This window comes from Pinus tabuliformis, chromosome 8 (assembly GCF_031772625.1).
Source record: "Pinus tabuliformis cultivar Carrire ecotype Pingquan chromosome 8, CPIR1, whole genome shotgun sequence".
Lineage (NCBI taxonomy): Eukaryota > Viridiplantae > Streptophyta > Pinopsida > Pinales > Pinaceae > Pinus > Pinus tabuliformis.
In genome coordinates, this window is record NC_142294.1 from 45,112,109 (window position 1) to 45,184,197 (window position 72,089).

The 72,089-nt window shown below is 36.7% G+C and overlaps 2 protein-coding genes across 6 annotated transcripts; both read right to left on the reverse strand.

Annotated features, from left to right (window-relative positions):
* Window positions 1–7,730: 7,730 nt before the first annotated feature.
* LOC149234053 (uncharacterized) lies at window positions 7,731–10,407 on the reverse strand. The gene is made up of 5 exons (XM_089368140.1): window positions 9,946–10,407; window positions 9,432–9,485; window positions 8,278–8,352; window positions 8,040–8,168; window positions 7,731–7,808 (listed from the first exon to the last, which is right to left on the reverse strand). Exons 1-5 carry the CDS (start codon window positions 10,405–10,407, stop codon window positions 7,731–7,733), a joined length of 798 nt encoding a protein of 265 aa, XP_089224266.1.
* Window positions 10,408–30,109: 19,702 nt separating this feature from the next.
* On the reverse strand, window positions 30,110–45,288 carry LOC149234054 (formate dehydrogenase, chloroplastic/mitochondrial-like). Of its 5 annotated transcripts, none has more exons than XM_089461098.1 (4): window positions 45,120–45,288; window positions 32,159–32,368; window positions 31,887–31,995; window positions 30,389–30,567 (listed from the first exon to the last, which is right to left on the reverse strand). In XM_089461098.1, coding segments are annotated over exons 1-4 (450 nt in total). In that variant the 5' UTR covers window positions 45,249–45,288; the 3' UTR covers window positions 30,389–30,565. The 5 variants fall into 5 exon arrangements, 4 of the variants coding, with proteins under 4 accessions (XP_089317221.1, XP_089317220.1, XP_089317224.1 ...); XM_089461096.1 differs by having other exon boundaries at window positions 31,844–31,995; XM_089461095.1 differs by lacking the exon at window positions 31,887–31,995 and having other exon boundaries at window positions 30,110–30,567; window positions 32,159–32,363.
* Between the last annotated feature and the right edge of the window lie 26,801 nt (window positions 45,289–72,089).

Genomic DNA, 72,089 nt, shown 5'->3' on the forward strand with positions numbered 1-72,089 from the left:
AATACTTTATTTATTTAATTAAAACTAATTGCGATGAGCAAGTTTTTACCCATTTTTTTTTCCAATTTTAAAATAGTTGTGTTGGGTATTTAATATTTAAGTTATTAAATTGTAATCTATGTAGTCTAATGAAGATTCAAATTTGCTTGGAATATAATTGAGTTTTTTTTAACTTTTGATCAAATTAGAAAGAAATTTTGGGAAATCCTGGTTACAACGGTCATCCCTCTGTCAGATTTGTTGAGAAAAAAATCAGATTTGGGCTATTTTTTGACCTCCAGGCAAAAAAAAAAGTCAGATTTAGGCTATTTTTTGGTTGAGAAAAAAATCAGATTTGGGCTATTTTTTGACCTCCAGGCAAAAAAAAAAGTCAGATTTAGGCTATTTTTTGATCTCCAGGCAAATTTGCCACTTCAGTAGACAACACCATTATAATCTATGGATATTCAATTTCGAAATTAAGTAGATTTACTATTAGATGATTTAAACTATTCATTTATTAACTATATAATTTAAATTGAAATCTAGGAAATATTATTTTGGGATTATAATTTTTGGTATTCAATATTTAGATCTTTCCATAAGAGTATTTATTTAATTATTTAATATTTTTTACCAAATAAGATTGAAATTTCAAAATTATTATTTTAAAATTGCTTAGACTAACTTATAGACAAAATAAACTTTTTCACTAGAATCCAAAACAATTTCAAGAAAGAATGTGATTTTTTGTTGTTTAAAATGATTTTTTAAATGCATAAATGGTTCATCACCTAAAAACCTAAACTACATATTAAACAACTTAAACTCAAGTTTATAAAAATCTCTACCAAATTTTGCAGAAAAAAACTTCCTAAAAAAGTTCTTTTAAAATAGATTATATGACTTATGTAACAAATAAATTTTATTATTTTATATCTTTAAAAAAAAATTGATAAAAAATTGACCAACTAGAAGAATTATAAATTTCAATTATTAAAATTTAAAAAAATAGAGGTATGCAAAAAAAAAATTAATATCAAAAATTACCACTACTAGGATTATGAGTGTTATTAAACACTAAATTAATTTTATATAAAAATAATTAATTTAATTTTAATATATATATATATATATATAATTTGCGTTTCTCTACTTGAGTTATCATAACTTAAGTTTTTTTTTTTTTTTGTTATCTCAGTTACAATAACTTATGTTATCATGATATTTTTAAAGTCAGTGAAAACTTACTAAATATATAAATTGATGATGATGATGATGATGATGATGATGATGATGATGATGATGATGATGATGATGATGATGATGATGATGATGATGATGATTAACATCACTAAGACCAATGTGGCCTCAAGAAAAGAGAGTCTAATTGTCATTCTTCAAAATCTTGTTTCCATGATAAAAAAGAAGGCAAAGAAGTGTTCCAAGATCGCTATTGTTGGGTTGGCTTAATAAGTCAAGAAGATTGGAGGTGTGGCTGATGATAGGGAATTGAGAGCGGATGTGGGCAATACTAAAAGGAAGTTCGTTTCATCTTTCACCGTCTTAGTATCACAAATCTGACAAATTCTATCATCCTAGGGAGTCTTGGGAGTAGACCACCATCGGGTCTCACTCCGAAGCTCATAAGAGTTAGTTCTAATCTTAGCGATGTTCATTTTCTTCTTGGTGCTATATTCAACATAGAGAGATAATTCTGGTTATGGAGGGTGGGGTTGATCACCGCCTTATTGTACCTTAGCTTCCTTTTACCCTCCAGCTCCTTAGCATCCCACATCTTGTCCTTAAAACTAGAGGTAATAGTATCTTTGTTACTGTCCTTGCTTTCCATGATGATTTCCTCCTTAATTCCCCAAAGGTTGAGCCAAGACTGAGCACCCTATGCCACCCGGGCTTGAGGTGTAGGTGGGGGTTTTGACTAAATTTAGAAGCAATTTTTGGGATCCTCTTGGATTCCATATTGTGAAGCTTCTTCTTATACATCAGATATCTAAGCATAGTCGCACTTCCAATGGGGGAAAGGCCAACTTCGATCAAGAAGATAGGATAGGGAGTATTTCCCTTATCTTGAGGTTATATAAATGATATATATAATTAAATAATATAATTTAATTTTGTTTTAATGTTTATGGGAAATTTAAATATGCAAAGTGATAAAATTGAGTTTAATTTTGAGAGAATGTTTTTTTACAATGAACTCAATACATAAGACCCACAATACAATTAAACTTAAATATTATGATTTAGAGAAAGTCCATGGTTTATATACTAGAAAAAACTCAAAATTTTACTAGTGCAACATTTCTTCCACCTCTTAAGCCATTAGGTCATTTTTTAATGGGATTTCAACTTCGTAGTAACCTCAAATTGTGCAATAAAATGAGATTCAAATACCTCATTAATCCAAAAACCATGAATAACACCATATTACTTGATACTTCACCAAATAGTACTTAAAAGTGTCATATAATTTCTATTTAACAAATAATAAAAAATAACTGTGTGGAAAAGAATAACCAATATAAGAGATATGTGATTTCTCTAGTGCTCCACTGAGAGTGTACTCATGTCCCTTATGAGATAATCAATAAAAAAACATGTCACCTATATTTAAAACTAAAAATCAACATGCAATTAGTATTACACTAATCATTATTATTTGGATGTTTCAAACTAGACATTTTTGTGATTGTGTAAAACACTTGGTTTTACCACATTAAATACAAGTACGAAAATGTTTCAATTTAACAACATTATGATTGTTCAACTTTGAAAACTTTGTGATTTTGTAAAATGATTTGGACAAAATAATATTAGTTATGAAACAAGGAACTTAAAAAAGATGATTAATTGAAGGTTAATACAATCAAACTCAACCCTTTGCATATAAAATTTAAAAATATGGCTTATACTTTGACCATTATTATGAAAAGATGATTAAGTGAAGGTTAATACAATCAAACTCGACCCTTTGCACAAAAATTTAAAACAAAGGTTTATACTTTCCCCATTATTATGATTACATCTCTCTCAATCACCCCCAATGAAAGTATTGTTTTTTACTTTAATTTAGCTATATTTAAAATAAGCGAGAGTATCTGTAAAGTAGTCCTTGTTCAAAAGTGGTTATTGGTTCATACCGTTCAAAATTCAATAATTAAACTAAGCCGCAGGGAACGCCAGTTATGGCCTTGTCACAATGCATGATATGATTATGATTATTTTTAGAGGTTATCGAGCTTTTTTACTCATGGTAACCATGATATGTGAATGGAATTTAAGGAAACTTCTCAAAGCATAGGATTATAAATACAATAATATGCTTTAGTTTGTGACTAGGGATGTTACAAAGTGGTATAAAAGTGAAGGTTACAACATTTGAGCTATATGGGTTCAACTTCACTTGTAAATGAAAAAGCACACTTGTATGGGAATTGTTTGATATAATTCTTCACAGAGATGAATTAGTAAGTGAGCTTTCTTTCATACATAGATTTGAAAACCACAGGCAAGAAACCGTTTTATATAAACTTTGATGACAAATTTATATGTTGATGGAGGAGAGCTATTTTTCGAAATTAGAAGAGATTTTGGTTTTAACATTCTAGCCAATTCTACCTTGGTTCAAAGTTGTGAAGCCCGATGTTTTCTAGCATATCCATTATGAAGTGGCCAAGGAATTTGAGAATTGAATTGCAAAATGTTGACCCCTTCCTTGGGGTACTGAGGGTTGTCTTCCGAAAAAATTTCCACTTCAATCTTGGACCTTAATTTTTTTCTAGATAGGGAAATATATATTACATGTTTTCAAATCTATAGGGGCTTTCTCCTTTAAGGGAAAACAACTACTTCCATCCTATGGGAAGAGAGGTTTATTTGGCTTGTCAATTATCCAAAGACAATTGATGTCGTGTGAGAGTTCAGGTAGATCATCACATGAAACATTTAGGTGCTAGGCAAAGACTTTGTTACACACCAAAAGATATGTAATGTTGAATATCTTCATATTGTTCCTTGTTTGAGAATAGATCTCTTTTTAAAGCATTTCATGCATTAAACAACATACTAAGATTTCTTAATTTTTGAACTAGATCTCATCATTTTACTCCATGATGACAATGTTACTAAAGCTCCCTACATGCAACAAGAAAAAATACTTCATTCTAACCGAAACAAAAATAACAATATGTTTGAACTTATATAATCAAGCAAAAATAATTATAAATACAAATATGCATTGAAAAAAAATTGCCAAAGTAAAGAAATTATAAATGCAAATATGTACTGAAAAAGAAAAGTGCTTGTATTACCTTTGAGAGGATTAATGTATAGTGCATTTAGATTAAAGAAAAAGCCACCTGTATAGTCTAACACTCAAAGTATGGTGAAACGGACTATTATATTAAATAACAAGGAGCCACTGTTGTGGCGCTAGTCCCTGCCGGTTAACAGAACAGTTTGGTCAGTTATTATTATGAGATTTAAATTGCCTTATCATGAGAGCTGGTTTCCATTACTAGTGTGTTGTAGGCATGCTTACTTGTATTAAGATCTAATGAATTGGATGGCCAATTGTTGTATGAACTTTTTGACTTTATGCGAAGAGTGAAATATAATGAACTTTGCCTTTGTTAAGTAAGAATTCTCATAAATGTCATTGAAGTGATAAATCCTTGTAATGTTGAGTTTGTATTTCTTAAAATAAGATTAGTTTTAGATATAATTTTCCAATGTCTCATGATTTAAAAACGCTTAGATTAATAATTAAAATATAATAAAATTTAACAGTGAATCATAGAAAACTTGAGGGAAAAAAACTATAAAACCTAATAATAATGCATTATAATGTACGAAGAATTAGAGAGTGTTAAAGTAAGTTATGTATTTTAATAACCATGGGGTATAAAATATATTTAAATGCATAATAATGAATTATAATGTACGAAGAATTGGAAAGTGTTAAAGTGAGTTATGTATTTTAATAACCACGGGGTATAAAATATATTTAAATTCATAATGAATGACTAATAGGAAGGTGTTAAAGTAAGTTATGTATTTTAATAACCATGGTGCACAAAACATATTAAAATAATAGGAAGGTGTTAAAGTAAGTTATGTATTTTAATAACCATGGTGCACAAAACATATTAAAATAAATATGTATCAAAATGTAATAGGTAAATTTTCTTATTTTCTTACATTTGAATATTATGGAAATATTCATAAAATGATAATGACCAAATAAACATTATTATGAATATAAATTTGTTAATTAAATTCGCGGTGGAGAGTGTTCAATATTTACATAGATCATTCTCGAAGGTCAAAGAAGAACTTAAGCATTTAAAAATTATAGTTATGGAGTCTTGAACCCATGATTGAAAGATTACATATCTAGTAACATGTTTGGACATAAATGATACCATTCAGGTTAATCTCAATGATTGAGGAATTATTCGATGGTCAAAAGAACAAAAGATATATTTATTTAAAAATATTGTTTATCATAACTTTAGTGTGAACTTTAAATTTGTCCAATTACTAATTAGCAAAGAAAATAAACCCTGCATCTAATTTCTAATTAGTAATTTGTTGCATCTAATTAATAATTTGTTGTCATACAAAAGGACATGACTTTTGGCCTTTCTTATAGTTTTGGGTTAGTAAATATACCATCTAACTACAATAATAAAATAATTTTGATAAGTTTATTTTATAAATTAAAAATTAAAATAAACAAATTAAAATTAAAAAAACATTTAAACTTTACCAGTGGAAATCTAAATTGATCATGATCTCCAAGAAAAAATTCATTATCTTTTGGTGTTCTATACTCTTCCTTTCTGCAATATCATAATATTCAAATTAAAAAATATAATTTATAATTTAAACTGATAAGCTAATACATTGTTTAATAATATATTGAATATATATATATATATATATATATATATATATATATATATATATATATATATATATATATATATATTTTACACAGAGAACATTGGTTTTGGAGCATAAGCAGTGGCAGTAGAATCCAAATTCAAAATATAATCCAGTTCCTGTTTATCAAAATCGTTCTGTCATTTTTGTTGCAAAATACATTTATGTCAAGTCAAAGAAATGGCACTTTATAAGCTGGATAAAGAAGTATTCTGTCAGTACAATGTCAAATTTTGTGCTGTAACATTTTGTCAGTACAATGTCATTCTGTCAGCAATCACAGCACTTCATTCCAAGTCTCCACGTTTCAAAAATTTCAGTTGAAGGGGATCCCATGGAATTTGCAGAAATTTATGCTTCTTTATACGAGCTTAGCTGCTGAATTTTAACAACACCATTTCCAGACTTTGCTAGAATGGCTGCAACTGCGCGTTCAGGTATTACAACTTCAACTGTAGTTTTTGTGATAAGCTCACCAGCTGCTGTGACACTGCCAAAGATGATATACAATGTCAGGGACATTAGTACAGAAATGGTGATCAGCAAAACCCCCATGATAGCAGCAATCGACAAAGTTTTGCAAATCTTGTGTACCTTGCAAATCCGGCAGAACTCCCTTGACGAAGAATTGGCTCCTCAAACTCAGAGAAATTGCCAATACTGTTTATATCCCGATTTGACTGAATTTTGAAACAAAGCATATAGTTAGTACTACAGGGGTTGTTGTTTGCAGACAGATTTATGCTTAATTATCTTAAATAGAAATTTAATTGCAGCAAAGAATCTGCTTTTATTCTAAGAAATCAAAATCAAAAAGTACCAACAGAGGGACAGTAGAGGAATTCATGGAGTGCGTAAATTACTAATTGTTCAAGAGTAGAATATAGATTGTCCAATCTATACACAACTTGGGAAATGCTGAGGACATTTTCAAAATCTTGGCAAATGTTGGAAAATGTCAGAGGGAAATCAAGAACTGCATACAAAATGGGTGCACTTGTTTGCTGTGGAGTGCCTGAAATTTCAACCACTGCTTCAGATGTTCCTGGTCTAACTTCAAGAAGATTAACTTTGGCATGAGAAATCTGACCATACAAAGAAAACATGATCAATAAATAAAGGGTCTTCATAGCAAGGTATCAACAATTGAGCTTGAATCACTAGCCATTTAACACATTGTTATTTCTTCTAGCATTGAAGCTAAATTTATCGTTAATCTCATACTGTTGCCATGTTATCTCATTGCGGCAAAATGTGGCAACAGTTTTAAATATACAGAACAGGTCCCGTCAAAAATTGATCCAGTACAAAATTCTGAAAACGACAGAAACTCCCATTTGCTAAAATTCTGAAATTGAAACATGATGCATTGAAGCATACCAGAGCAGAAATAATGTCGAATAGTTGATAACAGTCGTCAAAGACAAAAAACCTTGTTTTAATTAACAGTGGATGAAAATAAATAAAAATGTTTAAACAAAGCTGACCTTTGATGACCATGGGGCTGGTGAAGACTGCATAGTCGGATAGCTTGATGATGAATGGCCAGAATCTTGAAACGGGATGCTAGAAGAGAAAGATGTACGAGGAGAGCGGTGTTCAAACCTTGTTCTAGTACTTGATGGTGCCAGAGACGAAGAAACCATAGCTGCAGTACTGTACTTGTCATGGTTTAAATTTTCTTGCAGTCTTGAAGTTATCTGAACTAAAGGTTCTCGTGCAACCCTTATATCATGTACAATGTGCCAAAAGCTTGTTTAACATTAAAAAGAGTATTTGATTGACTAAAGTTGTATAAGAGTAAGAGACATCCCTAACATGACTTGTCTAACTTCAAGGAGATTAACTTTGGCACGAGAAATCTGAACATACAAAGAAAACATGATCAATAAAGGATCTTCATAGCAAGGTATCAACAATCGAGCTTCAATCACTAGCCATTTAACACATTGTTATTTGCTCTAGCATTGAAGCCAAATTTATCGTTAATCTCATACTGCTGCCATGTTATTTCATTGGGGCAAAAGAATATTCAAAATAGAAAACTCATAAGGTATACAGGAACCAGTATGTGGCAACAGTTTTAAATATACAGAAACAGAGATCAGTAGATTATAAGCAGCACAGTCTAACACATGAATCTTAAGCAGAACCGCAGTAATAGTTATGTCAAAAACTAAATAAGCAGTTGTGTCAGTGAAGGGAGTCAAATATGCAAAGGGCTGATGCACATGATAACTATTGTGAAAGTCATATTTTAAACAAAATGCTGAATTAAGCAGTGAATGTAGCCTTCTCTGGCAGGTCAATTTACCATAAAGTTAAGCTTACTTGGATGGGAGATGCAGTGCCTGGCCTTGTAGTGAAAAGAAGCTGCCAACGACCTTCGATTAGAGAGGAACTGGTCTACATGTGGGTACAACATCATGTCTGTTAGAAAGATAAATGTATCTGTTTAAGGAACTGAACAACTTATTATCTCAATTAATTGAATCATGGTTGACTACAAAAGCTTAAGCAGGTGATGTAATTACTAATATGCAACCATAGCATGTGATCCGAAATTGCCGGGACAACCCTGTTGTACAATTAATGGCACATGATGGACGCAGTCAAAAAATTGAAACATTGGTAACTTGAAACATGGTCATGTGAGAAGGGGATGGTCATAGTCAAAAAGCAAAGGGGAAGATAAGCAGTATACACAATGTGTACAAGTTTTGGCAAAACCAACAAAAGAAGGAAAGAAATTATACTAATGTCCACAAATGACCAAAACAGGTCAATGGAGCTTGAAAGCACAACCACCGATAGTAGTAACGAGCGAGTTTCAAAGGCTCCTAGATGCAGAAGATAAAGTTTAAAAAAAAAAGAGGTACAAAGGAGTAAACGCACGAGTTAAATCTTAGACAATAAAGTGGAAGTTGATCCTGAGAAAGAAGCTAAACATTAATCCGCAATAGAGTGAGAGGAGAAGCCAGAACCATCATCGAGCACTGTGAAGGTACCAGAGCAGAACCTGAGGATGTCTTCTGACAATGGACCACTGAGAACATGGCAGGCCACAAAATAACGGAATGAATCTGAACATGATCAACGTTTCAGATATACCTTGACTAAAACAAAGAATCAAATTCAAGCCAACCAATCCAGCTGCGCTTCGACAGTTACTAACAACTGAAAATATCCGTGTACTGGGAAGATAATTTCAAAAATCCTAGATTATAGTCATTGTAGCACACTTAAATTAATAAACTGATAAATAGGTCTAGATAAATCTTAATCTAACTGGATAATTACTATAAATCGTTAACATTACCACGAATGGGAAATGGTAAACGGAATGAAAACAAGAACCGGATGAGAAATGGGGCTAAAGAGTATCAGAGGATAAGAAACGTGACAGTAATGGACAAATGCCATGTCAAGACGGGAATGGGAGCAAGAAAAGAACAATAAGCGAATATCCTAATACAGATACTTACAGGGTCCGAGACACCACCCGCTGATTCAAGTTCTGTTATTGCTTGCTCAACCTCCTGTTTATGGAAGCAATTGTTTGCCAAATCAGCACTTGATTACACATTATCTCAATCAGAATAAAACAAGATAAACTCGAAAGACAAATTATCATAAAAAGAATTTTAAATTAGCTTTTCTTTGGACTTATATACCCACAAAAACAGGTGCCACTTTCAAAGTGACAAATTAAAATAATTGTTTTGAAAATTAGCGTATCTTTGGACTTGAAAAACCAGAAAAACAAGTGCCACTTTCAGCAGAAAGCGTTAATTATTCTCATTTAACCCATGGCTGGCTGTGAATGAATGATTTCTGCACAGCATTTTATTCGGGTTAAGGGGATTATTAATGTGGAAGAAACCGCCACTGTAACATGTTAGCTTGCAAATTCGCCCAGATAAAGATACCCACACGGCTGACACCAAAACCACAGCTAAAAAGGAATTGTAGCGGAGAGAAAAATCAATTCAATTTAACCTTCAATTGCTGGGGAGATGCAGAGCGTCCCCTGCCCTGAATGCCGAGCAGGCCTTCTATAAGCCGTCGTTCTGGGTCGTTGCCTGCAACCTCACGCTTTTCAAGGGAAACAACAGAACCAGCAGCTTTGACAGGTATATAAATTGCTCTTTTCCTTCCTCTTTTATGCAAATATGTATTTAAATTGTAAGAGTTTGGGGAAAGTATCCTCCATTTAAGAGGTGTTTTTGGTTTTTGCTGCAGGACTGGCCTGCATAGACATTTTGAAGGACTACCTCCAGCAGCAGGCAATGCAACCATTGCTATGCACTGCATCGTGCTTCTGGTCCTCTTTCTATCTCCACTATTTGATGATGAGATATGCGGCACATACATACTCCAGCTTACCCGCGCGAATGTACATCTGTCTGCGTTGAAAAGGACTCGCGTCTGTACTGCAGTAACGTCAAACAGTGAAACCATGCGCAATAAGACCCCAAAACCTTTCCACCCCAAAACTTTGGTTCGACTTAGGTTATATTGTTAATATAATGAAAATCACATCGGTCAACCAACGGTCAGCGATTATAGTCCCCAGCAGGGACTAATAAATCATCACTAGTGAATCGGACTATTCAGGTGAATTTTCTCTAATCTGATAGCACTAAACGATCATCCCCCTGCAAACCCTAGGCCGTATTTTCATTACAATTTTTTCACTTGCTCATTTCCTTGACCGCACTTTTTTGTATTTGCAACTTTTTTTTATCGGCTATTTCGGTTCAAATATATTGCAGTTTTTTTTTGTTCCTGGTGAGAATGAGATTCCTTTTTTCGGTGTTGCAGAGAGGGGGCCCTCAGCAACATTGCCATCTGGGAGTAAAAATGAAGAGATCCAGTTCCAAGATTAATAAGGAATCTTCCTCGGGTTTTGCCATTTGTTGGGGCGTACGCAGTTCAATGCTGGAAATCCTTTAAATGGAGATTCCTTCCGAGAAAGGAAGAATATGAAATTATTCGGCATTACGCTTCTGTGGATCCTTGGGAGTGTAAGAAAGCATCTGCGTGGCGCCCAAATGCTTCATGTGATGATCCACCTGAACTCTCACAGGATAACAATTATCTGTGGATAATTGACAAACCAGATATACCTCGCCCTCCCACAGGCTGGGACCTGTGGGAGCGGTTGGTCTCTATCAGAGGAAAAGGGAACTGCAGACGTGTACTACATTGCTCCATCTGGAAAAAAAGTTAAGGTCAATGGTTGAAGTGGAAAAGTTTTTGGAAGACAATCTTCAGTACACCAGGGACGGGGGTTGACATTTCACATTTCAATTATCAGATTCCCCTGCCACTTCATGAAGGTGGCTATGTCAGAAAACGAAGGGCATCAGCAGCTCCGAACCGAGACAGAAGTGGCGGGAATGCCAAAACCAAAATCTCTTCCGATTAGGGAAAATAGCTCTCCTCCCTCAATTTGTCATCAAAGCTTCAATAAAAAGGTTTCTTGGTTTCTTGTGGTTTCCAGATCTGTGTATCAAAGCGAGCTGACTTGCTAATTCATCTTTTGCCAAAAGTGGTAGTACATGACATTTCCAATGCAATAAACCAAGCAATAATGTAACTGACTCCTTGTTCTGCACCAGAAGGACAGTGAAATCAATTAAATTTTACAGATGCGTGCTCTCTATTTGATCAAGTTAAAATGCTGCAAAAGATTAAATTTATTTCTAATCAATAGTTTTAGATGTGTAGCATTTCTGGCCTGGAAATTTAAAATCATTGAGACTGTCATATAACTCTCAGAAGATCTAACATTCAAAGGACTCAAAATAGCTATATTGTGCAATGTCCAGGGCCATTGCATTTCACTTACAGGATGGCTGTGATAGCCGTGGTTTTTCAATAGGAACGATAGCTAGAAATGGGGAAAATGGAAATATGCAGTATTTACTTCGAAGGTTCATTCAAGGGCATTCATGATCTCTCTGTTGCAGGCTTAAGTTTGCTATACACTGAAAAATAATGTTCCTCATCACTTACCAGTTGCCATTTTCAAGGAGAGACCGTAAAATTACTTCAAACAGGCAATCATCTGAGCCATGTCATTTTTAAGTAGGTAGCTTAACGAGCTACCTACTTTAATATGAAATTCAGAATTTTAAATCAATTGACATAGAAATCTAAAACCACAGAAGTATTACAAACCACAGAAATATTACAATGTCTATCTGATAAGAAGCACTACAAGTTATGTATAAGTAGCAGTTTCTGCAAGTTATGTATAAGGAACAGTTTCTAAAAACACAGAAGCACTAATTTCTGATTTCATAATATGGTGAATTTTTAAAGACAAAGTAGTTTGAAATGTCAACAGGGAAATAAACAGCTTACCTTACTTGACTTCTGTGAACTTCACTTCACTTCTGTGACCTTTGCTTCCATCTGCAGTGCTTCATCTGGATCATCAGTGATTGCATCAGGAAAGTTAAAAATATAACTATTACAGAAGAAGATATACTACACTTTAAGTAATAAGAAACCAAGAGATAAGAATAAAAGGTTGAAGTAGTTGTGAGAAAACAATAATATAAAAAGAAATTAGAAGTTACAAATAACCAAATAGGAAAAGGATAACTTTCGTATAAGTTGCTGTCTGTTGGGATCAACTGCAGATGTGTTGTACCGTGGCAAAGTTAGATGGTCTGCTTGTCAAAATAGGCGTAGAGAAAGTCTAGTGGACAGTGAGCTAGTTGTGCTAGATTCAGGTAGGACAAGGTAGCAGACAAGAGGAGGAAGGGAAGGCGGTGGCTATTGTGATAAAGGATTATGATGTTCATGGAAGATAATTAAACACCAATAGAAGAGGTGTGTATGGTCACTGCTACCAATTTATATGGAGTCTTTTCACTTTTAAATATGTTACCTTATAGATAAATACTATGGATAAAACCATGGGTTCTGATAAATCTGGAGCTTGAAAACTACTAAAACTGCTAGTAACTTGATCGAGTCAAGTTTACCCGATCCACCCGAATAGATAAAAAATAATATTAAAATTAAGAAATAGAATTTTCATTTATTAATTTTAATAATGAATTTTATCTTTTTCTTATTCAGTTATCTTAAGGTCTTTTTGGCTAAGGTTATTCCATTCTTTACTAAGTTTATTCCATTCTTTTATTCTTTACCTTTTGGTATATGGTTATATTTGTAACTCTCATTTGCATTTATTTCACAATATTTATTTTCGAATATTACATTTCTAGTCCTTAATGATGGGTGGATCGTAGAAATTGTTTCCAGATTCATCGTATAAATAATTGTATTATCCACATTTCAAACCAACACATTTGGTTCATCATCAACATTCAAAAAAATGTGCAAAACCCTAATTGTCCCATTGAAATATTAGACATTTGAAAACTATAAAGACAATTTATTTCCAAAAACTCATATAACAATTATAATTTATATATATAAAACTTTTAAACTACTTCACTATAAAATTTTGATATATCATTCACATTTGATATATCCGAAAGGTATAATGACCCCATCACTACACTGAGTAAGGAAAAATAAAAAATAAAAAAATATTTGCAAGTGCAACTAATGTAAAGTAAATATCGCCAAAAGGAAAACATATGTAATAATCATATATTGTACCCTACAACCAGCATAGATCCATCTTTACTCTGGATCTACCAAGTGCTGAGAGGCATCAAATATTTTTCACTCTATGCTAGTTTGCATATGAGGATATTTGATCCCTCTCTGTGTCTAGTAGATCCAGAGTAAAGATGGATCTATGCTGGTTTAATTCTCTCCTTTAAATAGGCTACTTTCCAAGTGAATACCATGGGTCAATACCAATGATTCTCAATACCATGTGCCATATTTATTTTTATTAATATTATTATTAGGGTTAATAATATTTTTTTGCATGGTATTTGGCCCATAGGCTTCGCCTAAATAAAACGTCTTTTTTGAGTGTTTGTAAATATAAAGTGAATTATAGAGTAGATATAAAAAAAATGTTTTATTTATTTACCATACCTCGTTTATTTATATTTTTATTAATTTACCATACCTCTTTTATAAATATGGTATTTGGTCCATGATATTAAAAGAGTATTTGGCCCATGGACTTCACCTAAATAAAATCTCTTTTTTGAGTCTTCTTAAATATAAAGAGATTTATGGGCTAAATATAAAAAGAGGTTTTATTTATTTACCATACCTCTAATTTATTTATATTTTTATTTATTTACCATACCTCTATTTTATTTATATTTTTATTTATTTACCATACCTATTTTTTGAGTGTTCATAAACTCCTTATATTTTAAATATATATTGTGTTTATATATAATAATAATTAGATTGATTTCTAAATAGAATCAACATTAGATTTAAAATGTTAAATGTTAAAAATACATGTTAAATGTTTACATTTACGTTTACACTTACATGTTTATGTGTGATCTACCCCCACACTGGACTGTAAATCACCTCTTAGCGCAATTACATATTCTATACATAACTATACTTATGTCTAGAGATCATCATGTGCATCCTTGATGGGATAATATACAATAGGCACATACACCTTAACTATGAGCATAATAATGATTTTGAATGATCATATTTATAGTCTAGGATCATCTAGTGCATCCTTGTGTGACTTCCAAATAAAAGATTAATTGCACATTTACAATTTGCAATGGAAAGTTTAAGTTGAACTTGATTTCACATAAAAGAATGAAAACAATGTGTTCATTAAAATACAAAATAGAATTGAAACAAGAACCATATGCTATATTTGGGACATGTTGGACTCATATCGTTAGAATTTTGAAAAATGAACAAATCAAGGCGAAACTTTATTTTGTTAAAGGAAAATTAACCTCCTAAAATGACTAAGTTTGTCCACTTATCAAGCCGCTTCATATTATAGTTTCAAATTCTCAAACCTTTGAAAAATATTTGACCAATTTAATTGATTTTGGGTTGTAATTTGACTTCAACTTCTTAAACTTTGAATAAGGTTGGACTTACTTGAGTTGGACTACTTTGCTAGCTTCCATAATTGTGCCAATTTTCTTTGCAATCAAGCTTTTGGTTTCTCTTGTCATTGCACATTGAAGTCAAAATCACAATGAATTCTTGTAACTTAATGTTACTTCGCAACTTCATGGCTTTATGCCAATGTTGTGTTTGTTTCTAAATGTCACAAACAGAAACAATCGTTTAACTTGTTTGGGTGCATTATTTTCTAAGCAATGTCATGCTTCTCACATAGTTGTACATTATTTGATTTAAATCAGTGTGCTAACTTATGTTAATTTGTGGACTCGTATATGTTAATTTGTGGATTCAAATAATACTCTTTAGCATGGTTATGTTTGAATTGGTTTCATTGTTTTACCCATGGTAAATTTTAGGGTTAAATGATTGGCTCAAATTCTATAAGATAAACTTATTTTACCTTAAAATTCACCAAAATTTTATAAAAACTATATAATATCTTTAAAAACTTGAATACTAAAAATTTGCAGTTTGCATATTAAGGACTATTAAGATTTTCACATTTTGAAATATATATTTCCATTCTTAAAATATTTCATTGTTTTACCTTATATATCTTCAATTAGTTATATTAGGCATTGAAATGAATACTAAAAATAAGGTTTTTGTAAATTATAATGTGTTGGCATTATGGTACTATTGTAGCAACTACAATAACCCTCTAAAATTTTGGCCTACACTAATTTCAGAGCCTCCCTTGAGAGTTTCACTTGATGACTGCACACACTCAGGTTCACTCCTTGAGCTCGTGTGAGCCTTTGCATCTGCCTTGCTTGTTCATTTCATTCAAGTTTTTGCATGCTGGTGTCTAAGTCATGCTTGCGACCATGTTTTGGTTATTCTCAAAGTCTTCGCTTCGTATGTGTTTGTTGTGTTCGCTATGAAAGCATCTGTCGCACTCACATATAGAGTCACATTCACTGTCACATAAGCATCGTCTCGATCAATGAACGTCTAATCACGAGCATCACACTTGTCGCTTGCACCGTCAGTCAGTCATGTTGAACATGTGTGTTTGACTGCTTTGGGTCATTTCGTCATCGAGTCATGTGAGTGTGTGTTTGTATGATCACCTATGCATATTTTGATCGTTCAGACACTTAGTCATTTTTGCTGAAGTTATGACGACCAGAATCCTCTCTAACAGTTGGACCATCACCCTGCCATTAACTTGATTGACTATCAACCAGAACAACGTAGAAGCACCAAGCTAGTCTTTTCAAGTTGCGTTGTCTGCAAGCAATACAATCAACTCTCATGTTGGCCACTCGAACCCCCCAAAAATTGCGTAGAGGCCACTAACTTTACTCGCTTAGCTAACTCAGGAAATTGCGCAGATAGGCCGGACAAACACCAAGTGCATGTGCCTGTCTCCCTCAGAAAATTGCACAGTTTTCCGAGTAAGTCATCCCAACAGCGACTGATCATCTCATAAATTGCGCAGTTTTTATGAGTAGGCCCTCTGCTGCCCAGCAGGTCAGCCTCCCCTGCAAGTAGCTCCTAGCAGCAGGCTACCAATTCCCTCTAGGAATTGTGCAGTTTTTGCTGCCAGCGGCCAGGCAGCCAACTGCCAGTTCCCTCTGGGAATTGCGCATTTTTTGCTGCCAATGACCCCAGTAGCCAACTGTCAGTACCCTATGGGAATTGCGCAGTTTTGGTTGTGAGTGCCCCGAGCATTTCCTCCCAAAAACTATGTAATCCCTTCTTGCTGACCCTCCTTACATCCTGGACTGTTCCTCCAGAAAATTGCTCAAGTTTGGCCTCCCAGCCCCTACTGCCCGCTCATTCCAGAAATTACGCAGATCCTACCTTCCTGCAACCCAGACTGTCCCTCCCAAAATTTGCACAATTTTACCTTCTAGCCGAACCAGACCTCGCAAATAGTAACTGTCGACTTGGATTGCCCATCTCCATCACTCAGTGACTCTTGCGCAATTTTCATCAGCAGTACCCAAAGCCATCATCCCACTTCACAACCTTGCTGCCTCTCCCGGTCACCTGCATCCGAAATGATCATGTGTCATGGTAGACTAGGAGGTTTTGTATTTGATGTCATCTCATCATGAGTGACTGTAGGTATAGGTACACCAAAAAACATGGCAAGACGATGAATGGGATGAATGAAGGGAGCACATGTAGAAGGACAGGTTCACCAACGGACAAATGAACGATGCATGCGAAGAGATGTGCTCACCAACGAACGAATGGACAAACATGCACCTTCGTGAACAGATGAGCCTGTCAAGCCTTCCAACATGCAATCAAGGAGCAACATGCCAAAGCTTCATCAAGCGAACCAAAGACCATCGAAGACTCCACGCACTTTGGCATGTGGAGGTGAAGTCGTGATACACCATGAAGACATCCATCACCCAGCAGCACTATAGCTTGACATGAATTCCAGCAACAACACGAATGTACCAGCACTGTCATGTCGAGTCATGTCATGAGTCATGTTGCCCACATCTCTACTATGGGCTATGTTGTTAATCAATGTGATGTAATGTGGAAGTCCAAGAGACCCACTTGTTGAACAAAGAGTCATGTAAGTCGAAAAGTCATGGAAGTCAAATGGTCATGAGGGTAGTCGAACAACCACAAGGGTCAGTTTCACCCTTGGATATAAATACCCCCTCATTTGTACATGCAAAGGACTTTTTCACCTCAGCTCCTCCCACATAGCCAAGAGAGTCTGTAATCTTTTCTTTGAGGAGTAAGTAATGGCTCCAACGCGCCGCACTCGGGGTTAGTTATGTATGGTGTAACGGCGTGTTTTGGAAATTTTGCTTAATTCAGAAGCCTGCTAACAAGCCAGCAAGTTTCCACACATGTATTGTATTTGTTGTAAGAATAATCTTTAACACTTGTAATGCATGTTGCTTTAACCCGTGTTCTACATTTGAACTATTCACTTGTTGTAATACATAATCTAGTAATGGAAATGTGTCGTATATGTTGTTAACATTGTCTCGCCCGTGTAGACTACTCTCCTGGACATCAGACAGACCTTTCACATGAAGCTTGTTGTAACAATCGTTGCACTCATTCAGACTCATTTGTTGAGTGTTGTATGTGTTATCTCACCTTGTATGTTGTGACTGTCGCATCCGTGTGGATTGCTCCTTTGGAAGTTGTGCACGTCCTATTGTTTTGTACGTTCCTAGCCAAGTTGGGACTGCATCACAACCAACTTTGGACTCACTTTCATTCTCTCCATTTACAGTGAAAGAACCATTGACACGAGTACACTAGCAATCACCAGGCATGCGAACCTCACTTCTTGAAGGCAAAGTAGACCACTCTCCTATGCTGACAAGTAAGAGTTGAGACAAATCCTTAAGACAATGGAAAACAGACTATCATACCAGATGGGACTCCCACACCAAACGATGTGAGATCTAGTTGGGACTTCATACCAGGGTGATCCCCTGAATTTTGGTGGGTCCAACACTGTCAACATTTCTAGCACTAGAAGAAGGGCAGCTAGTTGTATATGGTTGAAATTCCCCTCACACTCATTCATCAACCATCTGGTCAAGGCAGTAACTTGCACTCCCTCTCACCTACACATGACTCTGCAGTTGGTTACTCCTCACCTCCCAGTATTGAACACGAGACTCCATCTCAACACCTTCGCTTTGTCCATCCTATCACTCGCCAGTTTGCAAAAGCAGTCAGACTGATCCCAGACAGACAACATCTTCCACGCGCATCTAGGAAGCCAAAAGCCACTCCAATAGGAGTTGTTGTATCATCGGTGGAAGAAGAAGCCCTTGCCACACTTGAAGGTAGAGAAGAAGTTATTAAAGATGGAGAGGAACCTCTGATCTTCCAGAAAGGTGAACAAGACTCTCTTGTGATCTTGGGATCAGAACTCGGTGTAGGAGGCAGAGGTGGAGATGAACTAACAGACTTAGAGCTGGAACCATCAGACTGCAAAGGAGAGGAAGAGGACGAAGAAGAAGAAGGGATGGCTGACCCAAATCTTGAATGGATGACTCAGGGACCATTGGATCTCCTAGCCATTCTGCACAAGATGCCAAGGTGAGCAGAGAGAACGAACATCAAGTTCGACCTTGACAACACGGTAAAGGCGGAAGACCACCTAGACAACTTCTACCTACATCTGCAGACCCTTGAGGTATGATATGATGATGTAGCATGTAGATTGTTCCCATGTGCCTTGGATGGTCATGCAGCTGCTTGGTATCACAGCTTTCCATCAAACTCTATACAGAACTAGGTTGCATTCAAACGCATGTTCCTTGAGAAGTTTGTTGATGACAAGACCCAAACCATGCTACTCAAAGAGTTGGGAAGCCTCAAGATGGAGGGAAAAGAGAAAGTGAAAGATTTCAATCAAAGGTTTACACGTATATTGAACAAGTTCGCAGTAGACACTAAACCTCATGACTCCATCACCACTGATTACTACACGTCTGTACTACCAACCAACATTGCGTAGTTCATCAAGCGAGTTGCAAAACCAACACTATTGGAAAACTGTGAAGAGGCTATCATTGTTGAGAAAGACCTGCATGTAGTTGGAGTCATCAAGAATGACGAATCGACAAAGGACTCCAAAGATGCAAGCAGGAAGTCCCAAACAATGGCAAGAAAGGGTAGAGACAAGGAAGCAACCAATATTGAGACCCTCACTTGTCTTGTCAAGAGCTTGACCACCAAAATGTCCGAACTCAAACAACGTAAAAATGACACATTTGCAAGCAGTCACTCGCCTAGGCAGAAACAGGCAAGCAGCTCATAAAGCACCAACTAGTTCATTTCAAAAACTGTGCAGAAGCCTGTGTTCCAACTCGAATAATGTGTAGATCCTAAATTATGTTCCTTCCACGAAGAACATCATCCTGAGAACTCTTGTTCAAGTTGAAAGCAAGTCACAAATGATTTTTACAATTGTACACTTGATGTGGGAAGAAATATGTAGGAGCAACCAGAAGACACAGAGAATGACGAAGAGGTTGCACTTGATGAGACATCAAGATCTAGGCATGTGGTGAATGCGTATCAATGCTCGCAAACGATGTCAAAGACGAACACTGAGAAGCATCCCTGAAAGCAAGCTGACCATTACAATATTAGGAGTAAAGGGGCTCCCCCCACACTTGGGGAGATGCAAGAAAATATCATATTGCTGATAAGGAAGACGGATCCACTGGCCGCCCCAAAGTAGAAAACACAAAGCAAGTATGGGAAGACAGCGGCGGATAGAAGCACATCCATGAGAAGCAAACTGCGAAACGCTCTGCCAGACAATACGAAAAACTCGTTTTACCCCAGACACCTCGGTGAGTCTACCACCTATGGATTACAACATTGTTGATGACATGAAGCAAACTTAGGCAAACATCAGTTTGTTCGAGTTGGCTAAGATCCAGAGTCAGCGAGATATCCTGCTGCGTGGATTGGGACAGACATCGTAGCCTCTACTAGCAAAGGAGAAAGACACCTCCCGAATCACTTTCCACTGTGCTCAATACACTCTAGATGGAAGAAGAAAACTTAGGTTGCCCTCCATTCCTGCTATTCTTTTGAAATTTTTAACTGCAATGTTCACAACTGTTTGGTTGATTCTAGTGCGGCAACCAACGTCATGCCACTATCCATCACTAAGTGGATCAATTCACAATGGAGCGAGACATTCGTGCAAATCATCCAGCTTGATCGAACATCGATACCAACCATTGGTGAACTACGATACATGATCATCTGACTATCTCATGATGGTCAAGTCCACCAATGCATCAACATAGTGGTTGTGGACATCCCGGAAGCATATGATCTATTACTCAATAGCTACTGGTCCAACAAGTTAGATGGATATTTTACTACAGAATGGTCTCACATGTGGCTTTTGTACAAGGGAAGGTGCAACCAAATCTGGGTAGAATCCGAGAGGTACATGAAGCATAATGTCACTCCCATCAATGGCGAGAATGAACCATTAGCTTTCGAAGAACTCATGTTCAGAAACTGCCTCCTTGAGACAACATTGTGGTGTTATCCTACATGGCCAGCTCTAGCCCCACCAGACGCACAGTTAGGACTTCTTCCTTGCCCAACTAAGGGCAATGAAACTTATATAGCACATTGTACCAATAGTAACAGTAGTAGCAACAACAGTAGTAGGAGCAGTACTAACACATCAAGCAGTCCATGTACAAATGAGTTGTGGACTATGTACTTTGACGGGTCAAAGACGCAAGATGACTTAGGAGCTGGGTGTGTTCTGATTGACCCTTGCAACAGGAAGCATCTGGTATTAAGTCACTTGGAGTTCAAGTGCACGAACAATGTAGCAAAATATGAAGCACTCATGTTGGGCTTTCAGAAAGCCACCAGCCTCAACGTGGTCATGCTCAAAGTGGTAGGTGATTCAAAGATAGTGTTACGGCAGGTACCTAACACCATTCAATGTTTATCATCGCATCTCAAAATTTACCAACAAGAGATATGATGACTAATCTCAAACTTCCAAGCATCTAATATCATTTTTGTACTCCGTACGCGTAATGCAGCTGCCAATGCATGGGCAAATGCGGCCTCGAGAATGTCACCGATTAGGGATAGATTTACTATTGAATTTTTGTATAAACTGTTTATCCTGAACAACATAAGTAACTTACGTGTGTTTAATGATGATAAAAAAATACTACATTTCTTGGCCAACGCTCACATCTTCAAATATGCAGCGATAGACGATGACGAGCACGAACACTCTCTGCAAGCAGAAGATGGTAACATGAAAGGCCACATTATCACAAAAGGTGTGGCATCATTGGAAAAGCTATATGACTTGCAAGAACGGTTCCAGGGGCCAAGGAACAACAAGACGCATAGTTCCACCATGAGGCACGAACTAATAAACTTGGGAATAGAACAGGATCCAAATTTTGTCGATCTTGGTACATGTTGTACACAGCAAGAGCGGCAAGCCTTTATCCGCCTATTCAGACAATACTGAGATGTGTTCACATGGATGTATGATGATCTGAAAACTTATGACATAGGATCATCCAACATATCATCCCAATCAAGGAAGAGGTCAAGCCATATCAACGGAACCTGAGGAAAGTACATCCATAACTTGAACCCCTCATACAAAAAGAGCTTACTAAACTGTTGGATGCACGGATCATATACAAAGTTCGACATTCCACATGGGTCTCCAACCTTGCTCCTATACAAAAGAAGTCCAAGGAAATATGCTTGTGTGTCCATTTCTGGAATGTAAACCACACCTCGGACAAAGATAACTACCCCGTGTCGTCCATGGACCATATTTTACAAATAGTATCTGGGGTACATATGTTTTCTCTCCTTGATGGTTTCTTAGGATACAATTAGGTTCTGGTGGTAGAACCTGACAGACTCAAAACCACTTTCTATATCAAGTGGGGTATGTTCGCTTATAGATGAATGCCGTTTGGGCTTGTAAACACAGGCACAAAATTTCAGCACGCCATGGACATCGCCTTTTGCGGACTCATTGGACAAAGCATGGTGGTATACCTTGATGATGTGACTGTGTTCTCAAGAAGATGAGAAGACTACATACGCCATCTGAAAAAAATCTTTGAGCGATGGTGGAGATACAGGATTTGAATCCCAAAAAGAGTGTATTTTCTGTGTCAAAGGGGAACCTCCTTGGACACATTGTTGCCAAGAGTGGGATCAAGGTGGATCTAGACTGGGTCCAAGCCATTACATAGATTCCTTACCCAGCCAAAAAGAAATCTATGCAATACTTATTGGGCAAGATAAACTTCCTCTGGAAGTTCATCTCGAATTATGCACAGATAGTTAAGCCCATTCAAGACATGATCAAGAAAGATGTAGTATACAGCTGGGGTAAGAAGGAAAAGTATGCATTCACCCAGATCAAGCAAGCCATTGCAGAAGCACCTACGCTCTACAGCCCAAATTTCAAGAATGATTTCCTACTATACACCTTCGCTTCCACTAACTCACTAACTGCATTACTCACTAAAAAAGACGAAGCTAATGATGAACGTTCCATCTCTTTCCTGAGTGCAATAATGCAGGGTCGAGAGCTCAACTACCCCGCCATTGATAGTTTACAAAGCAATGAAACACTTTAGGCCCGACTTGCTAAAGAACCACTGCATAGTCTTCGTCCCCCACCCAGCAGTCCAAACGTTTCTTGGACAACAAGAACTGGGTGAGCGACGTGTGAACTGGATGATGAGCTTGCAAGAGTATGATATTGAAATCAAGCCAGTGCACACAATCAAAGGACATGGGCTCTACAGACTTGCAACTGAACTAGTGCATGTTCCGGAGAACGAAGAAGAGCTTGTCGGTTGGGAGTAGGATATTGATATGTACGACATAAGGCGAGCAACACCCATTGAAGACGAAACCTCTTAGTATGAATATGTGTGCCAATACCTTAAGCATGACACCATACCCTCTCACTTTTCCATCAGACAAAAGAGGGAATTATGCCTGAAAGCCTTAGCATATCATTCAGTGCATGGAGTGCTTTATAGAAAGCACAGTAATGGAGTTTTGCTCAGGTGCCTGGAGGCACATGAATCAGAGAAGGTACTTCAAGATCTGCATGATGGACCTGTCAAGGGTCACTTTGTGGGAAATACCACTGCACACAAAGTTATGCGAGCTGGTTTTTACTGGCCCACATTATTCAAGGATGCACATGCTTATGCCCGCAAGTTCCTGGTCTGTCAGCGATGTGCCAGCAGAACACAAAGATCAACAGCCCCACTGCACCCTGTTGCAGTGACCGAACCATTCCAACAGTGGGGCTTGGACATCATTGGGGAAATTTTCCCTCATTCGTCAAAACAACACTGCTATATCCTAACAGCAACTGACTACTTCACGTGGTGGATAGAAGCAGTTCTGCTCAAACAAGTGAACGACTAGGAGGTCATCAGCTTCCTCCAGTAGAACATCATCTCATGCTTCGGCATTCTGGTATCACTTATTTTTTATAATGAAACTTATTTTTCGTCTTTGAAACTCTATGACTTTGCATTACAGAGTGGTATTGTGCTAAAGCATTCATCTAACTACTACCCGTAAGGAAACAGTCTAGCAGATTCCACGAATAAAAATCTCATCTATATAATCAAGAAGATTGTTTTCTTTGAGCAGTGTAACTGGCATACCACCCTAACAAATGCATTATGGGATGACCATGTAACACCCAATTCCTCTCTGAATACCTCACCATATTTCCTGGTTTATGGTAAAGAAGTCATCCTTCTGCCAAATATCTACTTGCCTACTCTTCAGCTTTCCCAAGAATCCCAAGGCAAGCCTTGCCAACTAGTTTAGCGTAGGATGGATGCTCTCCATAAGCTTCAGGAAGAAAGGATGAAAGCAAAAGAAAAATTCACACTCCACCATAACCATATCAAGATATGGTTTGATAAGAAGTCTGCAGGGAAAGCTAGCTTCAATGTTGGTGACTTGGTTCTGAAATGGGATAAGCTCCATGAAGACAAAGGAAAACATACAAAGTTCTAGTCCCTGTGGATTGGTCCATACACAGTTCATGAGAAGCTTGGCCCACACACGTATCGTTTGTGATCACTTGACGAGCGGATTGAAAACCTTCCTGTCAATGAACAAGATATCAAGCATTATTTTCAGTAGGCCAGGTTGTGCCCATGCCATGTAGATAGTGTACTTGCTGCTTGTTGTTTTCATCTTGTTTGCTTTGCTTATTATCTTTGTGTTTTCTTGTTTGATTCTGCTTACTATTTTTGTTCACGTTTGTTTTGTTTGTTTTATATATTACTATTTATGTTTCCAAAAATAAGTGCCGCCAACTACTACGTTCTAGCTTCTGAATAGAGTATGTGGCTGAAATTTGAGGAAACTCGTGACACTGCAGCACTTGGCCAGTCTTGTGTCTGCCTTCTCTATGCTTGGTTGTAACCTTCAGCGGATGAAGTCTTGATGGAAAATACGAATCTTCTGCAAGGGAAATTTTGGGCCAACCATGAACCTATGTCCACACTGGGAAGCCCCATGCCTATACTCAACCTTCTGCTCCTTGTGTTCAAGCTCATCTAACTAGTGGAAACGGAGAAGGGGAAAACATAAACGAGAAAACCTATGTTTGAGGTCTTACATGCTTCTCTGAAGGAACAACCTCTTATACTCTCAATAAGTTAGGATCCCTCTTCTGCCCCAAAAATAAATAAGTACTTATGCACTGTCCTCATGAAAATACAAAGGCGAACGAAGAGAAAGGCTTCCTGCGCAAAGAGGTGAAACATGAAACTCCACCGGGGTACTGACCAGGCTCGCTGGCAGTGGACCAATGTGTGTGTTCCTACGTGACTCCATCGGGGTACTATCCAAGCCTTCTGGCAGCGGAGCAACACCATATATGAAAACTTATACTCTGAAAATCTTCAACTCGCGAGCTAAGGTACCCTTCCCGAATTTGAAACACTGAGATCAAGATGAACTTTTGATTGTGTTTGACTAAGTTGGAAAAAGGTAAACCATGTATGTCATGGGGTAAGTGGGGAAGCTGAAGTAACCTTCACAATGATTCAAAACTCCCTGAAAGACCAAGGCCCTCTACTAGCAATGAACCGAAATAGAGAAGTTGGATTTCTACTAGTGTGTCGCCAAGTTTTGTAGCGGCTACAACCACCCTCCAAAATTTTGGCCTGCACCAATTTCAAAGTCTCCCTTGAGAGTTTCACTTGATGACTACACACACTTGGGTTCACTCCATAAGCTCGTGTGAGTCATTGCATTTGCCTTTCTTTTTCATGTCATTCAATTTTCTGCATGTTGGTGTCTAAGTCATGCTTACGACCATGTTATGGTTATGCTCAAAGTCTTCGCTTCGTATGTGCTTGTTGTGTTCGCTATGAAAGCATCTGCCACACAAGCGTCATCTCGATCAGTGAATGGCTAATCATGAGTGTTGCACTTATCACTTGCACCGTCCATTAGTCATGTTGAACATGTGTGTTTGGATGGTTTGGGTCGTTTCGTTGTCGAGTCATGTGAGTGTGTGTTTGTATGATCACCTATGCATATTTTGATCGTTCACACACTTAGTCATTTTTGTTGAAGTTATGATGACCAGACTACCCTCTGACAGCCGAACCATCACCCCACCATCGACTTGATCAACTATCAACCAAAATAGTGCAGAAGCACCAAGCTAGTCTTTTCAAACTACGCTGTCTGCAAGCAATTCAATCAACTCTCATGCTGGCCACCTTGATAGTCAGACTCGGTAGTCACCTCGGGGCTGACTCCCCTCAAAAATTGCGTAGAGGCCACTGATCTTACTCACGAGGCCACTGACCTTACTCACTTAGATGATAGATGAAATTGCGCAGATAAGTAGGGTAAACACCAAGTGCCCGTCCCTGTCTCCCTCAGAAAATTCCGCAGTTTTCCCAGTCAGTCATCCCAATAGTCGATTCATTTCTGATCTCAGAAATAATGCAGTTTTCATGAGAAAGCCCTTTGCTTCCCAATAGTCCGCTCAGCTCATAAATTGTGCAGAGATGATCCTCAGGCCAGCTTCCTGGCCTCAGTGCAGTTTCCCCTGCCAGTAGCTCCTAGCAGTAGTTGCCATTTCCCTCTAGGAATTGCGCAATTTCTGCTACCAGTGGCCAAGAACCCAATTGCTAGTTACCTTTGGGAATTTCATAGTTTTGGCTGCCAGTGACCTCGACAGCCAACTTGCAGTTCCCTCTGGGAATTGTGCAGTTTTGGCTGCCAGTCCCCCAACAGTTCCTCCAAAAAACTACATGATCCCTACCTGCTGACCCTCCTTACAATCCGACCTGTTCCTCTAGAAAATTGTGCAAATTTGTCTTGCCAACCCCTAATACCCGCTCGTTCCTGAAATTACATAGATCTTGCCTTCCTTACCTTCCTGCTTCTTGGACTGTCCCTCCCAAAATTTGCTCAATTTTTCCTTCCAGCCGAACCAGACCTCACAGACAGTCATTATCGACTTGGATTGCCGATCTCCATCACTCAGTGACTCTTTTGCAATTTTCATAAACAGTGCCTAGAGCCATCATCCCACTTCACAACCTTGCTTCCTCTCCCGGTCACCTACATCTGAAATGATCACGTGTCATGGTAGACTAGGAGGTTTTGGATTTGATGTCATCTAGTCATGAATGGCTACAGGTACAGGTACGCCAACAAACACAACAAGACGATGAATGGGATGAATAAAGGGAGCACATGCAGAAGGACAGGTTCACCAATGGATGAATGAACGATGCATGTGAAGAGATGTGCTCACTAATGGACGAATGGACGAATATGCACCTTCGCGAATAGATGAGCCTGTCAAGCCTTCCAACATGCAAGCAAGGAGCAACATGCCAAATCTTCATCAAGCAAACCAAATACCATCGAAAACTTTGCGCACTTCGTCATGCGGAGGTGAAGCTGGGATACACCATGACGAAATCCATCACCTAGCAACACTATAGCTCGGCATGCATTCCAGCAGCAGCGTGAATGTACCAACACTGTCATGTCGAGTCATGTCGCCCACATCTCTACTATGGGCTATGTTGTGAATCAATGTGATGTAACATGGAAGTTCAAGGTACCCACTTGTTGAACAAAGAGTCATGTAAGTCGAAAAGTCATGGAAGTCAAATGGTCATGAGGGTAGTCGAATAGCCACAAGGGTCAGTTTCAACCTTGGATATAAATACCCACTCATTTGTACATGTAAAGGACTTTTTCACCTCAGGTCCTCCCACATAGCCAAGAGAGTATGTAATATTTTCTTTAAGGAGTAAGTAGTGGCTCCAATGCCCCGCACTTGGGGTTAGTGATGTATGGTGTAATGATGTGTCTTGGAAATTTTGCTTAATTCAGATGCCTGCTAACAGGCTAACGCATTTCCACACATGTATTGTATCTGTTGTAAGACTAATCTTTAACACTTGTAATGCATGTTGCGTTAACCTGTGTTCTACATCCGAACTATTTCATTTGTTGTAATACATAATCCCGAACATCAGACAGACCTTTCACATGAAGCTTGCTATGACAATTGTTGCACTCGTTCAGACTCTTCCGTTGAGAGTTGTACATGTTATCTTACCTTGTATGTTGTAACTGCCACATCCATGTGGACTGCTCCTCCAGAAGCTGTGCACCATCAAGGAAGAAGGAAACAACTCTCAAAGCAAGCAAGGAGAAAGTCCGCCCCAACAAATCAACAGTTATGAGGATTTGAATACCGCAGAAAATAAATCTTCATTTAACAGCAAAGCAGATCTCCTAAACCAAACTTCTTCTCCGACTATAGATCGCGAAGCTAAGACACCACTACAACAAAACCAGCGATTTGCGCCAGATTTAGCGTCAGATTTTAGTGCATTTTTTTTGTAATTGTGATGAGCAACCTGGCGCTAAATCTGGCTCTATTGTACAATTTTTAAAGCGTCCTTTTTTGCACCTGATTTTGTATCCTTTTTCACGCTAGATTTTGCATCATTTTTTACACCAAACTATGCATCATTTTTTGCGTCAAATTTTGAACCAAGATTTGCATCTTATTTTATGACAGGTTTTGCTTCTAGTTTTGTGTCATTTTTTGCATCTATTTTTCATTCTCTTTTGCTTCCTATTTTGTGTCATTCTTTGCTTCCATTTTTGCACCATCATTTGCATCAAGTTTACACTGTATTTTGAATCCAATTTAACGTCTTTTTATGCATCCATTTTGTGTCAGTTTTTGCATCTAGTCTTACGCCATGTTTTGTATCTAGTCTTACACTAGTTTTTGCTTCTATTTTTGCACCAGCTTTGGTGCCTATCTTTGCACCATGTGTTGAATTTGATTTAACACCAAATTTTGCATCCATTTTTGTGCCCATTTTTGCATCTTTTTTTGGACCATTTTTTACATCCACATTTACATTTGATTTGTCTCCATTTTTCCCATCTCATTTTGCACCATATTTTGCGTCATTTGTTTCATCCAATTTTGCATCATTTTTAACACCATCTCTTGCATCTAATGTTACATCATTTTGAGCATCCAAATTTGCATTTATATTTGCATCTTATGTTGAGTCATGTGTTGTGTCCACCTTTGCATCTTATTTTGTGTCTAATGGTACATTCAATTTAGAGCCATTTTTTACGTCTACTTTTGTATTTGTTTTTGCACCAAGTTTTGCATCCAATTTTAAGCTATTCTATGCCCCTTTTTGCACCATTTTTTTGTGTCTACTTGTGTCCAAAGTTGCACCATTATTTACACCGACTTTTTCATCCAATTTTGCATTTTTTTGGTGTCTAGTTTTACATCGTTTTCACCATCCAAATTTGCATCTTTTTTTGCCTCATTTTGTGTCCACATTTGCATATAATTGTGTCTGAGTTCAAGCCTAAATTTGTATGTGATTAAGAATCATTTTTTACATCCAATATGGCATCCTTGGTTTCACCTTTTTTCAGCCCCATTTTGCATCTTGTTTTATGTCTTTTCTTACATCTTTTTTTTTTCCTTTTTTGCACCCAAGTTTGCATCCCAAATTTACACCATTATTTGCATCATCATTTGGCATATTAATTTGTAACGTTTTTTGCTTCTTTTTAACGCTCAACTTTGCATCTTATTTTACATCTAGTTGTTGTCTTTTTTTGCATCTAATTTGGTGCCCATTTATGTGTCCTTGTTTTTGCCCAATTTGATATCCTTTTGTATGCCATGTTTTGTTCCCTTCTTTGTGTCAACTATTGCACAATTTTTCACTTCTAATTTAAAACACTTTGTATGTCAATTGTTTGCATTTTGTATTAATTCCTAGTTTAACATCCAATTTTACTTTCAATTTTGCATCCATGGTTATATCCGCATTTGACTTCTTATATAGAATATATTTTTCTTTACATATATGACCCCATTAATAGATTCATAGTGAAATATATGATAGTTTCTAAATATCATTAAAGCAGATATCACAATTCAAAATCATTTGTAAAGAAATTTAAGAGAAATTGACAACATCCATCCAAAAAAATAACAATGTGTCATTAACAATTTTCAAAACATGTATAAAATAGCAACATAATACTAATAAAATCAGTATTATTTTTAATCAAAACAAGTAAAATTCAAATATGATTAACAAATCAAAATATTTCATGAATATCGTTATTCTACGATAAATTAACAACATACATAAATCAAACTCATCGTATGATTACAAAATCAAAATGTCTCATTGATATAGGGTAAATTCACAACACCCATCTAAACATAACAATGTCATTCTACACAATAATTTCTTCATAAAAAACAATGCATGTGCATGCCTAGCTACCACCACCAAGATCATCCTCATGATCATCTTGACCATCCTCATTACTCTGATCCACATCATCACCAACACCGCAACTATCATCATCATCTCCTCCTTCACCACCATCATCCTCATCCTCATCCTCATCATCTCCTGATATATGTTGAACATAATTTGGATCATCGTCTTGGCAATCATTACCTATAGCATTCTGACAAAAAAAATCAATATTACATGTTAGTATTAATTACATAACACAACGCATGTTTTTGTTATACAATGTTAACCATAAAATGAGGTAAGATATACTAGCATTTGCACCAAATGTTGCAAAGGAAACGTCGTAAGGCATAAATTGAAAAATACAAATACAACAAAAGAATACTTTGATAAAGAATAAAAATATATTGAATGCTCAAATCAATGCCCCATTAACTGGAAGCATTTAGTAGACATATCTATCAACATTAGGATTATACACAATGATCAAGAAATTTTCCATATACAAACAACAACTTCCACAACAACCTTTTGTCACATCCACATTTTAAGAAATGCCTTGGAACGTGATCAGAATCTTCCATATTGCCTTTTTCATTATGCAGATAAATCTTCCATATTGCTATTTTCATCATGAATATTGTTAGTTCATTGTTGTAAAGTGTTAGTGTGTTAAATTCAATACTATAAGTTCGACAAGTGAAAAACATTCCTCAATTAGCATAATATACATTTTTCTCTCACCGTGTATTTTTCAGTCAAAGAGCACAAGTAACATATTAACATGTATTTTCCCTTCATTATTTTCATCATAGAGCCAAGAAATCTACGCCTTATCTATAAAGTAACAAAAACATTTTGAAATAAGTTTAATATTTCAAGCCAGTGTCTAACCTATAAAGTAACAAAAACTTTTTGAAATAAATTTAATATTTTAAGCAATTGACTAACCTACTTTAATAATTGAAAAATTCTCAAAGATGAATTATACTCCATAATAAGAGAGCCAACATTGGAGCCCATACTTTCACTAAAACCAAAAGAAACACAACCACTTGTTAAGAAGAAATTCAAGTAATAATAATAAAACAAAAATAATAAACATTAAAATATAAAATGGTATTTCCAACACACAAGTATAAATATACATGCTCTATGTCCATTGTAAGATTAAATGGGTGTGGAGAAAATTAGTAGAGAACCCAAAATTGTATTTCTAATTAGGATGGGTGGAGAAATGCTTTAAATGCGGGTTGTTGTCATTCTAATGAAACCCTTTGCAAAGGGGATGTTAAGATTCTGAGAGAAAAGCTAGGCTTGGTAGAGAACACCTTCCTTGTTAAACATTCCCCTACTGTAACCAAAAGGAAAGGGCAAGAGAAACAATAATTAGGTTTTTGTTCACAAGTTCTACAAAATATATAGGTGCTATTGATGTTTGAGTGAATAATGGGAGAGATTATTTATGAAATTGTGATAAGGCGCACCTAGTTTTGTCAGAAAGAGGCATATTAATGACAAGTACATCACATTTAGGTAGCATTTCGTCAAGATTTGTCTCCAATGTTGCTCCAGTTTCCTTTTCCAATTCGGGTCCAATAGAAAGACGGTCGTGGTAAAGAAGCTTACAATTGAAGGGCTGTACAAAGGAACGCAATTCAATTCAACATCATGTAATGTTTATTATTATTAGATTGAAATTTTGAAACAAACAGCATGCATGCGTAAGAATTATGGAGCACTGATTTTTGAAAAGAAGTTTGCAACATCATGAAGTAGTACTAGATCCTAAGAATGAATACCTTCAAACGCTTAAGTAGTTCTTTGCCAATACGCCCTGCACTAATAGAACCAATAGTTTTCCCTTCTAGATCATATGACCTGTAAGAAATTGTCGCCACTTTCCAATCACCCTCAACAATTTGCTTATATCCAGGCACAAAGTTTCGCATCAATATGAGAATGCGCATTAGCTCATTTTCTGCCACGGACACCACATTACTTTCGCTGATCTTCAACCAATGATGATACAAACAAATCAATGGAATTAAAAAATATATCCAATATAAATAAAATGCGTTTTTTTAAAAGTAACTCCTAAAGTGAGAAAAATAAAGTTAAAAAATATAACAATGACAATTGTGTAGTTAAAGTGTAACCAAAACAAAAATATATATACAACAATAGAATAAATAAAATGTGTTGTTTTAAAAGTAACTCCTAAAGTGAGAAAAAATAAAGTTAAAAAAATATAACAATGACAATTGTGTAGTTTAAGTGTAACCAAAACAAATATATATATATATATATATATATATATATATATATATATATATATATCAATAGAATAAACCTATCAAGTGTGGATCAAGCAGTTTGTGTGGGATTTAGCCCATAAAATGTCATTTTCAAATTTAACAATAGAATAAACCTATCTAGTGTGGATCAAGTAGTTTGTGTTGGATTTAACTCATGAAATGTCATGTTCAAATTTAATGGAGAGGGGTCGATTTAATGGAGAGGGGTTGAGAGTGGGAGCCACTTGTGAAGGGTAAAAATTATTTCGTAAGGCACTTAGTGAGACAGAGCCTTGCACAAACCTATTGACAACATCCTACAATTAGACAAATCATTCTTCCATCAACCATTGGAGCTGATCTCAACCTAAACGTAGGTCACCACGGTTAAAGAGAGGACATCATAACGAAACAACGAATTAAACATGGAACCGTCATTTCTAAAGGAAACAATGGTACCTAAAGCTATTCGAAACGTTCGAAGGAAGGAGCAAAATGTCATTTATAAGAAAATAGTAAACTTCGTCCACAACAACGCTACTTAGGGTGGAAATTGTTGGGAAAACCACCACAAGAAAGGAACAAAAAATGGGAAGGCTAGAAATGCAATTATCTTTGCCCTTGAAATGTCTACTAAAAGGAGAGGAGAGTTCGAAGGAAATTAAAGAACTCAAAAGGCAGTCCTTGGAGTCATCATTGCCCGATTTGAGAGAGCTTCCATTTTTTGAAAGAGTTGTTTTACTTGCACCTCCCCTCTCCATTTTGTTAAAGAGTTGTTTCACTTGTTATGCTAGAGTTGTTCGGTTGTTATGGAGGAAAGGCATTCAACAATTTTCAAATTTGAACCTCTTTAGCATTATAGTGTTCCACCCCTGATTCAAGCACCTGAAACTCTCTGTTTTATTTACAGGAAAATAAAGAGAGTGTTAGTCTATCTGTGTTTCTCGAGATATAATGCCCCATATCCAAAATACGAAAGCTACAGGAGAACAGTTATTACACAGTACAATCTCACCATTACAAAGGAGTCGATAAAAGACCAAATGCATTAAAGCTTTCCAAGAAATTGCAAAAACATACAATAACACAAGTGAAGATCAAGGTAAATCTGCAGTACATGTTGGATTGGGGATAAAGCCAATATCATAGCATGAGATTGACAATTAAATGAGTTGTAAATAATAATGGAATGATATGGAATTGAATAGCCTACAGGCTGAATATAAACAAGAGAGTTATTTTAGATATCATTTTTGGGATTCAACTGCGTTAAGTAAGTCATTCAAACGTATGACCATTTCCATGAGAGGTAGTTGTAACTGACTAATTTCTCATGATTTTTGAATAGTTCACTTAGCACTCATTGCATCGGGTGATGCTCACAGGGGTGAAGAAGTGGGATTGAAACTAGTGAAATGTGGAGAACGAATCACATAGCCTCAATCATCACTTCCGGGGCTTGCACCCGGTAACCAGGACTTCCCAGGAGGTCACCCATCCCAGAACTCCTCTGGCTCAAGCGCGCTTAACTGTGGAGTTTTTCCCACAATCAAGCCCACTTAGCTTGCTACCCCATTTGCAAAACCTTAGCAAGTATTGTGCCTCATGAACCATTCAAGTAGAGATCCCTTGACTCTTTTTGAATTTAAGTATGGGGGATTTACGCATTGCATTATATTAGATATCATTTTTGGGATTCAACTGCGTTAAGTAAGTCATTCAAACGTATGACCATTTCCATGAGAGGTAGTTGTAACTGACTAATTTCTCATGATTTTTGAATAGTTCACTTAGCACTCATTGCATCGGGTGATGCTCACAGGGTGAAGAAGTGGGATTGAAACTAGTGAAATGTGGAGAACGAATCACATAGCATCAATCATCACTTCCGGGGCTTGCACCCGGTAACCAGGACTTCCCAGGAGGTCACCCATCCCAGAACTCCTCTGGCTCAAGCGCGCTTAACTGTGGAGTTTTTCCCACAATCAAGCCCACTTAGCTTGCTACCCCATTTGCAAAACCTTAGCAAGTATTGTGCCTCATGAACCATTCAAGTAGAGATCCCTTGACTCTTTTTGAATTTAAGTATGGGGGATTTACGCAGTGCATTATATTAGATATCATTTTTGGGATTCAACTGCGTTAAGTAAGTCATTCAAACGTATGACCATTTCCATGAGAGGTAGTTGTAACTGACTAATTTCTCATGATTTTTGAATAGTTCACTTAGCACTCATTGCATCGGGTGATGCTCACAGGGGTGAAGAAGTGGGATTGAAACTAGTGAAATGTGGAGAACGAATCACATAGCATCAATCATCACTTCCGGGGCTTGCACCCGGTAACCAGGACTTCCCAGGAGGTCACCCATCCCAAAACTCCTCTGGCTCAAGCGCGCTTAATTGTGGAGTTTTTCCCACAATCAAGCCCACTTAGCTTGCTACCCCATTTGCAAAACCTTAGCAAGAGAGTTATTATTTCATTGTTATTAATTTATTATAAAATCACATTTTTTAAAACAATAACTATTTTTATTTCAATACCGACCATTAACTAATTTCTAAGAATAATTCTAATTATTGTTGTCCACTTCATCTTCTTTCCATTTCTGTACCATGAGGGAAAAACCCAATACCATCCCTATATCTTAAAATTAACATTATATATGTCAAAATAGCTCAAGCATATTTTTGCAAGCATATTTTGGAAAACAATCATTACAGACGGATTAAACAAAGAAGAGCGCTTTGAGATCTTCCGCAAATCTTTCAGGAATGTAATAAGAGCAAAATAAAACCCATGGGTAAGTACAGCCAAAAGGATAATGAATCAATCTAGTCACAGTAAATATCAATATGATAATCCAGGTAAGATGTATTGTCACTTTTCCTGATTTCAGCCCTCTTGGCACCGGTAGGTTACCTATATCCTTGGGAGAGAGACAAGGTGGTTCCTGTAGAAAGGAGACAGCGGACAACAAAATATTCAATTTAATCAATTGGATTATGGTTCGAGCCCCATTTGAGAGTAGTTGGGCTTGGCAATAAGAGATCCAATGATATCTAACCAAGCCAGGGAAGCCAAACTGTTGTTGAAATATTTGTCCGACAAAGTGGCCTGGTGGAAAGATGGACTTCGCCATAACTATTTCAAACAAAGTCGGTGATAAAAGGATCCCCTGTCTCGCCATTCTGCGAGTCCTTGGCCCGTTTCCTTTGGAAACACCTATCATGTATCCCACGCAATGGCAAGTGCATTAAGCTTGGGAAGACAGTATGGACCATCCACCTATTTCTCAAGATGTGTCTCTCTAAGACGTGAAACCCTGGATGCTGGATCAAGGTATCAACCCTTTTCCTTGATGGCACCTTTAAAAGAAACCTGGAATGGCAGGGGCAGGGAGCCTTCATTGACTTCAGATGAAATCAAGAGAGTCGATATTACGGCAGGTTGGTATTTTCGTGAAAAAACAAGTGAAGGCTCAAGCCCTCTTCAAAGGCATCCATCTTCCTGAAGCTCAAGGGGCCTGCTAGGCAACAGTGGTGGGTGATTCAATGATTATTCTAAGAGCTATTGTGCACGTCTCTTCCAAACAGTGATACACAGCCCATTGGCACAAAAGAATTATTAAAAAATGCGGAGCTTCAGCCTTCAACAAGATCAAATTCCTTCAAGTCTCAAGGCATCAAAACGATCAAATTTCTTGAATCTTCACATCTCAAGGCATCAAAACGGGAAAAAAAACCATCAAACTATCTAATCGTAGCATAAATGTAGGGATACAACAGAGTGTCTGCACTAAAAGTCTGGAGAGGGATGGGATGATGTCAATGGTGGTGGGAACTAGGCTATTGGATCATTGTTGGAATTGCCAAAAGCTTAAGAAAGGATCCAGTTGTGTGATCCTACGGGAGGCATAGGAATGATGATGCTCGGCTCTCCTATCATCTAATGTCCAAGCAAGGAAACTCTTGAAAATATTATCTCTGCTCTGCTGAATGTAGGGCTAGTCTAATAGGTGGAAGGTGGCTAATGTGTAAAGATGGCTATTGTCCTTGGGCTACCTTAGCTGTTCGTGTTTAGTGATCTGTGGTATTATGACTCCTCAAGTCACTATTAAACCATGAGAACCATGCCCAGGCAGACTAGTGTGACATTGTGGATGAGAACCAAAACTAGACTCCTATAACCTCCTTTTTCATCCTTTAAATTGCAAAATTAACTGACTGTTCTAGTAATCGTTCTTGAGCACCTAAAGATGTGCACCCTAAATAATAAGAATAATACCCTGTAACATATGAATAGTCCATCCTGTGCATGTAGGATATGCACATGAGGTCCAATAAAATCACTAACCAGAATACCAGGTGTTATTAAAGCCTCTACAGGTTGATATATATGAATGTTACAGTGTGCAGGAGTATGATTCAATTCCATACGAAAATACAAAACATCTGATAGGATTTCCTTATACCTCATAGGCAAACAACCATTGTCCCTTCTATAGATGAGCAGAATAAGTGCTTGGTTCTCTACGCTAAATAAAGACAAAGTATAGTACTTATTGCTGACAAAATAAGATTTAAATCGCGGTTCAATTGCTTGACATTCAGCTGGTCACAGAATTATAGAGTGCATAATCATAAGTGATGTTGCGAGCCTCATTGCTCAAAGTCTAAGGGTCTTGCGAGCCATAATCACAGCCATGTATGGCATATCTTGTGATTATGGCATTTTATGAGGTCAATTCTTGTAAAGACATTTCAGTTTATAATAAATTTTGAACCTCAACAGAGTTTTGGCAAGACCTGGCTGAGCTAGGACATCAACAACACAGCTGATATGAATGACATAATCTAGCCTCAAGAGGGAGCCTCTTTTGTTTCATCACTCTAACAATCTATGAAGTGGTGGAAAGCGTAACAACTTCCCCTTGAATATGACACCTAAACTGAGTACAAATCCTAAATGATGCAGCCCTTGGTGCATGTCCCTCAAAGTATCGATATTTCAAATGTTGAAAGCTCTTGTGCACATTTGATATGCATTCGATTGCAGTTCCCCTGAAGAAAGAATCTTATAAAGGTGAGGCCATGGCCAATATGTTAGCCATATCCATTGGAGTTGCCATTGCTTGACAACTTTAGTGTGATCAGTCCCACCATGATTCACATGGGCTTCTACTCAACACTGGCTGTTGCTATTGTAAGAGTCTTCAAGCTCGTTGAACCCATAGTATTGATAAGTGTATTCTTTGGGTCTCTGGTTTTCAAATTCTGCCTATGTTTTCCTCTCAGTGTCATTATTTCAAATGATGAAAGCTCTAATTCCCATTGCTGTGTATTTGATTGTGGTTTCCCTGAAGAAAGAAGCTTATAAAGGTGAGCCCGAGGCCAATATGTTGGCCATATCCATTGGAGTTACTATTTCAGCTTATGGGGAGGCCAAGATGAATGCATGGGAGGTGATTCTCCAGTTAAGTGCAGTTGCATGTGAGACTACCCAATTGGTTCTCATACAAATTCCACGAACATCAAAAGGGATTAAGTTGAATCCCATCACATCTTTGTTGCTCTTTGTTGCCTTGTTTTTCTCAGCACCCCCTGGGCCCTAGTAGAATACCCATTTCTGATAATCAGGGTCTCTTCCTTTGATTTGGATTACATGACATTTCTGCTTTTGCCTTGGCTCTTAATCTTGCAGTGTTTCTTCTGATAGGAAAGACTTCAGCCTTGACTATGAATGTTGCTGGTCTTGTCAAGGACTGGCTGCTCATAACATAATCTTTGTCTGTAATAAATGAAAAGGTTACAGTCATAAACTTGAGTGGGTGTGGACTGGCTTTTCTGGCTGTCTGTTCTATAATCATTTGAAACTTCAAGCTCTCAAGTCCAATGACAACCAACCAAAGTACCTCAGCAGTGCAGCTGATGCCAATGATGAAGGAGAAGGTTTGATAATGACGAGTGGGAGATCCTCAATCAGAGATTCAGAACCAGTAGAGAAAAATCAAACTCAAGCTTCATGATTAGGTATTTAGATCATTAATATTGTCTTGTGCTAGAGATTATTGTTCTTGGATTGGCTCCTCTATGCCCAGATCTATTTGCAGGGAACAGGCCAGTCATTCACAGTGAAGAAGATAATGACAAGATTAGTGTATAATGATGGACAGGATGGTGCCATGGTGCCAACCTAAATTTCAAGTAAGGAGACATCTGTTCATCAATTTGTCAAGAAGCATGGCCTACAATTCAATTGCTCTAAGCCTATCACTTCTTCCACCTGTCAAATAAATTGTTTCCTGTTTGTTTAGTTGACTATGGTTCTAATAAATATACTATTGTTTGATGTAAAAAGACAAAACAAAACAAAAAATATGGAAAGTTGTGACCCCATTTTCTAACTACAAATTGAAATCGGATTACCATAGTGACCACCTCTGCTTATTGGAATCAAAAAGGGGGTGGGTTATGCACAATCCTCCGTATCATTTGCTATTACCAGAGATAATTAAAGCCACCCTAAACTCAAGTCTTAACTATGCTGATAAGTGAATAAGTGCTTGGTTCTCTACACTAAATAAAGACAAAGTATAGTACTTATTGCTGACAAAATAGGATTTAAATCGCGGTTCAATTGCTTGACATTCAGCTGGTCACAGAATTGTAGAGTGCATAAAGTTATAATTCCAACAGATACCTACCAAATTTTAGGCAAAATTAACTGGAAAATATACCCAAAAGAAAAACTAAAATGTAAAACAATTAAACTATGCTTATGTTTGGACATGAAGCTATATAACAGCTACATGTACCCTAGTGGATATATACATGATTTGGACTTTTATTGTTTGGTCAGCAAAAAGAATTTCTTCAGGGGACGTCTTCCTGACTCTGCCATTTTGTCATATCTTCTTTTAATAATAATATTTCAACAGTTTTCTATAATAATCTTATTATCTTATTTATATTTCTACAATGTGTTTTTTTGTTATTTTTTCTTTATTTTGGAAGTTTCTCAGCACAGTCATTACTCCCATGACGCAGTAGAACACATAATTACTATCACTCAAGCAGATGAACCATAAAGCTTTCAACAATGACTGTGCAAATACCAAGAACATTTGACAGTATTCCATTCCATACATTAATTGGATAACTTGTACATGACAAGAAAACCCATGTACATACTACAAATTAATGTATAACTTGTACATTACAAGAAAACCCATGTAGATGACTTGTCAAGCCAAAAAAGCAGCTAGGTTTAAAGCCAATAGGTTCACTAAAATGAAAATTTCCAAACTCATGGACTTTGCAGAGGTATCTTCGAGAAACATAAACACAATACCCTTCTCTGTAGCTACTACGCCAACAAGAGAAAGTTGAAACGTTTCCCAAAGGTCACAAGCAGTTATGTCAGATAAGAATAGAAAACTCACAGGTAAAGAAGAGTTTAAAGGCTATAAAAAGATGGAGACAACTCCGTACGTTATATGTCCATCGTAATGCTCTTTCAAGCTAGAATAGGCTCCAGGTCTGTTAGTAAAAGGCAAGAGACCAGCTAAAGGCAACAGGGGCTGATGGAAGCTTTCATTGGTTCTCTAGGCAAATCCATCAATGATATAAGTGTGAGGCATAGGAACCAGTAGACAATTGTAAAAATAAAAATCACAATCATAGCACTGTACCTAAGTCAAAGGTATAGTTGTAAGTTACTGTACACTGTTTTCCAAAAATAAACTAAAAATTTCAAGAAACTATTCATATCCTGATTAAAAGAAATGGCAAGCTACAATTTCTCATTTAGAAAAACATTCCAAAAATGTATCAATTAATGACTAAGGATACAAAAAAAATGTTCCAAAAGTTGTTAGGAAAGCTTTCTTGGGATTTGGCTTGTCTGGAGCAGGAAACATGGGCTGCATATATCTTTTTTTGTAACTGCCTAATGTAAGACATTTTGAAAGGGAGATTCAAGATGCTTCATCAAGGGGCTTGAAATTTTTCATGTATGGCCATTTTGAAAGGGAGATTCAAGCTCGAGGGGCTTCTAAACATCATGGTGGGCCTCTTCATATTTGCAGTCAATCTCCATTGTTCATTTCATGAAGCTTCAAGTGCCTAGAAATTCAAACCTATGTTATCACTGTAATTGGTTCTTACTGTTTTCGGATCAAAGGCACGAGTCTCTTTGTTTGTGGAATTTGATACATCTTCGGATCTTCCTCTAAATCAACGGCCTCATATAAAATATCTGGGCTTCCAATAGATTCTGATATCGGGTAGTGATCGTTAAAACTGTGGGCTGGGATTTCTCCATTAAAACACATTGAAGATGCATCAGAAATTCCAACCCGAGGTGAAGGTCTAATAGAAGACCTAGGAACTGTGGAAGAAGCCAAAAAAGAAACACGGCAACTAAATTGCTATGTTACAGATTACCTCAATATAAATGAGGATCTTCTAACACTTGCCCAGCGGAAAGAGGAGGAGGTAATTTTGAAGCTTAAGAGTTTTATTTTGAAGGATTATTTTTATTAGCATCAATGGTAGAATACATCATGTATTAAGCCCTTTTATACACGTTGCAGATGAGCTCTTTAGCTGAAAGAGTGGAAGGCTTGCAGATGGTACTTTCCAAGAATACAGAGGATAATATCATTATGGGTGGAACATTGAGAGCTCTTAGAGTCGAAATGGCTGATCTCAGACAGCAACATCTGATACTTAGGCAGCATTATGATGTTACTCAAATGAAGCTTAGGAATAGTGAATAGTAAACCATGGGCTTGCTTCAAGGCAATATGAAAGTACTGGTAGGGTGAAATAGGATGAAGCTCTAGAAGCCTGGAATCTAATTCAACAAACACAGAATCTCGCAGGGCATTATTTGTTCTTGATGCACTATTTGCTAGAGAACATTTGGTGCACATGATCCACAAAATCCCACAACCCTGATGCAGAAACTCTGCAGGGATGCAGGATTGACAACCTTAATGATAATCTGTTAAACTAGAATAAAAGAAAATTTTATAAGCACAAGGCACTTGTATCGTTCTCTTGCTTAAGAGAGAATCTGGTTCAAGATCATTTTCCTCCTTTTAACAAGTGCTCAATAGATTTCCTAGAATCAGAGGTCTGAAAAGAAAAAAACCAAGAGAAGAAATAGACGAGGCCCCAAAGCTAGTAATACCACTGGGATTCTGTAGAAGTTCAAAATGCAAACATGCAAATTAAATATAGGGTCTGTCAATGGTGTGAAAAAAAAACCAAAAAGAAAAACCATCTCCACGAGGTCTTAGATTATATGAAAGTCATCAAGATATAGAACTCATTCTCAAAGCAGAATGTGATTATGAAATTCATCTCTTTTCTTCCCCTTGAGCTTGTAACCAGTCGGCACTGTCCTGGTAGTGGTTCCCCTGAAATGAACACAAGGTGGATAAAACACTGGTCTAAGAAAACATGGATATTATACTAGGAAGTAAAGAAGATGGTATAGTAGCAGTTCTTTGTCAATGGAATGTACAGTTTAGCAACAGGTTATTTGGTACATAAAAGGCCTCTGTGTACCATTATCTCCTGCAGTCTTTTTTTCCCAATTGTATCCAACTTCGGGTCATCATGGTTTACGAACAAATTATAGATAAAGGAAAAGAAAGAAGAGAATATCTAAGAACAAAGAACATGGGAATGCATGCTACAAAACACTATTTTCATGAATTATGTAATTTCCCAAAAATGCCACGAAAGATAGGCAGCTCGTTCCATCACAGAATGTCAAGTTAGATTTATTTAAACCATAATAATGTAAAGATTTGAGCGTTTAGAACTTTTAGTCAATATGATGCATCATTTACTACAATCTTCCATCGTACTGAATACTGAGATGGAGATTGCAAAACGTGAAGAGTCGATGGGAAAGTTAACCCGAAAGTTAACAGCCATTGTTGCAAACCAAGATTTGCTTTTTGCAGAAACTGAACACCTGCAAGTGCATAGACAATTGCAAAATGCCAACTACAAAAAGGTTGAAACTGAGGCTGAATTGATACATTCCAAAAATCTGATGAATGATTTGAAAGGGAAAATATGTCATATGCATGATGAAATGTGCAGACTAAGGGCCGAAAAGAGTGATATGATCAAGCAGAATATATTGCTTAAGCAAGCAGCAGAAGCTAAAGACCAGGTTATTCTAAACATCCGGAATGAGGCAACTGACTTGTGGCACAGAGTACAGGTTTTAGAAGATGAAGTCATGGAGAAAGAAGGTCAAATTTCTATATTAAAGGGATCATTCTCTGAAGAGTATTGGTATTAACAAAGCATAAGAGCATGGATTCACCATCAGATTGGCCTTTTCTGTCAGGATGTTAGTAGGAAGAGAAGGAGATACTTGTTTTTGACCGCTTGGCAATGCAAGTTTCAGGTTCAAGCACCCCTCTTGATCCATATGGAACTGAACAGAGAACTGCTCATCCTCTGCAGATTGATTTATAGTCATAGTACAGTGCTTGAGGACATTACATTACAACATCTCTACCACACTGAGCTTGCAAAAACAGTCTAACGATTACAGAGCCCTACAAGATATCCACTCGTGTCAAAAAGGATTTAAGCTTGTTTGCAGATATTTTTGAGCTTTCAACTGTTTAAGTTTTGGTGGCAATGAACTCGTTGAATTGAACTGAACCTTTCAGACTGCCCAAAAAGAAGTCACGTGAACATCAAAATTCTCAGTTAAACTGCCCTAAAAAACAACAAAAATGTCACATGGACATCAATAACATTCTCAGCGGAACAATTGTGTAGAGATCTATCTCGTATTATGATGCTGATCTGGGGAAACTCAGGTGTCAAAGGAAAGCGCTTGTAAGGGAGAAAAGAGATACCAGTCATTCAGGGAATTGACAGCATCGGAGAATATAACTCAATGCTTACAGAAAACCCATTCTCACTATGCCTTGAAAGGTTTGCAATGGCCTCTAATGCATAGTCACTGCTATAAGTTTGGCTGCCAGCACATGATGATACTCTCCTAAGTGTAACTGCTACTATTTCCCAACAAGTGTCTAAGTGCACTCTCCTAATCACTCCCTAGAATGATTGTTAGAATGATTGTTTAGCAGTTTAGTGAACAGGAAAAGGCCATTAGGGAAACTGGTGGATTGAATTTTCATTAAAGCCATCAAACAACTAAGTTACTAACAACTGGATCAATTGAGTGTAAAATATGGTTTCGTCTTAACCTCTGATATCAAAAACTTTGAGGTCTGGTCAATAAATTTGTGATTAATGTGGATATATGCAACACTAAAACGATATTCCCTCCACTCAAATACGAAACCAAGGGGAAGCGCGAAGAAACAGACCAATAATCAAAGAAGAATGCAATACCCCAATTATCGCAAAAACATTTGACTGTCACATCAATTATAGAACGCTAACAAACTTATGCAAACGAGGGAACTGGTTGCCACTAAATTATATTTGAGCTGAGGTATATATACATCAAGTACACACCAAATTGCCTTATCGGCCTCGGACAAAATAAAAGGGCAGGTTGCACACGGCTATTAGTAGCAGCAACTAAGGCTGGTTTAGTTTTCGGCTCTCAAAGAGCCCAATACTCAAGGTAATGACCTAAGTGGGCGTTGAATATTTCAATCCATCTTTTCTACTGCTTCCCCACCACCGTTCCTGACAACAGTTGCCGCGATGTTTCATAATTACTTAGTACTCAAAAGAAATATGAAAGTTTACAGGAGAGGCATATCACAGTATAAATGAAACAGTCTAGGTCGGTGGCAGTCGGAGTTGGCTTGTGAGAGTTTTGGGTAATTTTGAAAGCATAGATGCTCCTCTAATTGCTCAACTCTGCTTCTATATTAGTACAGATCCCGGATAACAGACCTTTTGCAGAGCTCGTTCAAGGAAGACCTTTAAAAACCAGCAAGTTCAAGTAAGAAATCCAAAAATTCAGTGCAGCTCATGAGGCATACGTCAATTGAGTTATCTCGGGCAGTAGAGTGGAATGGCATTTGTCAATTGAGTTATCTCGGGTAGTACTGCTTACAACAGGAGAATGACAAGACCGTATAGCAGAGAGTTCAAAATCCGCATACATGATACAAACAAGGATTAGAAGAGTCTAAGAACAGTGCTCACTGTCTACAGAGCCAAGACGAATGCAGAAGAGTTCTTCCTTCAGTTCCCCATCTGAGAAATCAGTTGCATGCCAGACCCAAGTTTTATCACTACCTGCGTGCTCCTGAAGTGACATTGGGGAATGAACTGCAAGGCAAAAAGTTGAAATATTTCCAGAAAGTTGAAATATGGCAAATTTTTCCAATCAAGAACTCTAAATAATTTCATTAGGACAAGGCGTAGAGGATTCATGACGGCGACAAGAAAATAATGGCGCTTTGCAATTTTAGCACTCTCTTGCAGAAAAATACCTTTTCTGAAATCGTTTTGACCACGAAGAAACGCAGATGAACTGTTGGAAGTCGTGCAGAGAGAGATCTGGTGGCTCGTGGATCGATTCTGGGGCAATGTTTATGCGATTGCAAACCATGATTGTTCATATGCGAGCTACTGAGCTCGTTGAGAGGGATACGGCAAATGGCGCCAAACTACCAAGAGGATTTGAATTTAAAAGCGGGATAGAATATCTACCGTCCGATCATGTCATCGACGGCCATATATTTGTGTTTATTTGTGTTTCAGTAAAACGGATTTTCAAAGAATTTGAAATATTATACATTTTATAGAATGTGAAATATTATACATTCTATTATTTAAGCTGAATAATAGTTTTACTTTGGAAAAATAATTGGGCACATCAAATAAAATATTGATGCGACGGACATAGAACTCCGAAACAATAATGGATCCTTCTCTTACTCCAAAACAATAATGCACCCTTCTCTAGCTGATGTGTCAATGCTTTCTTTGAAGTGGAACTTAAAGAATTAAGTAATTATTCATGATTAAATTGAGATTTTATATAAATTAATTGATTATTTATTAATGTTAATTTCATTTTATAATTTTATAGTAATTTTTAATAGATTTTTGTTAAAGATAATTATTTGAGCTATTATTGTATCAAGATTTTTGTTGTGTCTTTTATTATTATATTTTAATCCACTTTAAACATGCTCAAAATATGTTTTCATCTTCATTTGTGGAGATTATCTACTTGCATATTCAAAAAGTTTTGATGTAGTTTTTGCCTTGAAAAATGATTATTGTGATTGTAATGGTGAGAAATTATTCTATAAACAGTGTTAAGTGTTATTTAGAATAAATGAGAAATTCTTTTTGAATATATAAGACTAATCTTTGAGAGAATAGATATATATTCCCTAATTATCACATAAACAAGGGGTTAATCTTGCATTTAGTGCTTTATCTCTGTAGAGTTTCGCTAAACAAAGGGAATACCTCCTCCTGCGTGACTTCGATTGTCCCTCCCTCTTACAGGATTGCAAAGCATTAAGAATTGAATCTTCTTTATTTTAAAGATGTAGTCTTGTCGAATATACCAAAAACATAGTAGGATTCTTTCATTATTGACAAAATCAAGCACATGTGCAAGGGAAGTATTCATCTATGGATGGTTAACAAGTTCATTAATAACTACAAGCAAACGCTTCAAACTATGTATTTAATGATCTCTAGTCATCATCTAAAGAGTTCAAGAATCAAATCAATTCCAACCTAAGTTCTAAGTATATGGTAAACCTCTACTCTAGAGGTTCTATTATTGTAAAATTTCACAACTATGGAAGTTGTGGCAAGGTCTCAAAGGAGGGACTTTCTTTTTGGGGCAAAACTAACCTTTTTTCAAAAGATAGTTTCTATAATTGAATCCATCTTCAATATCCATTTCTTCAACCCCACTCTGTCGGATTTGAATATTGAATCCCCCCTACTTATTTTGGGATGAGATGATCTTTCAAAAGCCAACATAAATATATTGGGGACTTACAACAATATACAAACTAAGCAAGGAAGGGTATACACACATGTGTTAGAATTTGAATTGAAGTTGACTTGAGCAAAGGTATAACAATGCATATTTAATTAAATATTGGTGATTTTAACAACCACGTCCATTAGATTAAAATAATGATACTTTATGTGTATCTATATGCAAAGACAAAATACTTGAAAGGCACCTTCCAACAACAAAGGTCATTATAAGAAAAATGGAAAAATAACAAGTTGATGGGTGGTATGATTGAATGAAGAATCAAAGGGCAAGAAAGAAGAGACATCCAAGTTTAGTCCTAATAAAAGATTTTATGGCCCCTTCCAAGGAGTGTGTTATTAAGAGGGACACAAACATGATCATGGAGTCTGTGCTAAAGTCTTATGGGAGAAATAGGAAGCATGTGAATGAGATATTATGGATTTCAAAAGAGAAATCATGTTATTCAATCCAATAGAAGCAAGGGGATTGGTGCTACTTGAGACTCCATAAGCTCTAAATCAATTGGTGAAAGCAAGAAGTCTAAAAGATAAATGCAAAGAAAGGAATATCCATCTATGTACAAATCTACAATAAATAAATTCAAAATTATACAGTGTTTCCATATAGACAATGTTAGGTCCCTATAACACTAGTGATTCCCCCATTACTAGTGTCATTGTGGCCCTTACTGTTATTGTTGTGCCCTTATTGTCCCCATATTGTTATTATTGTGCCCCATAGAAGCCCACTGTTGTTATTTTTGTGCCCTTATATTATTATTGTTATGTTGACTTTGATTATATTGTGACCCCTTAGACTCCTATATATAGAAATGAGGCTTTGTCATTTGTATCATCCAATAATTGTTCTTTTGTGTAATGTAAAGGAGGTTGCCCCCTCGAAGAGGCTGATTTCTAAGTTGTTGATCTATCTTTTCTATCTTTTTGTGAGTTGGTTTCATAACAGACAACCTAGGTTCGAACCCTAAAAAGTGTAGGGTCTTTGTGAGTGTTTGTGAGGGAATGTGTTTGACATCACATAATTGGATTCCCTTCATCATCAAAGAGACATGTGTCCCAAAATTCAATTTGGTTTAAGTGGATGTTAATATGATACATTGAATATTTTCTGAGGGTAGTAGCACAATTGGAAAAAAGCATGTTGGCAAGCCCTTGTGTATCCAAGTGATCGAAAGTTCAATCCCCCAGACATATCTCACCAATTGAACTTAAAAAAAATATGATACATTGTATATTGCAAAGCCATTAAGTTAAGTAATGACCTTGGCTAACCCAAATATTTAATTAGAATTTAAGCTCAAACATAACATTAGAAATGAAACCTTCACTCTAGATCTAAGGATATAGGGGTCAACATTGGATATTGGATACAAGACAAGGTGATCAAATGTATCTCTTGGACTAGCATTTTTTACAAAGGAATACAAATTTTAATGCTTATATTAACATGTATGTATAATATAATAATGAAATAGTCACTCTTTAGTTCATGGATAAAAGTGTTGGTGTGGAAGGAAATCTCGAGGGATGTGTCACTATAGTCATAAAAATTGCATTTATTGTGGCACATGGAGAACTTATTAATTGGGTGTAGCTTTAAAAATGGATAGGAGTGTTATCCTCCCCACCTATCTGCAATTCCTACAAATGACATATTTAGTGATTAATGACTATATTGTTGTAATAATTTTGAACCCTGTGTTAAGAAATCCCTATGCAATCCAATTTAACTTAGGTACCATCCTCAAAATGAGGAGAAGTCATTTGTGGGTTTCCTTAGAATGTGTATTTCAAGGAAGAATGTGTACTTTGTCGATATGTTGAAAGGTTTTACGGTCTTTGTGTTTTAGTGTACCATGTCATGTTTGGCATTGAGCGTTGGGTGTGTTGGAAGCCAACTCTTGGTAAACTCAAATACACTTGTCCTAAGGAGGGAGTTGGGGTTTTAAGGTTCTCTAGTTGTAAAAGCTTTCAAAGTCAATGTTTTTCATCCTCTTCTTGCATATTGCAGCCTCAAGGCCATTCGATGAGTTGGTGGTCATGCTTAAGGTTTTCATCCTATTCTTGCATTGTGCTTAAGGTTGATTGGTACCTTGTTCCATGAATTATGATCAACTTTGGGTCCTCTTTCAGTAGACACCTCCTAGCCACAGTATTAAAGGCAACATATTGGTTTCCTTTACTAATTTTAGCTTGTAATAAATTTAGATGTAATGGTTGTCACACGCGTTCATATACAACTACCTCATAACAAAGCTAACACAAGCACTTCTACCCATGCCTACATCACATCACAGAGGAGGAATCAATCAATATTATTCAATATCCCGCATTCGAGTATCCCTCCTTTGAGGATTCAATCCAACATTTATGGAGATCAGGTCATCCATTTACAATAACTAGCTTTACCATATAGCATGTTCATATTCCTATTGTCATGGCCGAAAGTACCACCGACATATATCTTATGCAATACGAATAAATAATTAGAACGCCTCAATGGATGCAATTCATCCTATAATGCATAATGCATATATTAGATAACCCGAACCATAGGCTCTACCGTTTCAAAACAAAATCATTTATCATACATAATCAATAATCCGTCTGCCACAGTTGCATGACACGTTAACATGTGTATCTTAGGGATTATGCACAATTAATCAGAAGCGCAGCATTGGATGCATAGCACAAATAACTTGTACCATAGTTTATACAGTCGAGCCTTAACCACAGTTAACAAATTTGCATAGCGGCTCAAGCACGACTATTCACTATCTTAACAAAAGACAGGTTAACACCAATTCTACATAAGATCCACATACTGTGACTGTAATTAGAATTTCATTTATGTGCATCCATAAAATCATCTCATTAACGCCACATGCAGTGCATTTAAAACTCAAGCAAATTCCCTCATATGCTAAGGAATTTATAACATAGAGGGTAAGAAACCAACATACAGAACAATCCACGCAAGTGAGTCAAACTAGATCAAAAGAGAGAACGACACTTGGAAAACAGAGCACCGCTACCCAACCTAGAAATGACTCTTCAGTTCACCACCGAGTCGAGGTTCTTGCCATGGATCAACCGCCTCCAATTGATCTATGCAATGGGTATTTAATACCTTCTTTCATGATATGGTTTCCATTAGCGGTGTCTCGCTTTTATGGATCTTTTTATCCATTTGCGTAGGCTTATCTCATAAAAGCTCACCTTTCTCTCCCATGAGGATTTTCCTCATAGAAGATTGCCTTTCTCTCTCGAACAACTTTTATGTTTTTCTCAATGGATATTTATCTCCAATCCATCCAACTTATCTAGAATTAAATCGAGAAGCTTTACCATGAAAGAATTATCCTTTCCCATTCACTAATGTGATTTGGCAAGAATCTCATCTCTTGGTGTCTCGCTTTTCCAAGTGATTAATTTATTAATAATGTATTTACTTTTTATATTACACATCATACCTAGCTTTTCTCAGCTTAGGTTTGCAAATTTTGACACACAAGGGAGGGGTGTTACATTTTGGATCCCTCTCTTTCCTTAAGATCCCTCCAACTGCAGCTAGAGTTCTTAGATCACTGTAAGGAGGAAGCCCCTATTGGAAAGGGACAGACAGTTTGAAGGTGTCTATCTTGTTGGTAATTCCTATATCGAAAAGTTGTATTTTCATAGTCCAGGGGTTTGGAATACACAATTCCCATCCACTTGAGCTCAATTTTATCTCACAAAACTTCATTGGGATCTACCTAAACACATATGCAAACATAGGTGAAAATGCCTTTCAAAAGTCTTTCCCTGTCTACTTTGACGAATCTTCCAATAAAATTGCCCACTTTTTCTAAGAGATCTAGATGGGTAAAGTGAATGGGAAAACTGGGAATCTTACCCATACTAGAGTAGTCATCGGCAACATAGTGAGAGGATTGAAGTTGGGAAACCATGGCTTCACTAGAAGACCAACTCATCCCCAAAACCATGGACCTTGGTCAAGGATTTTTTTCTTATCCTCAAGACATTTGAAGATCACCACAAAAAAACATGGGTCTACATCCACCCAAACCGGCATTCATCCAATCCTATCATAATCGAACAGAAAAACGCTACTTTTTCAATAGAAAATGGGGAATAAAAGTATCACCCAAGGATAATGACCATCGCATCAAGCGCTCAATCATAAGGGAGGAGCAATAATTTGACAATCACACATCCTTGATTTTTGTTGATTTAACTCTGAACACTCACGTAATATTCTCTTGCTTGGCGAATTAAACACCACTGCATGGAATGGACGAGGATTGAGCCGAACCCTGGATGAAGCCCACTTCATTCTCATCTAAACACAAAACTATATATACGTCAGAGCTATTACAATAGATTCTGACTGTCAACACCTCGAGGTTTTGTTTATATGTGGCTACCTTTTATGGTTACTATTGAATGTGTGATTGGCAATAGTAATGGCAACTTAGGGCTACCAAATTTCCTTCGATTCCCTCACTACATCCTAACGCAATTAGTTGTTCAATGCCTTGGTTGTCTTTCAAAACTAGTAGGCAGCGTCTTCTTTGATATTTCTCGATGGTTTTAATTCCACTACAATCACAACTTTCATTTACATAAACTTCGTGTTTTCGCACAAGCGACGATTGTTCCAAGGTGAAATGTCACTTGGATGGTTTCAATGTTGTTGACCCATCATAACTAACTAACGGATATGCCCATTACAATTTTATACCACCCCATTATCAATATCAATTATGCATGGGAACCAATTAAAGCAACTTTTCACATTAATTTTATATGAGCATGAGAACATGTGTTAACAAGCAGCCCATAAAGCCTCATTTTGAATGCCATAGTCACTTAGAAGGAATTCCTCTTGTAGTAGCATCCTCCCTACTAAACTTTGCTAGTGCTAACATTAGAACCACCATTACAACAAGATATCTTTCTAGTGTTGACAACACCATTATAGTAAGATACCTCAAGAGAGACAAAAATTAAAAAGTATGATAGTAATACGTATCCAGAAGATGGTATTGAAACTAGTAATTGTTCACGAATCCATAAGATTGTAAGGTCATTCTCATTATCATAATCATTGTCATCATCATCACCATCATCCTTGTCATTGTTATTGCCATCATTACATTATCATCATAATCACCATTCATGCCATCATCATCATCATTATGGACATTGTTTGCAATTGTTCATAATTGTAGATGTTGTAAGAAATATCATCAACCCAAAAAATGTGATCAGTGCTAGAAAAGGGTTGTTTAGGACACATTGATATACGTAAGAGAAATAACAACTCTATTTTTGACAGATGATCGATGATGATCATCATCACCACCATTATCATCGTCATTGTCATTTTTATCATCCCCATCATCATCATTAATGTAATTTCTATCGACATTGTTATAATCATGCATCATCGTCATTCATGCCATTATTGTTTTTGATGATGACCTAGATGAAAATGATGATCATGACACCAAAGATAATGCTTATGATTATGACAATGACAACATCTAAAATTGGGAAGATTCGCCAACGTCATTAGCAGCATCATCATCATAATCATTGCCATCATCATCATTGTCATTGTAACCACTATCGTCTTTATCATCATAATCACAATTCATGTCATCGCCATCATCTTCATTTTCATCATTGTCAATATTATTGACATTGTCATCAATTGTTCATAATTGTCAATGCCATAAGGAATATCATCAATGCAGAAAATATGATGAGTGTTGGAAAAGGGATGCAAAAGCGAACATAGAAATGGGGGCAACAATAGAAGTAAAATTGGATGAAAAGTGGATACAACATAAGTAGATGCACAACAACATGAAAAACCTGACACAAAAGTGGATGCAAAAGTAGATGCAGTTGTCAATGCAAACTTGGATGCAAACATGAAGGCAAAAGTGGAAGCAAACATGGGTCCAATGGTAGGTGTAAAACTTGGCACAAATTGTGGTGAAACAAATGTGGATGCAACAACGGAAACAAAAGTATATGCAAAAATGGATGAAACAAAAGTGGATGCAATAGGGGATGCAAACGTGGAAGCAAATGTGGTTGCAATGGTAGGCGCAAGATATGGTGCAACAAAAGTGGATGTAACAATAGACAAAAAATATGCAAAATAAGATGCAAAAATGGATGTAAAAGTGGAAGCAAACATTGATGCAACAGGCAAAACAAAATTGGATGCAAAAAATGGATATAATGTAAGTAGATGCAAAAGTAGATACAAAACGAGATGCAAAACCCAATGCATAAACCTGACATAAAAGTGGATGCAAAAATAGATGCAATATTTGATGCAAAAGAGGATGTGAACATGGATGCAAAATTGGAAGCAAACGTGGATACAACAGTGAGTGCAAAACATGGTGCAAATTGTGGCATAACAAAAGTGGATGTAATGATAGATGCAAAAAAAGAATCAAAGTATGATGCAAATGAAGATGTAAAAAGGGATGCAAAAAGTGAAATTTAAAATGGGTGCAACAGTGGATGCAAAATTGTGTGCAAAAGTGGATGCAATAGAAGTCGATGCAAAAGTAGATGCAAAACGAGACACAAAACCCGATGCAAATCCCGGTCCAAAATTGGATACAAAAAGGGATGCAAAAATAGATGTAGTAGTTGATGAAAACCTAGACGCAAATGAGGATGCAAACGTGGATGCAAAATTATAATCAAAAGTGGGTGCAAAAGGAGGTGCCAAACTAGGCGCTAATTGTGGCACAAAAATATTAGATGCAATAGTGGGTACAATAATAGATGCAAAGGAGGATGTAAATATGGATGCCAAACAAGAGGGCAAAGTGGATGCAACAAAAGTAGATGCAAAATTTTATGCAAAACTAGACACAAAACACGATGTAAAACTTGGCGCAAAAGGGATGCACAAATGGATGAAAAAATGGATGCAAAAAATGATTTAAAAAAGGATGAAAAAAAGGATGCGAAAGTTGATGCAAGTGTAGGTGCAAAAAGTGGATGCAAATGAGGATGCAAAAGTATGTCAAACAAAATTAGGTGCCAAACTTGATGCAAAACCTAGAACAAAACCTGGTGTAAAGGATGACACAAAACTTGGCATAAAATTTGGTGCAAAACGTGGTGCAAAACCTATTGCAATACCTGGTGCTAAACTTGGTGTAAGATTTGGTGCAAAACTTGATGCAAATTTTGTGTCAAGTTTTGCACCATATTTGATAAATGGATGCAAATAGCACCAAAAATGGGTTCTAGATGCAAAAAAAGAAGTAAAAAGGGACGCTAATCGCTGGTTTTGTTGTAGTGCACCAATGTCCCAAGAACCAGAGGAGATGAAGGAGATGCAAGACAAAGGAAGTTGGAAGACCGTAGAGAAAAGAAAGAAAGCTACAACACCAATCTCGCCAAAAAAGACGAGGAGCCAGACAAGTAAAAATTAAGAAAATTGTAGGTCCGATAGACCAATTTGGTCTCAGTGGACGTTAACCATCATCATCATCATCATCAGTGTTGTGTGTTCCTAGCCGAGTTGGGATTGCATCCCAACAAACTTGGGACTCACTTTCACCCTCTCCCTCTATAGTGAAAGAACCATTTACACGAGTACACTAGCACTCACCAGGCACGCGAACCTCACTTCTCGAAGGCAAAGCAAACCACTCTCCTATGTTGAAAAGCAAGAGTTGAGGCAAAACCTTAAGACAATGGCAACTAGGCCATCATACCAGATGGGACTCCCACACCAAATGGTGTGGGGTCTAGTTGGGACTTCATACTGGGGTGATCCATTGAATGTTGGTAGGTCTAGCACCGTTAATAGGTACATGTGTTGTCCTTGATGGCAACCCACTCACTGGTCAATTCAGAATTGATAAAGGGCAACTCACATTGTAACAGGTGTATTCAGAGGTAACAAAGTAATGGCATAGAAGAACAGGATGATTGGACAAAGGATTTTAGATCAAAATCAAGAAATTGAAGAAAAATAGTGCTTTAAGTTGCATTAAGGGGTATACGCTGGTTCACCTAGTCCAAGTAGCGTATACAAGCGGGTTCACAAAACAAAAGGAGCGTATATGTATGCATGCACTTTCACAAGATGAAAAACGTGTATGGGATGGAAAATTAATATTTATGAATACCAAGGGTCCATTCCATGGTATTAGCCCACAATATTGAGCATAGTAACGGTTACTTGATCCCTTCCAAGAATACCACAAGTTCTAAGTATTGTTTTTGTCTGAGGTATTGAGAAAGGCTAAAACTATATAAGGAGGAGAAGATCAAAGGACTAAGAGTGCAAGAAAAAGGGGTTTTTTCATGAATACTTCTATCTAAAGTATATTTTGTGTTATAAGGGCTATGGTTATGACATAAATCTAAAATATCTTGTGCACCTTTGGATACAATGTTGGATCAGGATCATGAGACCTGAAATGACTTATCATTATATGATCTGATAATGAATGGGTTAGATCTGAATGCTAATACATGTTTTATCCTATAAATTTTGTGATCTGGGTATGTATGAAGTTTGGAATAGCTGCGAAATTATAAGATATTATTTGTAGATCTATACGTCAGTTATCCTTGATGAAGGCGCGTATACATGTTGCTTCGAAACTTCCAAGTAGTGTATGTAGAAGAAAATTTTGTTGTTCAGAGATGACTAGTCTATATGATCAGTGTTGTTGTTTTACTGCTGTTTGTCAATGATGTCTTCTTTGGATCTGAAAGTAAAACTGATTGTATAAGGAGATTGAGTCTGGTTGATTGATTGATTGAGTTAGAAGTGTGAGCATTGCTGCTATTTGTTTATAACTCTGTAATTTGACAGTAGATCTTCATAATGTCACTGGTTGGTACAATTTTTGGTTTAGAGGTTTTATGATTCAGTATCTTTCAAGGTATACACAGGTTGGGCTAAAGGAAGTTGTGTATACATGCAATTTGGCTTCATTGAAGTAGCGTATACATTCTGAAATATGATTTTTGAGGTTGCAGTTGGTCCTAGTTGTTGATGCAATGTTTTGGATTCAGCTCCGTGTTTTGGTGTTAGTGATATAATTGTTCAGATTAACTTATTGTTGATGCAGTTGTATTTGATGGTTTTATTGCAATGGTGATTGATTTTGAGCTTCACTGTTACTGATAGGTCCAGTATCAAAATTTGATGAAATGTGGACTACATATACGCTCCTTTTGTTCTGTGAACCCGCTTGTATACGCTACTTGGACTAGGTGAACCAGCGTATACCACTTAATGCAACTTAAAGCACTACTTTTCTTCAATTTCTTGATTCTGATCTAAAATCCTTTGTCCCATCATCCTGTTCTTCTATGCCATTACTTTGTTACCTCTGAATACACTTGTTACAATGTGAGTTGCCCTTTATCAATTTTGAATTGACCAGTGAGTGGGTTGCCATCAAGGACAACACATGTACCTATTAACGGTGCTAGAACTACCAACATTTAATGGATCACCCCAGTATGAAGTCCCAACTAGACCCCACACCATTTGGTGTGGGAGTTCCATCCGGTATGATGGCCTAGTTGCCATTGTCTTAAGGTTTTGCCTCAACTCTTGCTTTTCAACACAAGAGAGTGGTTTGCTTTGCCTTCGAGAAGTGAGGTTCTCGTGCCTGGTGAGTGCTAGTGTACTCGTGTCAATGGTTCTTTCACTATAGAGGGAGAGGGTGAAAGTGAGTCCCAAGTTTGTTGGGATGCAATCCCAACTCGGCTAGGAACACACAACACTACAGGAGGTGCACAACTTCTAGAGGAGCAGTCCACATGGATGTGGCAGTTACAACATACAAGGTAAGATAACATGTACAACTCTCAACAGAAGAGTCTGAACGAGTGCAACAATTGTCATAGCAAGCTTCATGTGAAAGGTTTGTCTGATGTCCGGGATTATGTATTACAACAAATGAAATAGTTCGGATGTAGAACACAAGTTAACGCAACATGCATTACAAGTGTTAAAGATTAGTCTTACAACAGATACAATACATGTGTGGAAATGTGTTAGCCTGTTAGCAGGCACCTGAATTAAGCAAAATTTCCAAGACACATCATTACACCATACATCACTAACCCCAAGTGCGGGGCATTGGAGCCACTACTTACTCCTTAAAGAAAATGAAATTTTTCTTAATTCAGATACCTGCTAACAGGCTAACACATTTCCACACATGTATTGTATCTGTTGTAAGACTAATCTTTAACACTTTTAATGCATGTTGCATTAACCTGTGTTCTACATCCGAACTATTTCATTTGTTGTAATACATAATCCCGGACATCAGACAGACCTTTCACATGAAGCTTGCTATGGCAATTGTTGCACTCGTTCAGACTCTTCCGTTGAGAGTTGTACATGTTATCTTACCTTGTATGTTGTAACTACCACATCCATGTGGACTGCTCCTCTAGAAGCTATGCACCTCCTGTAGTGTTGTGTGTTCCTAGCCGAGTTGGGACTGCATCCCAACAAACTTGGGACTCATTTTCACCCTCTCCCTCTATAGTGAAAGAACCATTGACATGAGTACACTAGCACTCACCAGGCACGCGAACCTCACTTCTCGAAGGCAAAGCAAACCACTCTCCTGTGTTGAAAAGCAAGAGTTGAGGCAAAACCTTAAGACAATGGCAACTAGGCCATCATACCGGATGGGACTCCCACACCAAACGGTGTGGGGTCTAGTTGGGACTTCATACTGGGGTGATCCATTGAATGTTGGTAGGTCTAGCACCGTTAATAGGTACATGTGTTGTCCTTGATGGCAACCCACTCACTGGTCAATTCAGAATTGATAAAGGGCAACTCACATTGTAACAGGTGTATTCAGAGGTAACAAAGTAATGGCATAGAAGAACAGGATGATGGGACAAAGGATTTTAGATCAGAATCAAGAAATTGAAGAAAAATAGTGCTTTAAGTTGCATTAAGTGGTATACGCTGGTTCACCTAGTCCAAATAGCGTATACAAGCGGGTTCACAGAACAAAAGGAGCGTATATGTATGCATGCACTTTCACAAGATGAAAAGCGTGTATGGGATGGAAAATTAATATTTATGAATACCAAGGGTCCATTCCATGGTATTAGCCCACAATATTGAGCATAGTAATGGTTACTTGATCCCTTCCAAGAATACCAGAAGTTCTAAGTATTGTTTTTGTTTGAGGTATTGAGAAAGGCTAAAACTATATAAGGAGGAGAAGATCAAAGGACTAAGAGTGCAAGAAAAAGGGGTTTTTTCATGAATACTTCTATCTAAAGTATATTTTGTGTTATAAGGGCTATGTTTATGATATAAATCTAAAATATCTTGTGCACCTTTGGATACAATGTTGGATCAGGATCATGAGACCTGAAATGACTTATCATTGTATGATATGATAATGAATGGGTTAGATCTGAATGCTAACACATGTTTTATCCTATAAATGTTGTGATCTGGGTATGTCTGAAGTTTGGAATAGCTGCGAAATTTTAAGATATTATTTGTAGATCTATACGTCAGTTAGCCTTGGTGAAGGCGCGTATACATGTTACTTCGAAACTTCCAAGTAGTGTATGTAGAAGAAAATTTTGTTGTTCAGAGATGACTAGTCTATATGATCAGTGTTGTTGTTTTACTGCTGTTTTTCAATGATGTTTTCTTTGGATCTGAAAGTAAAACTGATTGTATAAGGAGATTGAGTCTGGTTGATTGAGTTAGAAGTGTGAGCATTGCTGCTATTTGTTTAGAACTCTGTAATTTGACAGTAGATCTTCATAATGTCACTGGTTGGTACAATTTTTGGTTTAGAGGTTTTATGATTCAGTATCTTTCAAGGTATACACAGGTTGGGCTAAAGGAAGTTGTGTATACATGCAGGTTGGCTTCATTGAAGTAGCGTATACATTCTGAAATATGATTTTTGAGGTTGCAGTTGGTCCTGGTTGTTGATGCAATGTTTTGGATTCAGCTCCGTGTTTTGGTGTTAGTGATATAATTGTTCAGATTAACTGATTGTTGATGCAGTTGTATTTGATGGTTGTATTGCAATGGTGATTGATTTTGAGCTTCACTACTACTGATAGGTCCAGTATCAAAATTTGATGAAATGTGGACTACATATTATGTTGTTGTACCAAGAGTATCCAGTCTGAAAATTTGATGAAACATGGTCCCTAGAGGGGGAGTGAAGGTAGTAGCCTTCTGTAGGCCAGTGCTTACGTACTGGTAAACATATCAGCCAGTACAAGAGATAAGGGGGTTTTAGCTCCCCTTCCAGTAGAAGCTGGAGAACGAGAGAAGGTTGTAGCCTTCTGCAGGTAGATGACTTCGTATTAAAAAGACAGAAACAATAGTAGCAGGTGGTTTTATCATGCGTTGGGTTTCCACCTTAAATCTTGGTGTTCATGTGCGTTGCTTATATGTGATGGTTTAATTACAACACATGGTTAATGTTTGTCTAATGGTTAATAAAGTACTAATGCACTAGCTGATGAAAAACATATGATGGATTAACAGAATTGTAAGTTCACTGGATATACGCTAATTGTCTTAAGAACAGTCGTGTGCACATGAAGGTTCAATTCAGTAGAGTCACATATAGAAATATGAGTATGAAATGTAAAAATTATTGAATTGTAAATACTGATTCACTGCCCCCCCCCCCCCCCCCCAAGTATTTTTCCAAAAAAATGGAATCAAAGCAAGTCATTTAGAAGAAGCTTGATCGCTTGAACAAAGATCTTACAAGATGAGCAATCACGAAGGAATGGGATCTATCACACCACCAATTTTCAATGGGAATAACTTAGTATATTGGAAGATAAGAACTAGAGCCTATATTCAGTCACTTGGAGTTGATGTTTGGGAAATTTTGGAAGGGGGATACCTATATCCAGCAACAGTCCCCATAGATCCTACAGAAAAGAAAGAATATGAAAACAATGCCAAAGTCGTCAATGCATTATTGGGAAGTCTATCAGAATCAGAATTCATCAAAGTCATGCAGCTCAACACAGCCAAAGCAATATGGGACAAAATCATTCAGAGCTACGAAGGAGACTCCCAGGTAAAACATGTTAAGCTCCAAACTCTCAGAATTCAATATGAAACTCTCAAGATGCATAGTGATGAAAGTATTGCTAGTTACTTTTTACGAGTAGATGAAATTATAAATTGTATGAAGAATCTAGGTGAAGAAATAAAGGAGGCTACCTTAGTAGAGAAAATTTTGAGATCTCTATCTTCTAAATTTGAGTCAAAAGTATCTGCCATTGAAGAGAAGCAGGATCTACAATCTATTACTATTGTTCAACTTCATGGAATTCTAACTTCCTTTGAAATGAGGAAAGGAGGTCCATTAGATATCATAGAAGCCACTTTCAAAGCCTCGACAAAGGGAAAAGAAAAGGAATATCTCAAGAAATTAGGATATATATAAGAAGAATATGAGGTAAAATTTGTGAAGAAACTTCAACGGGGTTTCGGAAGATTTAGAGGTAAGCTTCCATTCAAATGTTTTTCTTGTGGTAGAGTTGGTCACTATGCTGCTAAATTTCCTCATAAAGCTAATCATGACAAAGGAAAGGATTCTACAAAAGTTAATAGGAAACAATTTGTTAATAGAAGTTATTATACTCATGAAGATAGTGATGGTTTGTCTAATAGTGATGAAGATGAATCTGAAAAAGATATTAAACTTCTCATGGCCTACAAAAATGATGATTTTATGGATGCCTTAGAAGAATAATATTTTCTTGCAGAAATATCTATGTTTGGAAGAAAACAATATGGTCATAGACACTTTGACACATCAACTCACTGAAAGGGAAAAGCACAATGAAAAATTAGAATGTGAAGTAGTGGGTTTAAGAAAATAACTTGAGAAGAAAAAATATGTGAATCTTAGATTTTCTAAAGGATCAAAAACCTTAGATGAAATCATCAAGGTTCAACGCTCTCCTCTTATAAATATTGGTCTTGGATACACTAGAGAAACATCCAAACCAGAAAAGCCTTCAGCCATCACTAGAAGCTATCTTGATGCAGCAAAAACTAGTGAACAGTGCTTCAATCATCAACAAAAGCCTAAAGGTACTCCCTAGGTAAATTATGCTCATTTTACTCCAAGGGTGAACATCATTAGAAGCACCAACCAAAAGGTGAACAATACCAAAAGATTTTATGATCACAAAAACTTCTTCTTTAATGAACAATGTTTTTCATGCCATAACTTTGGTCATAAGGTTGCTCAATATGTTGCTTACAAAACTATCATTACTAGAGAAGAAAGAAAACAAAGGAGCATGATGGGAATCAAGAAAAACTCTTATAATAATTTTTCTCCTCTTGAAAATGAAATTGAATGTTCATTTTGCAACAACTCTGGCCATGAAGACTCTAAATGTAGGAGAAAATTTCAGCCAACATTTCAAAAGGAGAAAACTTCATCAAATTCCAAGGTATGGAAAAGGAAGGAATTTCAGTAAAAAAGATTTGGCATAGCTCTATTTGCAAAAGGACAAGAAAATTAGTGGTACATTGATAGTGGATTCTCTAAACATGATAGGTGGTAAAGATAAACTCATTTCATACAATGCTTTATAAAAGGAAAAGAATGTCTCTTTTGGAAACAATACACCAACGATCATTAAGGGTAAAGGGTTTTGTTTTTCTAAAAGAAAAGGTTAAAGATGGAAATTTTATGTATGTTGATGGTTTAAAGCATAACTTGTTGAATGTTAGTAAAATGTGTGATTAAGGAAATGAGGTTTTGTTTCGATCAAAAGAATGTGTGGTTCGTGAGATTGACACACGAAAAACCATAATCAAAGGTACAAGAACTCGAAGCAATCTATATATACTAAAAGGAGGTCAATAACAATGATATCTTAGAAAAATAGAAGAGAACTAGTTATGGCACAGAAGATTGGGGGATCTAAGCTTTTCTCAAATAAGAAAATCATGCACGCTCAAGGCGGTTCGTGATCTTCCAGATATAATCATCCCAAAAAATACCATCTGTAAACCATGTCAATTCGGAAAGCCAACTAGAGTTCAATTCAATGCCAAAGAAGGATAATCAAGTAATCCTCTTGAACTCTTTCATACTGATTTGTGTGGGCCAACAAGGAAAAATTCACCTTGTGGAGAAGAATACTACATTTTATTCATTGATGATTTTTCTAGAATGTGCTAGATTGGTTTACTAAAGCATAAAGATGAAGCATTTGAAAATTTTAATTCAAAGCTTTAGTTGAAAATGAATTAGATCTAAAAATCAAATGTCTTAGATCTGATCGGGGAGGAGAATTCATATTAGATGAATTTTTTGAATTTTGTAAACAACATGGAATAAAGGGACATTTCTCTGTTGCCAAAACTCCTCAACAAAATGGTGTGGTGGAAAGAATGAATAGAACTGTTCAAATAATGGCTTGAGCTATGCTTGATGAGTCTAGAACTCCTCACACCTTCTGGGGTGAAGCTACACATACTGCAGTAAATATTCTCAACAAAGCTCATGTACGTGTAAATAGTGATAAAACTCCATATGAAATTTTGTATGGTAAGCCTTCTACTATAAAACACTTCAAAGTTTTTGGAAGCAAATGTTTCATAAAAAAGACTAATGAAAAAATTGGTAAGTTTGAACCCAGAGCAGGCGAAGGAATATTTATTGGTTATTCATCTAGAAGTAAATGATATAAATGTTATAATAAGAGACTTCGAAAAATTGTTGAATGCATTGATGTTGTAATCAATGAAGCATGCAAAAATTTGAAATAGGTGACATTAGAAAAGGAAGATGATAATGATGAAGATGGTGAATGCTTTCCCCTATCAAATCAAAATGATATTGAGGAAGAAACCAATGAATCATCTAAATAAGATACATCTAACAGGGAAAAGGCTCCATCTAGGTATGTTCAAAAGAATCATCTAGAATCTCAAATTCTAGGAGAAAAAGGGTTTGGAGTACAAACAAGAAGAACTCTTGTAGGATCTTCTAGTTATCTAGCATTATTATCCTCCATAGAGCCACAAAATGTAAATGAAGCTAGCAAAGATGAATGTTGGGTTAAGTCCATGGATGAAGAACTTGACCAAAATGAAAAGAATGATACTTGGGAATTAGTTCCTAGACCTCGTGATAAAAATGTTATAGGAACAAAATGGATATTCAAGAATAAGTTGAATGAAAATGGAGAGGTAATTAGGAATAAAGCAAGGCTTGTTTGTAAAGGGTATGCTCAACAAGAAGGTATAGAATTTGAAGAAACTTTTGCACTTGTTGCTAGACTTGAAGCCATAAGAATGTTTCTTTCTCTTTCAAGTTTTCAAAAATTCAAAGTTTATCAAATGGATGTAAAATTTGCATTTCTTAATGGAGATTTAGAAGAAGTATACGTTGAACAACCAGAAGGATTCATTCTGGGAAATGATGCAAATATTGTATGCAAACTCAAAAAGGCTTTATATGGATTAAAACAAGCTCCAAGGGCATGGTATTATCATCTTGACAAATATCTTCAACAACAAGGTTTCACAAAAGGTTCTACAAACAACAACTTATATACAAAAATTGAGAATGATAAATTGCTCATTATTGTTGTTTATGTTGATGATATCATATTTGGCAGTAATGAAGAATCTATGAGTCAAAACTTCGCTTCTATTATGCAGCAAGAATTTGAAATGTCTTTGTTTGGAGAACTAACCTATTTTCTTGGTCCACAAGTGCAACAAACAAAAGATGGCATATTTCTCTCACAAACTAAATATCTCAAGAAAATTCTGAAGAAGTACAGTATGGAAGATTCCAAACCAGTATGTAGTCCAATGGTAAAAGGATGTAGTCTCAGTTCTAATGATGAATCTCCTACAATGAATCAACCAGAATATAAATCTATGATTGGAAGTCTGCTTTATCTAACAGGTACCAAGCTAGATATCATGCATGCGGTTGGAATAGTTGGAAGATTCCAATCCATTCCAAAGGAATCACATCTCCAGGCAGTAAAAAGGATATTCAAATATCTCCAAGGGATTCAAGACTTCAGTCTATGGTATCCTATAGATACAGATCTCACTCTTCATGCATATACAGATGCAGATTGGGCTGGAAATGTTGATGATAGAAAAAGCACTAGTGGAGGTGCATTCTATATGGGATCACGATTAGTATCTTGGTTCAAAAAGAAACAAAGTTCAATTGCCTTATCTACAACTCAAGCGGAATATATGGTAGCTACATCTTGTTGCACAAAACTACTCTGGATGACGCAAACATTACAAGATATTCAAATCACATGTTCTCTACCTATCTCCATTCTATTTGATAATACAAGTTCTATTAGTATTTTTTAAAATCCAGTCATGCACTCGAAGACCAAGCACATACCCATTAAGTACCACTTTCTACGAGAACAAGTGCTTGAACAAAAGGTTAAGTTGGAGTATGTTCCCTCCAAGGAATAGGTGGTTATATATTTACCAAGCCTCTTCCCAGAGAAGAATTTGAATATCTTAGACAAAAGCTGGGAGTTGTTTCTTCCTCATCCTGATGTTAAAACCAGTTTCCACAGGAATGTTTCCTATATGCGGATTTCATGAAGTAGAGTTGCGTATATACATGAGTTTCTATGCCTGCAGTAGCATATGTGTTTTTCTAATAGAAAAACAATGGATCAGACTCAAAATCAGTTTTTGACATGGGTGTGCAGTCTGATATTGATGGTTATAGTCTGTTGATATGCTTTGTACATTGATGTTTATTTGATTGATGAAGATGCCTTGATGAATGAATTGTTGATAATACACAGGTAGCATAGGTTCAAGGGGAGCTTTAGCCTTCAAAACATTATGCATTGCTGACATCATGGTTGTTGAATTCAGCTATGGTTTCAGTCATTAATATCATATGCTGTAAAGGTCATGTAAAGACCTATGATGTAATAACATGTCTCTTTTTGTCATAGTCTATTATGGATTAGTACTTTTGGACATATGGTGTAATTTGTACGCCCACTATGCATGGGAAGGATAATGTAATAATTGCAATTTTTCAATCGTGTATGAACATTTGGTATATCCCCACTTGATTGGGTGATTGATGTATGTATGAGTCATTGGTGATAGGAAGTTCATACTCACATAATTGAGTTATAGAGTCATGTTATTCTTTTGAAAAATAGCTTTGCAGACTCTGCATGCACTAAGGGGGAGAATATCTTAGTTCGCCCTTTTCCCTTGATGTAATAGGGGGAGAGTATCTTGGTGTTGCTTGAAAGGGGGAGAGTATCTTGGTGTTACTTGATGTATCTAAGAGCTTCTACAACTTGAAGTGATCAACACCAACATGGTTGCCATCAAGTCCAAAGGGAGAGATTGTTGCCATTATGGTACATGTGTTGTCCTTGATGGTAACCCACTCGCAGGTTAGTTTAGAATTGATAAAGGGAAACTCATGTTGTAACAAGTCTATTCAGAGGTAACAAAGTAATGGAACAGAAGAATAGGATGATGGGACAAAGGATTTTGGATCAGAATCAAGCAATTGAAGAAAAATAATGCTTTAAGTTGCATTAAGTGTATATGCTGGTTCACCTAGTCCAAGTAGCATATACAAGCAGGTTCACAGAACAAAAGGAGCTTATACTTATGCACACACTTTCACAAGAGGAAAAGCGCGTAGGGGATGGAAAATTAATATTAGTGAATACCAAGGGCCCATACCATGGTATTAGCCCACAATATTGAACGGAGTAACGATTACTTGATCCCATCCAAGAATACCATAGGTTCTAACTATTATTTTGGTCCAAGGTATTGAGAAAGGATAAAACTATATAAGGAGGAGAAGATCAAAGGGCTAAGAGTGAAAAAACAAAGGTTTTTTCATGAATACTTCTATCTGAAGTATATTTTATGTTGTAAGGGCTATGGTTATGATATAAATCTGAAATATCTTGTGCACCTTTGGATACAATCTTGGATCAGGATCATGAGACCTGAAATGACTTATCATTGTATGATTTGATAATGGATGGGATCTGAATGTTAACACATGTTTTATCCTTTAAATGTTGTGATCTCGGTATGTCTGAAGTTTGGAATATCTGTGAAATTATAAGTTATTATTTATATATCTATACGTAGGTTAGCCTTGGTGAAGGCGCGTATACATGTTGGTTCGACACTTCCAAGTAGCGTATGCAGAAGAAAAGTTTGTTGTTCAAAGATGACTGATACATCTGATCAGTGTTGCTACTTTACTGTTGTTTGCCAACGGTGTCTTCTTTGGATCTAAAAGTAAAATTGATTGCATAAGGAGATTGAGTCTAGTTGATTGGTTGATTGAGTTAGAATGGTGATCATTACTGCTATCTATTTAGAAATCTATAATTTGACAGTAGATCTTTAGAATGTCACTGGTTGGTACAGTTTTTGGTTAAGAGGTTTTATGATTTAGTATCTTTAGAGGTATGCGCGGGTTGGGCTAAAGGAAGTTGCATATACATGCAAGTTGGCTTCATTGAAGTAGCATATGCATTCTGACATATGATTTTTGAGGTTGCAGTTGGTCATAGTTGTTGATGCAGTGTTCTGGGTTCAGCTTTGTGTTCTGGTGACAATGATGTGATTTTTCATATTAACTAATTGTTGATGCAGTTGTATTTGATGGTTGTATTGTAGTGGTGATTGATTTTGAGCTTCAATATTACTGATGGGTCCAGTATGAAAATTTGATGAAACGTGGCCTACATTTTATGTTGTTGTACCAAAAGTATCTAGTCTTAAAATATGATGAAACATGGTCCCTGGAGGAAGAGTGAAGGTAGTAGCCTTCTGTAGGTCGGCGCCTATGTACTGGTAAACATATCAGCCAATACAAGAGCTAGGGGGGTTGTATCTCACTTCCAGTAGAAGCTGGAGAACGAGAGAAGGTTGTAGCCTTCTGCAGGTAGATGCCTGTGTACTGGTATGAGTCTGTGCTAGTACAAGATTGTAAACATGTTTTTCTTATATTAAAAGAAGACAGAGACAACAACAACATGTGGTTTTCTCCCGCATTGGGTTTCCACCTTCAATCTTGGTGTTCATGTGTGTTTCTTATGTGTGATGGTTTATTTATTACAACACATGGTTAATGTTTATCTAATAGTTAATAAAGTACTAATGCACTAGCTGATGACAAACATATGATGGATTAACAAAATTGTAAGTTCACTGGATATATGCTAATTGTCTTAAGAACCGTCACGTGCACACACAAGTTCAATTCAGTAAAGTCACGTATAGAAATTTGAGTATGAAATGTAAAAATGGTTGAATTGTAAACACTGATTCACCCACTCCGCACCCCCCCAGTGTTTTTCCCAACATAATGAATCAATATCACATTATACACTAATTAGAAAAGAATTAATGTTCATGATTTGTGCCTTGACTTATCATTTACTCGATAATTATTGTACTGTATAAGAATATCTTAATTTATGTACAATTTTTGTTTCATTTTATTAAGCATTGTGTCATTTTTAATGTATAATTTTGGTTATTCATCTAAATCTACATACATGATCATTTATGTTATCTAAGTGCTTTGTTTTATCATTTATCACACCTTTTCATTATTACTTTAGGTGATGCATTTAATATTGTTATTTTAAGGTTTTTAAAGTTTTTATGCAAAATCATGCATGCTTACTTTGTGGACAATATATGAATATTTGAATTCATTAAAGTCATCAAGGAAGCACAACAAGGTCTTCTAACTTACCTTTGATGTGGACATATTGTATATTCTAATTAGAATGCATGAAATACTAAAAGGTTGTGTTACCTGTTAGCAATGTTAGTGCCCTTACTTGATTACACATTGTGGAATGACAATACCATACCTTAAAATTTAGTAATATTATAAAATTATGCAAATTAAAACACAATCTCATACACTAGTATGTAACAATATTTGAAATGTGCTATAGGCATATGATTTTAAAAAATAAATAAATGTACATGACAAACCAATATGGGGGAATGTAATCATTACAAAATTTGGTTCCTTATTGAATAATCATATTTAGGGATTGGTACCTTAACCGTATGGAAAGAATATAGTGAAATGCAAATGGGTCTATAAGGCATACAAATGATTAATTTAACATTATTTTTTATTTTTTTATTTTTATTTTTATTTTATTATATTTTGTAAGCTTTACATGCTTACTTTGTGAAGAGAGATGAAGATTTCAATGTGTTGAAGTCATGAAGGAAAAACATCAAGTTCTTCCACTCGCCTTCATAGTGGACACATTTTGCATTCTAATTGAAATGCATGAATATTACAAGATCATGTTGATTAGTGCAAACATTAGCACCATTGCTTGATCGCCTTTTTTATAATGATGAGACCATATTTGTAACACCCCTAAGTTAATCCTTGTGTATATTGTACAGGTTATGATCAGGCTAGTGAGCGATGACTGTGTTGATCTGGTGTCCCCATGTATATATGTTTAAGGCCAGCATGCCGATGTATATGCATTTTATGGCCAAAGTCTCTGTGTGGTTTTAGGTTAGAGAGTCTATGTGTGGAAAGGATGTCATTCCTAGCAAATGTAAAATGTAATCACATTGATATTAAGAAAATTATGTCATTGATATAGACCAAGTTAGATAAGAAAGATGGGTGGCTAGGTATCCATGAGTGGGAAAGGGGAATAAGGGATAAATGCAGGGCTTAATCTAAGCCAAATATTTAATTATATCCTAACATCATTATGCCTTGTTGTATGGAATTAAGCTCAATTGGACAAACTAGAAAATCCTCTCAGTTTTCCTTTAAACCTAAGATAGATGGATCAAGGGATCTACTAAGCCATGGTCTGACTCATCCAATGAAGTAAACAATAAGATAGAATTGAAAAAGTAAAGGTGAAGTATTACCTTTTGATCCTTTCGTGTAGATTAGTTGGAGCAGTAAATGTGGTTGAGAAACTATCCCAACTAGCTCCAAAGATCAATCTTGAACACAAAACAGAGAAAAAATAACCTTTACAACATATAAAACTTAATCAATCCAAAGCATCAATAAATGAATAGTAATACACCATTGAACATACAAGCATTAGACCATATTCCAAGTTATCATTAAATAAACACAAGAATCATGAATAATAAACAACAATATGGAAGAAACAATGGTAGATCTATATATTAAATGTGTAGAAGGAAGATTACAACCATAAGTAGTTGTAGCATGACCTCCTATAGCTCCTAAATCCTCAATCTCTCTCTCTCTATCAAAATGAATATCTCGGCAACATAACAATACATGAATTCTATTCCTAGTCTCAATGGTCTAGCCTCTAATTTGTAGGCAGAGGGAGGCTATAAAGATTTACAATTTCTCCTTCAGATGCATTTTGGACAAAATCTATGGAATGGAAGATGTTTCCTCAACTTTTTTAGTTTGTCCCACTTTAGTCTGATTTGTTAGGATAGGTAACATCTATGGATGAGTGTGAAGCAAAACCATTCTAGCTTCTTAGAGTTGACTAGAGTGAACTAGGGTGTCATAGTCACTTAATTCATGTTTTTTTCCTGTGGCTATGTGAAAGTCGGATAACGTAGGTTTGGTGAATTAATCATGTGCTAATGGTTAGGGTAATGAAAGTTTAAGTGAACAAGAGTTGTGTTACATTTCTTTGTGATCCAGGTGGATATTGATGGCCACCCACCTGTTCCACTTGGACCCCCACCATTGTTTCTTTTAGTTTTTCAGTTTCCTTATTTGTAGCACAATTTACTATTTTTGGCAGTTTTTTGGGTCCTGAACTTCCAGAGTCGTTTTGAGGCCCTAATCATTGTTTTTTCGGAAAACCGAGACCAACATGGCTTCTTAATTAATGTTGGTAATTAAAAAGTTGTATTCCTTAGATATATATTTATAATGAGGTAATGTATGTGTCAAACAAAGATTGCATGCCAAAGTTGCGACCCTAGGAAGTTGATGTACCAATGTACCCAAACAGGGCCCATAGTTTTGGTGCTTCATCTCCTAGGGATTAGGTTTTTCGATGTTTAGGGTTTTCCATTGTTTCTCAACAATAAATAGGCCTTTGAGCCTCATTGTAACATAGTTCAGAGGCATGTAGCCACCACATCTAAGCTAACATCGTCTGAGCTAGTCTTATTTCCATTCTGTTTGTAAGCATATTTTAGTATTTGATATTAATGAAATGAAGTGTTATTTCTACTGCATATTTGTATTTATGGTTATATATGTAATTTGTTGTGTTCCTGCTTAAAATCGGATCAGTGGTATGAGAGTGGTATGCTCTTTCTCTGTTTTTCTTTGTATGTCCCTAACAAGGTCAGGATATAAGGAGTTAGGGCTCGATCTGGTTGAACCTTTTCAAGATCAGCCTCGCAAACCCTGACGGTCCCTGATGGGGGAAGAAAAGAAATATGAGGGGGTAGGAGATCCTATCAAAATATTGCTCGAGGAGGCCCTCAAGAAACAAATGAACATGATGATGGATAACTTTGCCCAGATCCTTCAATGGTTGCCCACCGACGGCGCATCCACATTCAGCAGCCACTCTGGAGGCTCCACTCCTTTTAAGGTACAAGTAAACTTTGACACTCCCATATTTGAGGGCCAAATAGATGTAGACGCCGTAGATAGATGGTTAAATCTGCTAGAAGGATATTTTTTTGTTCATTATTTTTCCATCCGAGAAAAGATTAATTTTTCTCTTCTCAAAGCCGCCCCCCACTTCAAGAATTGGTGGAAAACCTACTTTAAGAAGAAGGATGAAAGTATGACCTCACTGTTTTCAGCCACACACACTTGGAATTCGTTCCGGGATGGCATCAAGGAGTAGTACTACCCTATTGGGAGCTATGAGGTTAAATACATAAAGTGGACAATGCTACGATAGGGAAGGGACCAAGATGTGCAGAAGTTTACCAATTTTTTTCATACCCTTCACACGAAGTTGGGTATCAATGATTCTGAGAAAAATTTGGTACTTAAGTAGTGTAGCTGCCTACATAGGTACATTCAGAACAAGATGGAGTTCCTAGACATCTCCTCGTTCGACAAGGCGTGCCGATACGCCATCAAGATCGAGTAGATTTAAATAGAAGAAGTGAGAATTTGGATTTGCGAATCCGAATCAAAGGAAAGGTGCCCCCAAACTGTAGAAAAAAGGACAAAGCCAAGGTGGGGCGGCCCTGGACAACCCTTCAAATCCACAGGAAAAGAACAATGCTGTGAAGTAAAATAAGGACACGGGAAAGTGGTGTGAGTTCCATAAGAGCTCCACTCACAACACAAGTAAGTGTCGAGCTAAGTAGTCATTGGTGACCAAGCTGAAGGCTTTAGAATTAGATGCATGTTCTGACTCTAAGTTAGAACCTGACAAGAGGAATGAAAAAGGGAAGAAGATTATCAATGCAGACCTCAATGCCACCGTTGCCACCACAAAGATCTAGTAGAAGGAACCCGAAGATCCACAGGAGGAGGAGTGCCTCTTCCACTACCAGATATGGGTAAAGAGTTTCCCGCTACAGTTCATTGTTGCTAGTGGGAGCCAAAAGAAGCTCATTTCAATAGAGGTCGTGAAGTGGCTAGGCTTTTCGACCATAGCACACACACAATTGTACACCATCGGGTGGCTTTACTAAGGACAGGCCTTCGTGTGAGCCAATATTGTCACCTTCCACACATCATCAAGCCCTTCATGGATGAGGTATTATGTGAAATTGATCCCCTTGATGTTTGTGATGTATTATTAGGCCAACCATACTTGTGGAAATGGCATGCTATGTATGAGTCGAGGCCTTACGTTGATATTATTACTTTTGGAAATAAGTCATACAAGATACTAGAGGTAGCACCACCTACCGCCATCTCTTTTGTTACAACAAAACAATGCAGTAAGCTCATTTCCAAAACTAGGAAATTTGTTATCCTGATGATACGCCTTTAGGGAAAGGAGAAGACAGTGGCCATGACCTCTAGATAGGACCCTTTACATGACAACAATAGATGGAAAAGGTCATGGAGGAGTATGAGGAATCTTCACCTCCCCCGCAGGGGTGCCTCTTCAGTGTTAGGTCAAACACTCCATCAATTTGACCACAAGTGTGTCGTTGCCCAATGGACCAATCTATCGACGCTCCATTTTGGAGAATGACGAAATTAATAGGTAGATTCAGGAGCTGTTGTAGAAAGGTCACATCCGGATGAGTTCATCACCATGTGGGAGCCCGATTGTGTTGGTACAGAAGAAGGATGGGACTTGGAGACTCTGTATTGACTATCAGGTGCTGAACAAGATCACTGCTTGGAATAGGT

Coding starts and splice junctions, on each gene's coding strand:
- LOC149234053 (XM_089368140.1), bottom strand. CDS start 10,407: ATGGTTTCACTGTTTGACGTTACTGCAGTACAGACGCGAGTCCTTTTC. Junction 9,486..9,945: donor CATCTCCCCAGCAATTGAAG/GTTAAATTGAAT, acceptor TTCCATAAACAG/GAGGTTGAGCAAGCAATAAC. Junction 7,809..8,039: donor ATCTACTGATCTCTGTTTCT/GTATATTTAAAA, acceptor TTGTATGTTCAG/ATTTCTCGTGCCAAAGTTAA.
- LOC149234054 (XM_089461094.1), bottom strand. CDS start 45,248: ATGAACAATCATGGTTTGCAATCGCATAAACATTGCCCCAGAATCGAT. Junction 32,369..45,119: donor TCAAAACGATTTCAGAAAAG/GTATTTTTCTGC, acceptor CATTGGTTGAAG/ATCAGCGAAAGTAATGTGGT. Junction 30,568..32,158: donor AACTACTTAAGCGTTTGAAG/GTATTCATTCTT, acceptor TTTTTTTGTCAG/AATGCTATAGGTAATGATTG.